Raw genomic sequence first — 61446 nt, 5'->3', positions numbered from 1 at the left:
CCTGGTTAGTATTTGGATGGGAGACCACCAAGGAATACCAGGGTTGCTGTGAAGAGGAAGGCACTGGCAAACCACCTCTGTTAGTCTCTTGCCTTGAAAACCCCATAAGGGGTCGCCATAAGTTGGCAGCGACTTGACGGCACTTTACACACACACACAAATCATATGTAAATAATGCAGCAGTGTTCAGTGGGCTCAAACTTTCTAATACCATGTAACAAGTACAAAAAATGTAGGAACCCAAGCAGTCCAGTCCTTGGGTTGGGGAGTTTCCAGCTTTTAAAGCAGCTACTAAATAGTCAAAGAAAACATCCTGTCTGAACCAACCTTTCAGTGTATCTCCAAATACTACATGCTGGAGGACAAACAACAAGGGAAGTCTGTTGCCTTTGTGCTGGACCTCGGTGTTCTCCTTGTAAGTTTCCCAGAAGTTTGTGGCTGGCCACAATTAGAATGGTGGATTAATGTGACCAATCCAGAGATATTTTTACATTCTTAAATTTGGCAGGTCCCCCCACCCCCAGAACTTCTACTCTAATTGTCTTTTCCTTTTTATGTTTCTGCAAAGAGTTCTAGACACGGCCCTAGCCACATTCTGATTACTAAGTATGCATTGAAGAGAGCCACAACAGGAGGAAGTAAATACACAGTATATATATAATCTTCAGAAATGGGAGGGAGAGGCATGGATGGTGGTTTTTTAAAAAATTAAACACAAGTGTAGTATGGAAGAGCAGTGGTGAGGTTAGGAGAACCGCCCCTCATTCCCAAAAGATGATTTTGCTGTATGTTCGAATCCTGAATGTAATCACAGCCTTTTGTAGAAGTTTTTTTTTGAAAAAAATAAACGCTACTGGATTTTCTTGTAGCCCAGTACTGCAGCTATTGTGTTCTGTGAATCTCTGGGATTTGTTACTTATTTTTCCTGTGTGTGTTGACCTTCTGTTTTCAGCTCTGCAGCCATTTGCAATCATGTTTTCGAAACTTGCACATCCAAGACTGTCTGCTGTTCTCCATCGTGGTATTCATGCTTCGGTGAGTTCAGCCACGTCTGTTGCGACTAAGAAAACGGTCCAGCGCCCACCGTCATCTGACTACATATTTGAGCGGGAGGGCAAGTATGGTGCGCATAACTACCACCCGCTCCCTGTGGCTCTTGAAAGAGGAAAAGGTAACGAATTCTATTCCAACACATTTCCTGACAGTAGTGATCTAAGAATCACGGGGTTACCTAGAACTTACGTAATCCACTTTCCTAGGGTGAGCTGCGTTTGTGCAGCCCCTCTCTTGCCACCACACATCACTGCTATAACAGAGGCATTTCCTTGGGTGGAAAGAAATGCATTATAGCTGCTGCACATGTGAATACTGTCTCCTCTTCTGCAAGTCTGAGTATGTGCCTGCTGTCCTAAGGGGTGGGGGAGAGAGAAAATACTGGCAGCAGCCACAGCTATGTTCCCCAGCTAGGAAGTGCAGCATTATGCTTGATTTCTGGGCCTCTCATACCAGGAGCTAGAGAAGAAGTAATCTTGTAGGTGGTTCCAGTAGAAGAAGGCAGCAAGCCAGAGGGGGAGAAGGCTGGGGAGGGATAAACACTTGGCATCTATGTGAGCAATCTGCTGTTTTCTTGAGGATATGTTTTTTTTTTTTTAACACCTCTTAGCTTGAAGTCAGCAACTAGTTTTACCAGCAGGCCACTGTAAATGTGCGTTCAGGATAGAAGGGCCACGTGTGTTCTCCCAGTGTTGCTTGACGATAAATCCAAGCATTGCTTCCTGCTCCTTTTGCTTCCTGAAATGGTACGTGATGGGAACAGCAGTGTGTTAGTGAGGGAACATTCTTGTATAAAACTAGCCAAAAAAATAGCTTTCTGTCAGACTCCTAGTTCTTTTCTCTTTCCAGCCCATCTGCTAAAGACTCAGGGAGATGGGGACAATGCTGTAAAGATTTGAGGTTATGTTTGTGTGTGACATGTTCCTTATCCTTGGTGTCTGTATGTCCCAAGTGCCTCCTTCTCTTATTCCTTGCCCTTGTGAAAGACTTGGCTTTATTTTTTTCATTTGGCTGTAACTGAGCCAGAATAAATAATGAAACTCATTAAACTAAATGTGAAAATTAGGAACATGATTACAGTTGCTGAAGCTTTTTATGCCTTTAGGACAGCGTTGGTTTGCAGAGTAATTCACGAAGACAAGCAATGTGACTTTGCTCCCTCTCAAGTTTCTGTTGGAAAAAGTACTGGCTCCTTAATTTTCTGTTTCTTGCTGGGCTGTCTGGGATAGTATTTGTTTGTCACACATGTATCCCATTCAGAGGTTTTCCGCAACTCAAGTTACCTTGGTAAAACTTTAACGTGACCTGAGAATGCATCTTTAGTGTTACTTTAATCAGAAGATCAAATAGTGTCGAAGTCTAATAGTTTTCATGTTACGTAATTTTGTGATGCTGGATTAAAGCTAGCAGTAAAAACGTAAGCATCTGGGAACTATTTACGGGTCAGCTCTTTTATTTGTTTACAACTGCAAATTAACTCCATGGAGTAATATGATCTCTGAACATGTTTGGGATCTTGATAAGAGTGTAGCACAAAACAATGTCCAACTTCATCAAGTGCTTTCCTGAGCACAAGTAAAACAGCTTTGTCTTGGCATCTTACCATCTGCAAAGACTCATTAGTTGAAGAAAAAGAAAACCGCTTTGTAACCTTCTGTTCACCTTGGACCTTTTAAAATATACAGACTTCCAATTGTTTCGTGCTGTTGGCCTGAGAGGAACTTCCCTCCTTTAAGCCTAATATTTACCCATGATTATTAGTGAACCACAGGTAGACTTGGGCAAAAGTTGCATGCTTGATAGTGTGAGTAACAAATTGAAGGGGAAAAACCTGCTCCTCTTCTGCGTGGAGGCTGTTGGCTTCCTGCAATTTTGGAACAAATCTTGCTCCTCTGTTTCTGAGCACCAACTCTTGCATTCTGATTGTTTTTGAAGCTGGTAGACTTAACTTGTATCTTTGAGGAGCTGTGACTGGAATTCAAGTTTTGTATCTCTATCTAGCCCTGACCTGGATAGCCCAGACTAGCCTGATTTTGACAGATCTCAGAAGCTAAGCAGGGTCAGCCCTAGTTAATATTTGGACGGGGAACCTCTGAGAAATACCAGGGTCGTGACGCCAAGGCTGGCAGTGGCAAACCACCTCTGAAACATCTCTTGCCTTGAAAACCCTACAGGGTCGCGATAAGTCAGCTGTGACTTGATGGAACACAAAAAATCTCTATCAAATCACTGTTATCGTTACTTGCCAAAGTTAGCATAGAAGGCTTTGTGTGTTCGTCATGAGCAGATTTCTGTTGGCCAGAAGTGTGATATCTGGCCAGTGCTAACTAGAAACATAACAATAGCAGTTCATTTCATGTGGCAAAGGTCCCCCTAGCTAAAATGTAGCAGTCCAGCCATTTCCAAGGGCACAGGATGACTTTTTTTATGCCCAGTTTGAATCTGAAAATGTAATTGAGTCTCAGCACTACCCAATGTTTGATTGCTTTCCCACTAAAAATCCCTCGAGGAAGTGGAAAGACGTGTACTTGTATCATTCTGCCTTAAGTTGTATTAAAGCAGCTGCTTCATTTGTGAAGTGGTGTTTTTGTTTGTTGACCAAAGTTTATTCCTAAGTTTTTATTTTTGTCAGTTGAAGACATTGATGACTCGAGTCATCTTGCGCCTGTAATTTACAGAATAGCTATTCTAATTTGTTTTTGTTTTATATCTCATTGTACCACTTTTTTAGGCATTTATGTATGGGACGTAGAAGGCAGAAGATACTTCGACTTTTTAAGTGCTTACAGTGCTGTCAATCAAGGTCATTGTCACCCAAAGATTGTGGCAGCATTGAAATCACAGTCTGAGAAACTTACCCTTACCTCAAGAGCATTTTACAACGATGTGCTTGGCGAATATGAGGAGTATGTCACTAAAATGTTCAACTACAACAAAGTGCTTCCAATGAACACAGGTAACATATTCTAAAAAGCATGTGAATGAAAACCTTTGTAACTCCTAAGTGGAATGCTATAGAAGAAAGTTGTAGATCCCTGAAATTTCGAATAGCTTCCCAAGTGTTCTGATATCTGCTGGGCCTATTCTGAGTGAATGTATTATAAATTAAGTATATAGGTGTAGCTTTAGCTTGCTCGCTCACACTTTCCCTGGGAAGCAAAAGGGCGGGCAGAATTGAAGTTCTCCTAGGAAATGATGGTGCTTTTTTGCTTCCCCTTTGCCAGTGCCCTAGGGTAGGCTCTTCCCAGCCCTCTTTCTCAAGAGCAGTGTACTTTTCTCACTGCTTGTACATAATGTGTGGTCTCTGCTTTGTAATTTGATAGTAACAAGTTTCTTTTCCACAACCCCCATTTCTTTCTTTTGGTTTAGGTGTGGAGGCTGGAGAAACGGCATGTAAGCTGGCTCGTAAGTGGGCATATACTGTAAAAGGAATTCCAAAATATAAGGCAAAGATGATTTTTGCAGGTATGTTACAATTTAATATGGTGAGCACTTGATGTAGGTAAGACAGAAATAATAGAACGTGTGGATTATGAAATCCAAAGACTGGGGTCTGCCAGATAATGGGATAGGTGTGATTTTTGTTGACTCTACCTTTTGGATACTACCATGCATGCTCCTCCCCACCTCCCCCGACACCTTGTGCCCCACTTGTAACATTTTTGGGAAGCTTAGTGGGCATTTTTGGGATGCTTAGTAGGGAAGTTCTGTTCCACTGGTGAACTTTATATTCAGCCCACTGTATCCAAAAATCCAAACAAACTAAGGATGCAGTTGATTAAAGATTTATTTCCCTTTTATGAAAGCTGAAACATGAGGTATTATCAGTGCCTTCTGTTGCTTGAAGGGACTTTGTTCTGCTGGAGCATTTTCACTTTGCTCAGCTTCCGACAGCTGGGGAGTATTACTTTCTGTACACATGCACTACTAAATTATTAGTTCATGTTGATTTTGTTTGGTACCATAAAGAAACTTCTACTAAGAGGCAAACGATACTATTATAACGAGATCTACATTCTTCTAAGCATGTTCCTTTCAATGGACTTAGAAGGATGTGATTCTGCTGAGAATTGCACTGAACAGCAGCTTTTTGGGTGGTGAAGGTGATAAGTTATGGTTGCAACCCTGAAAACACTTTATAGGGAATAAAATAGTGCTGCCAAGTTGCAACCAACTTGTGGTGACCCTGCAAGGATCTTTAAGGCAAAAGACGAGTAGTAGTGGTTTGCCGTTGCCTTCCTTTGCATGGCAACCCTGGTCTTTAGTAGTCTCCCATCCAAATTCATAGCAAGGCTGATCCTGCTTAGCTTTTGAGCTCTGGCTTATCTGGGCTATTCAGACTGCTAGGAGCCATTAAACTCAGCAACAAGTCGCATATTGTCAACATGCTCAGAGTTGCTCTGTACATCTTTCACCTTTCTCCCTACATGTTCTTAGCATCGCTTGACAGCATGTTATATCTTCTCAGGCTTAAGAAGCTTGTTGCACAGAATGTACTCATTTACAACTGCTGCTGAAGGCTGCTGTTAGACACTTGGCGTACAAGTTTGGCATAGTTAAACAATAATCCCTAATTAGTTCTGCCTTTGCAGCTAAATTGATGACCTTAACGTTAAATGTGGTTTAAAGTCCAGAGGTAAGCTTGTAAAAGCAATTAGACAGATGGGTCAAAGGGATGGAAGTCTTAAATTGATTTTCAATTACTTGTTCAGATAAGCTAGTTGAGAAATGTGTGTAAACGCAATCCTTTCCCACAGTATTTTTGCGTTATAAGGTACCTGACCAATATTTGGCAGTGATTGGCCTAAGATAACAGTACCATTTTCTCTACCTCTTTAAAATACATGGCGTCTCCTAACCTCTTTGGATTGTTGAGCTAGCCAAGCTGCATAACACAACTGGTCGGTTTTCCTTGATTGATTATATGTACAAGTTTTTTTAAGTGTTTGTCCTGTATCTCTCCTGCCAGCTGGCAACTTTTGGGGAAGAACGTTATCTGCTATCTCGAGTTCTACAGATCCTTCCAGCTATGATGGGTTTGGACCATTCATGCCAGGTTTTGAAGTCATTCCATACAATGACTTGCCAGCTCTTGAGGTACTTTTCTGTTTTTCATTCTTTGAAAGTAACCCAGCAGCTCTTCAGACAACTTTACATGTGTTGCCTTTACGCCAAAGTATTGTATTCAGTGTGCTGTTCTTCTCCTGTGCTTTCTTTCTGTTTTATATAAATACAAAACCTATGCTTCTTTCTATATTTGCCACAGCTAAATGGAGTAATTTTGCTCTGTCAGTCAGATAAATGTTATGCTTTTAAAGCTAGATTCCTAGATTTACACAATGAAAGCTATAACATCATTGTATATGGGATATTTAAAATGCAGAACAAAACAGCTGTAAAAGCACTAATCCCTATTTGGTAATTGACTAATCCCTACTTGATAAGTATGGGGTAGTCATCAGAAACATGATAGGGCTAAGTGTATTTGAATAATGGGCGCTGACTGTAGTTATATGCTTGGGTTTTTTGTTCTGTCTTCTAGTAATGACAGTTTGCTGAATGGTGGTTTTTCTAGTAATTGTCCTCCAATTTAGAGCACAGGTTTGGTTCTGCTTAATTCAGGCACTAAAAATGAGAGCTGGTGAACAGAATGTAGGCCTGTGATCTGAGTTCACATCCATACTTGGTCATTAATTCACTCTCTGGTCAAAGACAAGTCACCTTCTGTCAGTATCTTTTTGTCTTGCCAAATGGGCATGCTGATGAACGCTTTTGAATGAATAACTATTCGAAAGGTACTTGGCACATTTAGCATTCATGCCTCTGAGCATCACGAGTCTATGAGGATCTGTTGCTTTCTTCAGAGCGCAGAGTGAAAAGCACATTTGTAGCTCTTATGATGATAAAGAGAAGCTTGAAATGTTTTCTGATGAATATCTTAGCTGTCTGAGTGAGATAACGGGTAATATACGTCTCTCTTGTCCTTAAATTTTTCTGCAGCTCATTCACCCCCCCCACCTTCACAAGTATTTACACAGCTCTCGATCCCCCCTTCCATTCCTGATAATTCTTTTCATATTGGAGGCAGAGGAGGGGCTGTGGGAGTGTTGAAAATGCTTAATTTTTATGACTAGTAGAGCACCATTCCATTTCTAGTGTATTGCCAAAGATAGTAAGGGTAGTATGGAAAAGAAGTAAGGATGAAATGTTCCTTGCAGTTGTTCCAATCTTGCTCCTTAAATTGAGCCAGTGTGTGAGGAACAGCAGTATTGAACACTTGCAAATCTGTGCCAAAGGTATTGCTTTTGAGCATCTTCTAACTAATGCATTTTTTGCAGCAACTAACTAATTAAATGGCTTTTGTGTCATGGTACTGAGAATATTAATCCCCCCCCACCAATTCTCCCCACTGATCTGTCAGGGAAATGCCAGTCCATGCTTGTGGGGTTCAGACTTAAGTGTTACCTTCAGCGGCTCATGTTAAAAATTATTATGGTGTGAAGTCAGTGACCTGGCCTGTTAGAGGTTAAGGGATGAAATGTGATTTGGATTGTTGCCAGGTCTAGCTGCATTTCTCCATAACTGACTCGTTTTCTGTTTGTAATAATTTGTTCTTTAGCGTGCACTTCAGGATCCAAATGTAGCAGCTTTCATGGTTGAACCAATTCAAGGTGAAGCTGGTGTGGTTGTTCCTGATAACGGTTACCTAACAGGTGTGCGAGAGCTTTGCACAAAGCACAATGTAAGTAATTCACTGCAATAAAGGCAAATATGTACACTCTAAAGAATGGCCAAGTGCAGTGCTAACTAGTGCAGTGGGTTTCTTTTAGCTCAAAGATTGTAACCCATTGATGTTTTCATACATTGAAGATGCATGTTGGTATTTCTTGATATTGCTGGTTGACACTTAAGTGTTGTTCTCCCCCCCCATGTCTTAGTTGCATATCATCTAATATGTGTGTGTGTGTAAAGTGCTTTCAAGTCATAGCTGACTTATGGCGACCCCAGGAAGGGGCTTTCAAGGCAAGCAAGAAGCAGAGGTGGTTTGCCATTGCCTTCTTCTGCAGAGTCTTCCTTGCTGGACTCCCTTCCAAGTACTGACCCTGCTTAGCTTCCGGGATATGGTGATATCGGGCTATATCCTGCCGCCTTCTCTCACATCATCTAATATACAGCTTCTTAAATCTTCCAAAGATCCAGCAGCAAGTGGTGCTGATTTTTAGGGGCAATTGATGTTCTCATTTTCTCGCCAGTGACTTCAGCTTGGTCCTGGGTGAATACTTTTCTGTAAGGTGAGCCTTTGCTCAACCCAGCTATCTGAATAGTTCTGTGTCTGTCTGGAAAAGCAGTAAAGTGGTTGGAACACACTATGTGTACCTTGAAGCTTGGACTTCAGCCCCCTGTGTGCACAACTAGCATATTGTCTTAAATTTTTTAAAGTCTGTTTCTAGGTCAGTTGTCAGAAGAGTTGTGTTATCTTGTAGAGCAGTGGTGGATTTTACTGTGCAACATTTTTATGGTAGCCTGTCTGCTTCAAAGTGTGCTTGGAATTTGCTGCTCAGAAGCTCGGATGAAAATAAATATGGTTCAGGGATGTGACCAAGAGAGCTATGTATAGTAGAGCATTGGAGAGTGTGTCCCAGTTTAAAAAGACAGCAACTACTACTAATGGCAACTTTGCTCATTGCCTGAGAATCTATTTTTGAAATTAATTTTCTTTCCTTTATATTGTAAGTTTCTGGAATCCTTGTCGTATTAATGTACAGTAGATTGAGGGGAAATTCAAGAAAGCAGTCTAATAAGGCAAGGAATTGCTCTTAGAAAAATGCTAAGCCCCTGGGTTTGCATGTAAAATACTGTTAAACAGAAGGAAACAATCTCTCTGTGCTGTTGAAGCTATCCACCCCCCCCACTATCATTTATGTGTAACCCAGAAGGGCAGAGATGTAGCTGAATCCTTGTCTTCGAGACAAAATGGATTTAAATGCTAGAGTTGTTTGTTTGCTTGAAAAGTTGGGGTGGGCTTAACATTTCAATGATGCATTGCCTGTCGAAGGATTAGCATTTTTATATCTTGACCCTTTTAAAATAGGTTCTGTTTATTGCGGATGAAATTCAGACTGGGCTAGCTAGAACTGGGAAAATGCTGGCCGTTGATCATGAAAATGTGAGACCTGATCTGGTCCTGCTTGGAAAGGCCTTGTCTGGAGGTGTTTATCCCGTAAGTAACGCTTTTAAACCCTGCTAACCTATTCCGAATATATTAACGTTCTCAACAAACCAAGTACAAAATTGATTTATGGAAGGGTCGTTGACAAAGTGGAGGGAGGCTGTGTGCCAGCATTCATATTATTAGAATAGGGCAGAGCTTTCTCATTCTACCTGCAGAAAAGATATACACATTTTGGGATATTTCCATTATCAATGGCAGACTTGTTTCTATTCTAATACTTTCCATACTGCTTTTTAGATGTTTATGAGCTGCAGGGCTTCTGCTTCATTGAGTATATCATAGGAAGCAACTCTGGAATAATGATGTGCCTTGTAATAGCCTTTCTGGTGTTCTAGAAGGACATGAATAATTATTATAGTCTATTAAAGGTAAAGGTAATCCCCTGTGCAAGCTCCAGATCATTACTGACCCATGGGGTGATGTCACATCCCGACGTTTACTAGGCAGACTCTGTTTATGGGGTGGTTTGCCAGTGCCTTCCCCAGTCATCTACACTTTACCCCCAGCAAGCTGGGTACTCATTTTACCGGCCTCGGAAGGATGGAAGACTGAGTCAACCTTGAGCCGTCTACCTGAAACTGACTTCCATTGTGATTGAACTCGGGCTGTGAGCAGAGCTTTGACTGCAGTACTGCAGTTTACCACTCTGCGCCACGGGGCTCACTATTATAGTCTATTACAGCTGTAGAATTAGGAAATATGCAGTAAATCTACTAGTCTCATTCACTGGGAGCATATCCTGTACCATAGGATGCCTTGGTGGATGCTTAACATGTCCTATACTTCAACTGGAGATGCTTTGATGCAGAATAACTGCAATCTCTGGTCCCGTGCCTCTGCATCTGTTAGTCTTGTGCGGATATAAGCTGAACTGGTTAGTAGTAACTGTGGAGCCTTGAACTCATCATGGACCTGTTCAGACCTTAAATGTCCAGGTTAAGGCCCTCTCTCTCCCTCTCTCTCCCTCCCTCTCTCCCTGGAAAGCAGGAGTTGTGTCACACTTCCTGGAAGACCTTTGTTCACAGTCCAAAACATTTTGTGCATGGTCTGAAATCTATTACGATGGTTTTGGCAGTGTGTCTGTCTCAAACACTGTGCACATATGATAAGCTTTCCACAGGATTTTAGGTTGTTTTCTCTGTATGCCATCTTGAAGCCTTGTGGATGGAAATGTCTTGCCTTGTCCTGGCTTTCCACTGAGTGACAGCTGGTCTCCTTGGCTGCAGAATTCTGTTCCTTTAATCAAGGCAGTGGGAGTTCTCTCTCATACTACTTTTAGGCATACGTTTACATATTTAAAAGTGTGTGCCTAAATTGCTTTGCATTTGTAAATGTGAAAATGGGATAAGACACATTCCCATGAGGAAGGAGTGTTTGGCTGCAGCTCTTGTTAAGCATATACGCCAGGGGTCTCAAACATAAGGCCCAAGCGCCTGGATCTGGCCCCTTGAGAGCTCTTTCCTGGCCCGCCAGCCAGCCGAGGCGGCTGCCTTCTCCCACTCTCAATCTGGGCTGGGGAGGCATGGACCGGCCTGACTAAGTGACATTTATGTCATATCTGTCCCTCGTAATAATTGAGTTCGTCACCCCTGATATACACAATAGCAGATTTTGGGTTTGCCTCTGCATATTGTGCTAAATGGCCATGAAATCTTCATGAATAGCTTTGGTACTCGATAATGTTATATACTTACAAATATTGCAAAATAAAAATAAAATATCAGCTTCTCTAGTGTTAACTGATGTGAGATTTTGCATTTTTAATGTTGTGGATGGGGGAAGAAACAAGTAGTGTGGAATTTCTTTGCAAGTGGGTTCCAGAAGGCATAGGTGTATATGCGGCTTCCACTGCAGGAAGTTTGAGCTGCAGGGTTCTTAACTGAGCCCGTTGAAATCAAGAGGAAGTGTCATCTACCCAAGAACAATTTTGTTCAGTTGCCTTGTGCTATAAGCTGGGTTAATACCAAAGAACAAAGGGGGAAGAGTCTGGTGCATGCCTGTTTTTTACAGCTTACTTTGGACGAGAACATTCATTTCTACTTGAGATTGACTCTTAACTGCATTTGCTTGAAAGTGAGATCAATGTGTCTCAGCCCCAAGGAAATCTCTTTAGCATTGGGATGCTTGAGTTATCAAGGTTGTTTGCATGCATTGGCTGAAACAGCTTTGACATAGGGAAATTCTTGCTGAATAGGTTAAATACAACAGCCAACCCTTTTGTACATTGGAACTCCCTTTTCCTTTTTTCAGCTGAGTCAGAAATTTTAAATGGTGAATGCATAATACGTATAGTAAAAGGGACATCACATCCACAGACACCGCTATCTTTGAACCGTTTAGTTAAGGCACAGTGCTGAGGGATTTTGAAATAGTTTAGGATACTTCCTTTTGGCTCTGTATAGCAATAGTAGTGTTAGGTTGCAAGTATACTACATGCTTGTGATCTTGTATATCACAAGCACTCACAGACTATGGGCGCTTTCACACGTGTTGAAAAACGCACTTTCAATCCTCTTTCAATGCACTTTAATGATTGTTTTCAGGTGGATTTTTCCGTTTTACACAGTAAAATCCAGTTGCAAGGTGCATTGCAAGCTCATTTGTGCAGGATGTGTGAAAGCGCCCTATGTTTCATTTTACAATCTCCTTTGTGGTCAAGCAGAACTATGTTACCCTTATGTGGTTTGAGTGCAACATTTCTGTTCATAGGTTTCTGCTGTACTGTGTGACGACGAAGTGATGCTCACCATTAAGCCCGGTGAGCATGGCTCCACGTACGGAGGGAACCCACTGGCGTGTCGGGTGGCCATAGCAGCACTGGAGGTATGTAAGCTGTAGCTAAGGCCTCCGAAAATTGAAGCGTGATTGTGCTAACAAGGCTGCTAAGTTTAACTGGAGGGTTGCGTTTTCAGAGACAAGCTGACTTCCCTAAACTTACCCTTTTCTCTGAAATAAAATATGATGCAAACCGCTAGCTCATCCTGGTGAGCAACCACAGTCTGTTCTAGATAAGAGCCAGTAGAAGATATATGCTGGTTTTCTCTACCTTTTAAGGAGAATCAAATTGGCGTACGAGCTCTAAGAGAACTGAGACTAGCCCAAGGTACACCCAGTTGGCTTCATGTGGAGGAGTGGGGATACCAACCCGGTTTACAAGGTTAGAGTCCACCGCTCTTAACCTCTACACTGCGCTGGCTTTCAGGAGGTGCACTGTGGTTGCTAGAATGATGGACTGTTGGACAAGGGATGTCCTAGTTTGAATCTGTCCTCTGCTGTGATGCTAACTGAGTGACTGTTGGCTAGGCATAGCTGTCATCCTAACCTATCTCACAGGTTACTAAGAATAAATGTTTGATTGGGGGGCGGCTACTGGGTTCTGCCCTGAGCTCCTTAGAAGGAGAAAAGGTTTAAAATGTAATTCTCAGTATGATGTTGTGTTTTCAATAGTTGTTTTCCCACGTGCTTGTTTGCTGTTAGAACTGCACAATAAGTGTCCTGCTTCTTGATAAGCCTACGTATTGTTGATCTTGTGTGGAGCCATACTAAATGTCATACTTGCTCCATTAAGATTCTTCGGTGTTCAAACTTTATCTCAAACCTCTTTAGGTAATTGAAGAAGAAGAATTAGTAAAAAATGCAGAAACCGTGGGTAATATATTAAGGAATGAACTTATGAAGACCCCATCAGATATTGTGACGTGTGTCCGCGGGAGAGGATTATTAAATGCGATTGTTATCCGTGAAACTAAAGGTAAAGCTAATGATGCTGGGGTGGGGAGCTAGCCCTCCTGGATTCTTTCTCTTCTTCCCTAATGCACACTTTTTAAAAAACGGCCCAGTACAGAAAGGAGGAGCAACCTGTCTCTAGAGAAGGGACTGACCAACCGCACCGGACCTTGAACTGAGTATATTCTGGGTAAAAGCTTCAGATAGCTCTGAGCAGAAACTGCAGTTGAAGGCTTGTGGCAAAAGCCTGAATCCTACTTCCCAGGATAAAATTGCCTAGAGTACTTGATATATGTCTCCCCCAGAAGAGTTCCTAAGATTAGCAATTTTATGTGCTGCATGCAGACTTTGAATTAAGCCTGTCTAAAATGTGGGAGCACTGCTGCCCCCTGTGGCCACAGTTCCAAGGTGCTGAAAAGTCTGTTTAATGTCAGCTTTGAAGATTCCCCCGATGGGGGTGGGGGGTGGGGAAGCTGACCCTGCCTGCTTTCGTGTTATCTTATTATACTTACATTGACTCCAGAATAAACTTAAAACTCGTTGTTTCTTACTTTAAGACTTTGATGCCTGGAAAGTGTGCCTGCGGCTCCGTGACAACGGGCTTTTGGCCAAGCCGACGCATGGTGACATAATCAGATTGGCCCCTCCGTTGGTGATAAAGGAGGATGAAATCAGAGAATGCATCGAAATCATCCACAAAACAATCTTGTCTTTCTGAAACCACATGTTCAAAGCATGCCTTTGAGTTGAATCTATAGTGTTCTTGCAACAAGTGACGCTCTGGAGTCCCCTATTAATATTTTTTTCCCTCCTTTTAAGATTCTAAAATTGAATAATTTAAACTTTTTTTATGATGAACCTAAGGAAAAGCAAATGACTGTTCTTAAATATACTTTCTGTATACTTTGGTAAATTTGTTGGCTTTCATTTGAAGATCAATGAACTTTTTTCTATGAATGTCACCCAAAGCTTTAAGTATAAATGGTTTAACGTACCAAATGCTAGCATCCTAAAGAAGATTAACAAATAATCATCTTTGGCTTTTTTAAAAAGTCCTTTGGTGCTGCATAAAGACTGAAGTCTTGATGTTGGTGCTAATGGTTTGTCCTGTCAGGAAATCCTAGGTTGTAATATGAAGCTATTGACAATGGTAGAATCTTACTCTTTTCAGAAAGGTGCATCTGTTTGTGATGGTTACCAAACTGGAATGAATTGGTTGGTGTTGTAAAAAGACATATCAATTTAGTGGCATACTGGCATTGATTCTAGATGGTACAGCTTGATCTGGAAGACAAAACCTGTCTGTAAAACAAAAACTATTCTAGAGTTGTTTTCTGTTTTGTTTTCATTGAAGGATATTCTGTAGAATCTTGTTAATACAACTAAAAATAGCAACCCTAACATGTCATTCATAGCCTTCTTTCAGAAGATTGTTCATAATGAAAACTTGTAACAGTTTATAGCTTTCTTTTGCTTCCCAGAGGATTTTTAAAGTGACTTTCTATACTGTCTATCCTTGAAGACGTCTTGGCATCTGCTTTTTCTTGGGTAGTCACTATCCCTCTTATATAAAATATATTCATTTGTTATATCAAGCTAATTGTGATAGCCAACCCTAACTGTGCCAGTGCAAAAATTTGCCACTTGTTTTTGCTGTTTTGATATTTTTTAAAGATTATAATGCTGATGCTGGTAATGTCAGCATACTATTACACATTTCCCCCCTCCCTAAGTAAGAGTGAAGTACCAGGTTCAGTTGGGTAAGTGAACATTACACACTTATGGTATTTGTGCAACATCTTCATTTACAGATATATAAACATAATATAGTAGAAGTTAATGGGCATTGGTAAAGAAGGTAGCAGATTCCACAGACTTCCTGTACCCCTGTTGCTTCCTTCTAACTCCAGGGTCCAAAACATCATCACTCTTGATCTATTCCAAGGGAAGCTACATGACTTCAGTTCGGGAAAACACTTGACTTGGATCCACCCCTGCCCAGGGGATTTGGGAGGACTGCCTTGGTCATCAACGTTCTTTTGATAACTCATTCACTGGGATCAAGTCATCTATACTCATAATGGTCCACCTGTTTCTTAACCTAGATATTTTATTGTAATGAAAATACTTTAAAGAGTTCATTTGGACAATATAGGGGATGGGTGATTCCACCTACCTCGAAGAAATCTAAAGTACAAAAATGAAGACTGCTACTTCCAAGCTACTATGAAGGTACATCTTCAAATAGTCCTCATATCTGTGGGTGAGCTTTCTGGAATAAGGGGTGATGCATGGGATTGCTGAGCTAGTGCTTTCAAACAATATGAATATCCCGTAAGGGAACACCTTTCAAGGCTCCAAGTTTCCTGGAGCCAAATAATAGGATAGAAGAAGAGTTGGTTATTGTATGCTGACTTTACCACTTAAGAATCAAACCATCTTACAATCACCTTCCCTTTCTCTACCTGTGAGGTAGGTAGGGCTGAGAGAGTGTGACTAGCTCAAGGTCACCCAGCTGGCTTCATGTGTAGGAGTGGGGAAACAAATCTGGTTCACCAGATTAGCCTCCGCGGCTCATGTGGAGGAGTGGGGGATCCCGGTTCTCCAGATCAGAGACCATTACTCCAAACCACTTCTCTTAACCACTACACCATACTCACATAGGAAAAGTTCAACTCCTAGAATTTGTAATTGAGCCCCCCTACCCTGCAATATTCCAGGAGACCAACTTAATAGAGTTCTTTCATTGGTGGGGGAATCTCTGCAACAGTGCTAGGATCCACTATAACACAGCCATTCCCCTTCTGAAGATTGTTGAGCTAGGAATGCACAACACTCAACTGCTCATGATCTGGCTCATTGAAGTAGAATTGAGAAGCAAATTGGTGTTTCCTGCATACTCAGGTGGTAGCTTTTTACTGCTAGTGGGAGGAAGTTCATTTAAGACAGACACATTGTACCCACTGACTCCTAGGAGTTTCTTTAAAAGAAATGTGTAGGAACCAATTCTGTAAAACTACTCCTTTCCCCTCTAGCTTGTTTTTCTAGTTTAGAGTCATGAGCAGCTGTCATGTATTCTTTTTTTAGAGGGAAAGACAACATCCACAAGAAAATGAACACTCTTGTCTTGAATCAGCAGGCTTGTTGGTTCTCAACACAGAAGCGCATCAACTGGTTTCCCTGCTCAGTCATCTTTTAATCTTCATTCTGTCTTTTTACCAAGTGACCAGAAGGTGGCACCACCTGCTTACAGGAAAAAAATTGATGGCCAACACTAGAGAGTTCATACTTACCATCTCAACAAGGCAGGAGTTAAGAAACTCCTATAAATTTTCCACCTTTATCTGAGAACTATATAGCTCTATCCAGCCAAGCCTTCAAAAAGATAAAAACAGAAACATCCAGCTATTTAAAAAGTAAGGTAATAAAGATGAAATATTTGTATTTACTCTCAAGTCAGTAGTCTTTCTACCGGATGCTATCTGAAGCAAGGAAACCAGATTGGCCAGGTGTAGAGAGAGCTAAATTTGCAGCTGGTGTATGTGGATTGGTGGGTTCGGTGTAGCTTTGAGTTAGACCCCTTCTCTTTACCTTGAGTTAAATGAGAATTAAGACTAACCTGTCTCAGAGCTGTTATGGCAAAGCTCAGACATTTTCGAGCACTGTGACAATTAAAATGCTAAGTAAATGATACATGGCAGTTGCAGTAGTTGTCATAAAGGTTACAGGAGGCTGTATCTGAGCTATTATAAAAGGTGTCCTGCTGATTGAAAAAGCTGAGGCTGTTGAAAATATCCTAGTGGCGGCAGGAGATGATATCCATGAACTAGTTCTAAACACCCTAAAGGTGGTTCTGTCCAAACAGAAATCTGGCATCTAGAATCGTTATTGCTAGTGCTGTTGCTAGTGAAGGTAGAGAAGAGTTGGATAATTCTCCCCCCTAAAAACTTTCTGATGCGAAGCATCATGGGAGGCAAGAGACTGTAACATCTGTTCCAAGGAGTTAAGTCTGTCAGATAGCTGAGGTTTGAGAAGGATCCCATAAGGCCGACATGCTGCTGTTTGCTTGTTTTTTCAATCCTCTAACAAGCTGAAACTGCCTGGAGTTCATCGGCTGGTATCTCAGTCTGTGTAACTTCTGGCTTTCAAAAGATGTGTTGTTGATTTGTTTTTGTTTTTCTTGAGCCCTTCGGATTAGGCAGTTGGTCCTGCTCAAAACAGGAGAACAAAATGAGGGTGGTTTTTTGTTTCGACTTAGCCAGACTCAGTGATGGGTGAGATCCAGGAGTACCCTTTCACATGTCTCAGAAGGGTTGCTCTATACTGCACATTGAGTAATAAAAATGAATCTAAACCCCAAAATGTTGTGAAACCTCTTGTGAAAGTGGAAGCTCAATGTCTTCTACCTGCAGCTCATGTTATGGCCTTTGTGGATTCCTCTGCAACTCCTTTACCCAAGAGCAGGGCAGAAAACACCTAAGTTGTTGCAAACTACTGAAAAGCAGATCAGACAAAGAAATGCAAGTCAACAGTGCTGAATGAATGACACAGTGCAATCATAAACAGAATTATATTGTACTTTTCTAATTGACTTGGAAGAGTATGACTCTTGTTAGGATTGTACAGTCAAATACTTATGGGCCCAAGTATAAAGTTGCCTCAATGGGAAAATCCAGTCCCTTCTGGGTGAATTTGTACCAGTGTTAGGGTTGCCAACTTCCAGGTAGTAGCTGGAGAACTCCTGCTATTACAACTGATCTCCAGCTGATAGAGGTGAGTTCACCTGGAGAAAATGTCCACCTTGGCAACTGGACTCTGGCATTGAAGTCCCTCCCCTCCTCAAACCCCACCCTCTTCAGACTCCACCCTAAAAACCTTTCACCGGTGGCAAAGAGGGTCATGGCAACCCTAATCAGTGTAGTTTTTTGCCCATAGGAAGGAAATGATAAATGTTAAATGGCCTGGGACCATCGTACCTGTGGGGCCGCATCTCCCAATACACCCCCCCATGGAGCATTGTGCCCAGCAAATAATAACTTACTGGTGGTCCCTGGCCCAAGGAGCATCTGGCTGTCCTCAACCAGGGCCAGAGCTTTTTCGGCTCTGGCCCCGGCATGGTGGAACTCTATCAAGTGAGACCCGGGCCCTGTGGGACATGGCTCAATTCCGCAGGGCCTGTAAGACTTGACATGTTCTGCCAGGCCTATGGTTGAGGCAGCGACGGTTACATCACAACTGGCTTCCCCTCCTAGGCTTATTTTTCCTTTTCCTTTATTTTTTAGCTGGTTTTTGCTTTTGTTCCCCCCTCTTTATCCTCCCCTTCCTGTTTGTTATCCCCATCAGTGCTTTGTGTTATTGCTATGGAGCCTATTGAATGTGAGAATGGATAAGGTTTTTAATTTGATAGTATGTATTTCAGATTGATAGTTATTTCTGTTGGTAGCCACCCCTGAGCCTGATTGCAGTCAGAAAAGAGTGGGGTATAAATCAAATAAATAAAATTAATAAATTTTCCTCTGAGGCTATCATGCACCAGATTGTCAGTGACAATAACAGGCCAAAGTGACACAGTGCTGCTAACTTTCATGTTTTTTTTGCAATAAAAGGGAATCTGGGGTGAGTAGTCCAGATTTGAAATGATTAAGATTGTAGCTTCAGAAATAAAAGATATGAACCACTCCAAGAGCAGCGAAGGACAGGATTACTTTGTTCGCCACAATTCAGCGTCACTGGTCCATTCATCTTTGTCCTATCCTCTTCTGTCTCCACTCTGGTTCTGAATAATACCCTAACTTTGGCCCTCACCGATCAGTTTTACAACCATAACATGCACAGTACACAGAACATTCACACAGTAGAGAAACCTTGGGGTTCTGTTTCGGAAAGTTGGAAATGATTGCTGTGCAGGAGTATAGCTCCCCTGGGTTTAACTTCCACTTTTAAAGCATTTCTTCTGATGATCTTGCTGCTGAGCTCAAACCCTGCAGACAATTTGCTCTATTTGTCAGAAGAAAGTTGGGTGGATATCAGAGCTTTGCCCAACAGGGGTTTTCTTTTCCCAAAAAGATGAAAGGATAGCATTTGAAACAAGCAGAAATGATGTGCAGGCTCCAGTCATTTCCCAAACTGGCAATGCTTGCATTTTGCCGGAGATTCGTGTCACAAGTTTCTCCAACGTACATGTAAATGAGCACTGTGGTATGAATTCAGTCTTAAGTAATGAGGATACATTTTTACACAGGATTGCATGTGTTCTTACATTTTATTGTTTGAGGCATAGCTCCTCCTCTAGGAAGCTTAGGCCAGCATACATGGTTCTCCTTCCTCTTGTTTTATCCTTAAAGCACATTTGTGAGTTAGGTTAACCTGAATGATGGTGACTAGCCCAAAGTCCAAATGCAACTTCGATATATATGTGTGTGTGTGTGTTAAGTGCCGTCAAGTCGCTTCCGACTCATGGCGACCCTATGAATGAAAGTCCTCCAAAATGTCCTATCTTTGACAGCCTTGCTCAGATCTTGCAAATTGAAGGCTGTGGCTTCCTTTATTGAGTCAACTTCGATATGTAGTTTGTTTGTTTTCATGGAATATTATATATTAAGCAACAAAAAGAACACATAGCTGAGTTGCAAATGAAGAAGAAGAAGAGTTGGTTTCTATATGCCGACTTTCTCTACCTTTTAAGGAGAATCAACCCGTCTTACAATCCCCTTCCCTTCCTCTCCCCACAACAGACATCTTGTGAGGTAGGTGGGGCCGAGAGAGTTCTAAGAGAAAGGTGACTAGCCCAAGGTTATCCAGCTGGCTTCATGTGGAGGAGTGGGAAGACCAACCTGGTTCACCAGATTAGAGTCCGCCGCTCATGTGGAGGAGTGGGGAATCAAATGCGGTTCTTCAGATTACAGTCTACCGTTTTTAAGCACTACACCACGCTGGCTCTCTGAGTTTGGATCCCCTATCAAGTTACATCTCAGCCTGGGCCAGTATTGTTGCCTTTCAGCCTGACTACCATGACCTGCAACATGGGATCAACCCCACTTCAGTTTTACGTTGCATTTATTCATCTTTCTTCTCGTCTTTCTAGCATATCTCTCTGGGTAGCTACAAAGCAGGTCTGAAAGAGGCCATGCTTCTGTTTGGGGGTCTCTGAGGAAGATCTGGGTAGCAGCAGCTGAGATCCCTCTGGGCTAAGATTGTTCCCTTCTCCCTGCAAAGTGTGGGCAGGACCAGAAGTATGGACTGGAGAGCTGCCAAAGGGCGCTTGGTCCTGTTGCTGGCATCCAGAGCCTTGGATGGCCCATCTGTTGAATCTTGGCCAATTCAAGACATATTGTTGTATTGTCTTTTTATGTGGTTTCTTTATATTGTATTTTTCTTTTTGTTGTTGTAAGATGCTTTGGGTCCCTTTGGGGATGAAAGCAGAATATAAACATTCAAAACAAGCAGTCTCGGTCAGTTATGGGACATGGGTGATCTGTCAGTTTATTAGTGGGGAGTTACATTGTTTTGGTTTTTCTGCTTTGACCAAGACGTTACAAATGAAAGCTGCCTCATACATAGTCAGACCGTTTGTCCACTTTGTTCAGTATTGTCTACACTGGCTGGCAGCAGCTGGCAGCAGTTCTCCAGCAGCACCTTGTACCCGAGATCCTTTAATGGGTGTGACGGACAAAGGTAGGGTTGCCAGGTCCCTCTTTGCTATCGGCGGGTTTTTGGGTGGAGCCTGAGGAGGGCGGAGTTTGGGGAGGGGAGGGACTTCAATGCCATAGAGTTCAATGGCCAAAGCAGCCATTTTCTCCAGGTGAACTGATGTCTGTCAGCTGGAGATCAGTTGTAATAGCTGGAGATCTCCAGCTAGTACCTCGAGGTTGGCAACCCTACACTGAGGGGAGGACTAGTCTCTGGGGAAGGAGGTATTCCTGACTCAAGTGTTGTGTGAAAATTACTTTAAGTGATGTGAAGTAATGCCATAGAGAGATAAAGGAGAGGAGAAGGGAGAATCTGCACATTTCCTAGTTTTAGGCACCAGAGTATACACATGAACCTCTGTGTGCAGGTTATAGGACTAAGCTACCTTAAAGGGTTGGAAACCTCAGTTAGATAAAATATCATCTGTGCTGTATGTGTTGTGCAACTCATATGTATAGAAACTTCGTACCTTTCCTTAATACTAGTTTCCCCTCCCATACCTTTCCCTGTGAAATAATAAAAATTATGTTGTTTTATTGTTGAACTGAGTAAAGCCTCTGGTGTCTCAATCGTCTGAGGTAAAGCGAAGAAGGTGACGTGGGAGAGACCCCCCCCCCCAGTCACAGGGAGATACCTGGGAACTTCTGTATGCAAAGAAGGCGCTCCACCTCTGAGCTATGTCCTCTCCCTGGCTATAGATAACAGCCTGTCTCAGTGCAAGAGCAGATGTCTTTCTGAAATTGGTAGTAAATACGCATGCTCTACTGACTGAATCCATAACATTGAGCGAGTGCACGCTCGTCTGAAGAACAAACATGAATCAACTTACCTGCGTACTTCTCTTTTCCGCCTCTCATTGCCACTTCGGTAAAGAACAGTTCCTTCCCTAATGGCCTGGCAAGGTTAGAATGCTTTTCCATCATGTAAAAGTGTGAGTTTGCATGCTAGGGTAGCTATGGGGTTAATGAAGGCTTATGTTCCCTGGGCTCTGAAGTTAACCTTCAAGAGCAGAAATGAAAACAAGATTAATACCATCCCCAGCAAGTGTTCTAGTGCAGCCAGTCAATTTTCAGTGATCATATTTGCATCACTAAGATCGCTAGATTCATGCAGATAGCATCTGTCCTATGGCTATCTTTTTCATAGATGAAGCTAACACACAGAAATGACAGTCGAAAAGCATTGCTTCATATGACTGTATGCAGCTGAACAGGAATAATTTTACAAGGCTGGAGAATTGGCTTTTCCTAGAGGAACCCTCTGCTTAGAAATTTATCTGCAAGCATGAATTATACCAAGATATTTGTTGGGCCAGCAGAACAAACAATTTTGTTTTCTGAAGGGACTTTTCTCTGTGTACACAAGATGCCTTTTAGGATTTCTTGCTTGGCTGGAGGATCTTTCTCATTTGTATCCCATAGCCCAGACATTCGTTCTGTGCCCCAAGACGGCACCCTGTCTCCTAGGTTATAACATTTTCAAAAAGCACAACTGTTAAGAAAAATAAAGAATACCAACGGAATATAAAATATTATGTGACATTAAACATCCTGTCAATGCTAAAAACAAATCTTTACCCGGCTTCTGGAAAGTCTCAAATGAAAGAAGGATAGTTACGAAACAGCCACCAAAAGCATCTTTTGGTGTGCCTGGTTGTCATACTGATGGATTAGTTTAGAGGGCATCTTTGTCACATCTAATAGTCCACAACTAGGTACGGATGAGGAGGCAACCTTTGAGGCATGTTGTGCTGAAGCCATTCATGCAATATGGTTTTAGCCCAAGGCATTCTGGTATGGTGATTATAACTTGATGTCAGATTTTGCTCATGTAATCCTGGGTAGGGTACTAATCAACTAGGTGGGATTGTGCAGGGGAAAAAATGTAACTATACTGCCACTCTCTGTGGGAGAAAGGAATAGGAAGTTGGAACTGATCATCTAAATATAATTAAGAGTTAAAAAATGGCCCCAGCCATTGACCAGGCACACCTGTACTTGCTAACAAAAAAGGGAGCAGCTAAGAAACAAGTTCAGTCTGAGGAAAAAAAGAACAATACCCTGTATGCAGAAGGATATAATAGAATACAATTGGGCAGTATATTATGTAGTGACAAGGGGCAGTGCAGAAAACCAGACAGAGCTTGCATAGTACAAGTAGTAAATTAGAATAAATACGCAAAACAGAATTGGCATGCAACAGCTTCAAACAGGTGGGCATCTGGCCACAATGGATGGGCTACACTTTGGTGCCAATTGTGCATTTTCCCCAAGTCTCCAAATGCTTCCAGTGCAGGTGATCTAGCAACTAAATAGGTTCCTCTAGTGGGAAGTGACCAGCCAAATGCCTATCATGATGAAGAAGAAGAGTTGGTTTTACATGCCGATTTTCTCTACCTTTTAAGGAGAATCAAACTGGCTTACAACCTCCTTCCCTTCCTCTCCCCACAACAGACACCTTGTGAGGTAGGTGAGGCTGAGAGAGTTCTCAGAGAACTGTGACTAGCCCAAGGTCACCCAGCTGTCTTAGTGTGGAGGACTGGTGAAACCAACCCGGTTCACCAGATTAGAGACTGCCGCTCATGTGGAGGAGTGGGGAATAAAACCTGGTTCTCCAGATTAGAGTCCACCGCTCACAGCACCATGCTGGCTCTCAGGAGAAGTCTGTTGGTTGGAACAGCAGTCAACAGAAAAGACTTTTTTTTTTAACACTTTTGCTCTTTTTAAGCAGTTGTCTGGGCTCCTTCTCAGGATTTTGCTGCACATGAACAGTTCTTGAAACTGCCTCCATGTGGTGGCTATGATTCTTTTTCTTGTGTATTGGTAGTTTGTCTGTGTAACCCCCTGAGAACCAGTTGCTTTAGCCCAGTAGGGGAAGACTCAGAGGATGGAGGTTAAAATGAGAGGAAGAGGCTGGTTGCTGGGGAACTTGGTAGTGTGGTCTGGTGGTTAAAGTGTCAGGCTGCGATCTGGGAAACCCAGGTTCGAATCCCCACTCTGCCATGGAAGCTTAATGGGTGACCTTGGGCCAGTCGCACACTCACAGCCAAACCCCAGAGTTGTTGTGAGCATAAAATGGAGGAGAACATGATATAAGCTGCTTTGGGTCCCCACTGGGGAGGAAATCAGGATATAAAGTAAATAAAATAAATACATTCATTCTCTGGTTTCTTACCAGCGTGTATAAGGGGTATTAAATTCAGTATAGTTGGTATTACTGTTGTAATTATATTGTTATTGCACAACTCTGTCTTTCAAACTGCAGATTGTAGTCTGCTTAGTGCATTGTCCAATTTGCTGGAACTGAATCCTCTGGAAAAAGAAGTGGATGAGAAGAATCCAGCACCCTGGTGGACTTCGAGAAGTGGGACTTAACTCACCACAAGGATTTGCAAGCAAATACCAGTTGTTTTAACTTAACCTGGAGATGCTATCTGTTGCAGTTTCCTGTTTTTATGTGTTAGCTATATCACTGCTGCATTTATGTGTTAGCTATATCAGTTTTGTTGCATTGTTCTGTACGGTGGAAAGGCTGAGTTAAAGAAATGTTTATTTTATTTTAAATTAATTTGTCTTGCGAGTTCTGTTCCTGAATTAACCCCACAGAAAGAGGTTATACCTAATCCAAGAATCCAGTTTGTGTAGGAATTGGATAGTACTCTCCTTTGGGATTCAGGCTCACAGAATGGGATTACTCTTGGATCCAGTGCTATTCCTGGATATTCAGATAGTGCCAATGGCCAGTGATACCAGTTTAAATGGTTTCACTTTTTACCAGTTTAAATGGTTTCACCAGCTGCACCCTTTTCCTTCGCAAAATATCCATAGTAATTTGGCGACATTTAGATTAGTTTGTTTTAAAAAGGCACTACGTGGGGGTTTAGGTTGCCAGGCTGCAGCTGGCAATGGCTGGGAGAAATTTGGGGGTGGGACATGGTGCACCAGTGTCATGGTGGCACCCTGAGGTCACTTCTGGTAAAAACCAGAAGCAACATCTTTAGACACTCTAGCATTTAGAAAAGCTCTATGGTTTTACTGTAGAGTTTTTTACAAATACTAAAGTGTCCACTTTGCCAATGGGCAAAGAGCAGGGATGCTTTTTAACAAGTGTTTGGAGACTGCAGCTGGTTGAAAATGTGACTGCTATATTATTGTTATGCACACCATACTTCTCAGATCTGTGAAATGTGGTAGGGGCTTGCACTCACCTGGGTGGGTTCTCTTTGGAGGAGAGAGCGCTGGAGACTTCTAGCATTTTGGTCCTATTGGCTTTTATTAACAAATATACAGGTAGAGCATAGGTGGAGGCACAGAGGCATTCCTATAAGACTGCTACCCCTCATCAGATTCCCAGAGAGGGGAAGAGAAAGAGAGAGATCCTGAATGCCACAGTGCCTCTCTGTCCCTCCAGCAACTAAAGGCCTATGGAGGAGAAATCAATAGTCATTAAGGCAAATTACCCTTCCCTTTTTTGTCATGTAGAATAGACTTTTCTACAGTGGTCAGAGGTCAAACACGCAACACTGTTAGCTGGAGTAGACTGCAGGCAATATGTAATGCCAATTTTACAACATCTCCAATGGCTAAGGTGGCCAGGTCCCTCTTCACCACTGGCGGGATTTTTTGGGGTGGAGCCTGAGGAGGGAGGGATTTGGGGAGGGGCCTCAATGCCGTAGACTCCACTTGCCAAAGCAGCCATTTTCTCCATTTAAGCTTCTATATAGTTTGGACCCAATATACATGAAGCACCCTGTTCTTTAAATCTTCTCTTTGAGCTCTGCTTCATGTCCATCCACTAATGATGATAGGTAGGGTTGCCAGCTCCGGGTTGGGAAATACCTGGAGATTTTGGGGGCGGTGCCTAAAGAGGGTGGGGTTTGGGGATGGGCGGGACTTCAATGCCATAGAGTCCAATTACCAAAGCAGCCGTTTTCTCCAGGTGAACGGATCTCTATCAGCTGGAGATCAGTTGTAATAGCAGGAGATGTCCGGCCACCACCTGGAGGTGGGCAACCCTAATGACAAGGCATCCTTAGCAGTGGCACTGAATTTTTGGACCCCCAATGCTGTGCCTGATCCTCGTTAGCCTTTCTATGCCAGACTATTCCAGAAGACATTTAGAGTTTGATCCAAAACTAATTTTCCACCAGCAGGAGGCACTTTGTTTAGCAGGTGTGTGTACATCGGAGATTTTTGCAAATTCTCCCCTTCCAATGCAGACCCTCATTTCACCCCCATGCTGCTCCCAAGGGTCCCCTCTTCTCCAGGAGCAGAATTTTTCAGCTGTATTGAGAGGGGGCAGATAGGAAAGTTCTTCAGCTGACAATACGTTGGATCTAGCCCTTAATATAGGAAGTAGTTTTTTGTGCAAAGGCATTTTATATTTACCTGTGCTGCTCATTAGGCTATGACAACGGGTGTTTCATTTTAACTCTTTTTATGCACTTGGGCTCTTTTATGATGTTTTTGTCTTACATTTGTTGCCAACTTTGGAAGTTGCCTTGAAAATCTTATTTTCCCCAGAAGGTGAGATATAAATATACTAATCAAACTAAATGAAATGAAACGAAAACCTCTAGTGGATCCCACGCGGAGATCATACAGCAAGAATTACTTTTGCCATTTTTTTCCTCTTCCGCTTAATACAAGGTTGATTCGTCGAGGGAGAGAAAAAGTAATTTAAAAAAGCTTTAAACAGAGATTTTGTAGGTTTCATTTCAGTTCTACACAGACATTCATTCTGACGGGTCATGACTACAAAGAAAAAGGATTTGAAGAAAAAAAGTGGTCCTCTTGTTCAGTTAGACAAACATCTTATTTATTATTATTAATAAATAGTGTCTGGCAGGCCTCAACCAGGGCCAGGGATTTTTGTGCCCTGGCTCCTGTCTGGTGGAATAGCCTCTCAAATGAGACCAGGGCCCTGCAGGACCTTAGAGAATTCCATAGGGCCTGTAAGACACAGCTATTCCACCAGGACTTATGGTTGAGGCCAGCTACGTTTTTTCTTCTATCATTGCTGGTCTCCCTACCCTGCACCCCCACCCCGCGAACCATTCTGTTTTGGGGGATGTGGAACATAGCAGGCTGTGCTGTGGCCTATATATCACACCAGTTGTGCCTTGCTGGTAGGGCTGCCCTCTCTGGTTTGGGAAATACCTGGAGATTTTTGGAGCGGAGCCTGAGGAGGGTGGGGTTTGAGGGGGACTTCAATGCCATAGAGTCCAATGGCCAAAGCGGCCATTTTCTCCAGGTGAACTGATCTCTATTGGCTGGAGATCAGTTGTAACAGCAAGAGATCTCCATCTACTACCGGGAGCTTGGCAACCCTAAAGGTAAAGTAAAGGTCCCCTGTGCAAGCACCGGGTCATTCCTGACCCATGGGGTGACGTCACATCCCGACGTTTCCAAGGCAAACTTTGTTTGCGGGGTGGTTTGCCAGTGCCTTCCCCAGTCATCTTCCCTTTACCCCCAGCAAGCTGGGTACTCATTTGACCAACCTCGGAAGGATGGCAGGCTGAGTCAACCTTGAGCCGGCTACCTGAAACCAACTTCCGTTGGGATCGAACTCAGGTCGTGAGCAGAGCTTTTGACTGCAGTACTGCAGCTTAACACTCTGCGCCACGGGGCTCCTTGGCAACCCTACTTGCTGGATAATATATTATTGCTTATGGAAGTACGGGCTAGTTTTAATCAGTGTTTTAACTATTTTATTATGTTTTAGGATATTTATATTTATGTGAATCGCCCTGAGCCCAGCCTTGGCTGGGGAGAGTGGATTATAAATTTGAAACAACAACAACAACAATAATAATAATAAAAGTGGGCACGAAGGAGGTTCCTGTAGGTTAGGGTTGCCAACCTCTAGGTACTAGCTGGAGATCTCCTGCTCTTACAACTGATCTCCAGCCAATAGAGATCAGTTCACCTGGAGAAAATGGCTGCTTTGGCAAGTGGAGTCTATGGCATTGAAGCCCCTCCCCTCCCCAAACCCCGCCATCATCAGGCTCCACCCCAAAAACCTCCTGCTAGTGGTAAAGAGGGACCTGGCAACCCTACTCACTGGATTGTAGTGATGATAAAATGGAGGATGGGAGAACAATGTTGTAAGCCACTTTGGGTCCCCACTAGATTGTAAAGAGGGGTATAAAGGTCTAAACAAACAAACAAGCAAACAAACAAACAAACAAAAGGTCAGGATAAAGCAAATATGTCCCATTTGATTTGTATCTATTATCCCTCCGGAAGACTCTTTGGGCAGCAACATAAAAACCATTTCCCAGAAACAAGCGTGGGTAGCCCTGGGTGGTTTCTATGAAAGAGAGCAACCCGTTACAAACATGAAAACGTTAAATGTCTCAGAAATATTCTCAGCATCCAAGGCAGGCAGTTATTTTGGCCTGTAACGATTCGTGAGTCATCCTGGAAGTCAGTAATTTTTAATACATTGAGGCACTGCCAACTGGATTCAGTGAATAGAATTAACGGGTGGAAATGTTTGATGCAGGTGGGTCTGCTGTGCCAGATATAAAAATGTTAGATTTGTGGGAAAGAAAATGTGAAACACGTGCCTTACTTTGCCGTAGTAATGCCCCAAAGCTTGTGCTGTTACCTCTGGGCACTGTTGCTAGGCAGGTGCAGAAGATCTGTAGACTGGGTTGGTAGATAAAGTCTCCAGAAGGTAACGGTCGCGCTCTCCTTCTTAATTAAAATAATGCCAAAATTCACATGTGCTGTTTTGCCACTTAAAATGATTTTCAGCCAGTGTGGCGTAGTGGTGGTTAAAAGTGGTGGACTCTGGTGAACCCGGTTTGATTTCCCAGCTCCTCCACATGAAGCCAGCTGGGTGACCTCGGGCTAATTATAGTTCTCTCTGAACTCTCTCAGTCCCACCCACCTCACAAGGTGTCTGTTGTGCGGAGGGGAAGGGAAGGCGATTGTAAGCTGCTTTGAGACTCCTTAAAGGTAGAAAAAAGCAAGCTATAAAGAAGAAGAGTTGGTTTTTATATGCCAACTTTCTCTACCACTTAAGGGAGACTCAAACCGGCTTACAATCGCCTTCCCTTCCCCTCCCCACAACAGACACCCTGTGAGGTAGGCAGGGCTGAGAGAGCTCTAACAGAGCTGTAATTTGCCCAAGGCCACCCAGCTGGCTTCATGTGTAGGAGTGGGGAAACAAATCCAGTTCACCAGATTAGCCTCCGCCGCTCATGTGGAGGAGAGGGGAATCAAACCCGGTTCTCCAGTTCAGAATCCACCACTCCAAACCACCGCTCTTAACCATGACACCGCACTGGCTCTCCAGACTAACTCTTCTTCTTCTCTCACAGTTGCTGGGCAAGTGTGAAAAACATCAGGGCATTTTCAGATGCATTTATGCTAGGTTTCTGCAAAATAATATATTTTTGTGTTGTTAAATTGAGTTTGCACGCCAAATTGAATATGCCAAAAAATTGGCTTGTATAAGTTAAATTTAAACGATTGTAAATAAATACATTATAAGAATTAAGCCTTGCTCATGCAAAAGTTGTTTTATAGTCTGTATAGCAAGTGCCACACAACTGTATTTTGTTGAAAACCTCCAGGCACTAGCTGGAGATCTCCTGCTATTGCTACTGATCTCCAGTCGATAGAGATCCGTTCATCTGGAGAAAAGGGCTGCTTTGGCAATTGGACTCTATGGCATTGAATACCCTCCCCAAACCCCGCCCTCCTCAGGCTCCATCCCAAAAACATCCCACCAATGGCAAAGAGGGACCTGGAAACTCTACTGTAGTTTCTCCCTGTTGGGCCTGCATAGTTTGGGGAGGTATTTCCTTTCAGAGGAATGGCATGGGGGAAGAGTTTAAAAACACATTAATTGGGCTGCTTTCTAGGGCCAAATTATATTTCCGACTTTCCGCTTGTGGAACTCGAGTATCATGTGCATTTTGGCTCTGTCTGTCTCACATTTCTATTTTGTAACACTTCTGCAGTAAAGACAAAACCTGTTCCTGACAGCAGGTGGCCCACCATTCACCGACATGATTCTTCCAGGTGGTGGAGAAAGGGGTGGACTATATCTCTTCTTCCAAAATCACGTACTTAATTACTTTCCCACTAACTCTTTCCTGCTGAGTCACTGTCCCTTAATCTTTTTTGCAGCTAGCGCTAATGGCAGGCTAGAAAGATCCAGGCTGATTGAGGCTGATCCAACTTGTCTAGCTAAAAGTATGAGGAAAACTCCACAGTAAATGACATTTTCTCTTGGTCATTGTTAGTGCCTGTTGGCAACTTATGTTTACGTCAAATGGTGTGAGTTGTCATTATGATAATGTGCTTTGGTCCTATACTAAGTAAGATACAATTTTATTTTGAAATTGTATAAAAAAGAGGTAGTTGTCTGTCTGATGGCCAAGTGTATTTTAAACGTTGGTGGGGTTGTGCTTGGCTAGCCAAACATAATTCACAGTTTACCCAGGACCAGTTGACTGTTGTCCATGTTCCTATGAAGTCCTTTCTTTGTGCACACAGGTGGATCCACCAACTTGCACATACAGAAATGCTCCTAATTATGGGGACACAATTTAATGAGACATTTAGGTGGCAATGGCGGATAATCAAAGGCATTGGTAGGCAATGGAGAAGAAGACCTGAAATAACATTCCCGACATGAAATATTTAAAGGTAAAGTCCTCTGTCCAAGCACCTGGTCCTTACTGACCCATGGGCTGACATCACATCCCCACATCTACTAGGCAGACATTCCTCCCCAAAACTCTATGGTTTCCACAGAGTTTTTTGAGGGGCATGCTAGAGCGTCTCCGCCATTTCTGGAGTCATCCTGGAAGGGACATTATTTCGCCATGCCCTGCTGTGCACATGGGTGGACCACCTTCCTTCAGCTGGCTTCTTCTCCCTGTCAGCCAGCTGAGGGCCAGCGGGCAGGCCTATTAATTGGCAGGCAATTGCCTGCCATTAACTAGCAAATGGGAACTTTAGTCTCATATCACATCATCCCATGCTGCTTCCAGCTAGGTCTGAGCTGAGGTTCACCCTTTTGCTGGGGCTACTTGGTTTGGACTTAGTTGGTGCTGTCAGCCTAGTCCGAGCAGCCAGGGGCCAATCCAACAGCAGTATGGGAGGAGGCAAGTCAACACCTGTTGTCCTAGATGCTGGCTAGGTCTGATTGGTCCTCCAGGACAGTGGCCTCTGGGAAACCTTTCAGGTAGGTTTAAGGGCCACACCACCCTTGGGGTGCAGGTAGAGGGACTGACAGATAACAGCTTGCCTAAAGACATACTGTGGTTGTGGCAAAGGTGCAATGGAGACTTTTTAGCTCATGCTACCCTTTAAGCTGCTATGATACAGCAGTCTCAGCAATTAGGAAATTTAAAAGCAGCAGTGAACAGAATACACTTTGACTTGGATATAAAGTCAGGATTTCAAACTGCGCAGGTGAGAGACATATCTGCATATAAAAGCATTAACATTGTCATTCAATGTGGTGTAGTGGTTAACAGTGGTGGTTTGGAGCAGTGGAGTCTGATCTGGAGAACCGGGTTTGATTCCCCACTCCTCCACATGAGCGGCGGAGGCCAATCTGGTGAACTGAATTTGTTTCCTCACTCCTACACACAAAGCCTATACCTTGGGCAAGTCACGCTCTCTCAGCCTCACCCACCTCACAGGGCGTCTGTTGTGGGAGGGGAAGGGAAGGTGATTGTAAGCCGGTTTCATTCTTCCTTAAGTGTTAGAGAAAGTTGGCATATAAAAACCAACTCTTCTTCTTCTTCTTCTTCTTCTTCTTCTTCTTCTTGTATATGGAAGTAATATAAACATAACTCATGAAGGGAGTTGAACATACTTTCCACTGAACTGGCAAAACTCCTAATGGATTGTATAAAAAAATCACCAGATTCTGTAATGTAAAGGCCAGGTCTAGACCATTATAATTTTTTTCTTAGTGGAAGAAGTCATTGAAAAAGGCTTTAATTAGGCAATTGTTGGGGGGAAATCTTTAGCTGAGGAATCAAGCTAATTACCACCTCGTTTCTAATTTGCCTTTTTTGGACTAGGTAATTGAGCAAATGCTGGCAGAGCAGGACTGTAACAGATCATGGGCACATGTTTCATCTAGAAAATCTTATTCTGTCAGCATCTGCTCAATTACCTTGTCCAAAAAAAAGGCAAATTAGAAATTGGTCTATTCTGACATCAGCCTTACCAATCACCATCACCACCATCTTGTCTGGATTTGGGACAGAGACCCATGGACGAAGGGATTACCTCTTTGCTGTCCGGTTATGTCCTATCCTAACTCCAGCCACTATTACCATGGATCACTCCATTTTGTTAAAATGTTCTAGTGGTTAAGAGCAGTGGTTTGGAGCGGTGGATTCTGATCTGGAGAACTGGGTTTGATTCCCTACTCCTCCACATGAGCGGCGGAGGCTGATCTGGTGAACTGGATTTGTTTCCCCACTCCTACACATGAAGCCAGCTGGGTGAGCTTGGGCTAGTCACAGTTCTCTCAAACTCTCTCAGCCCCACCTACCGCACAAGGTGTCTGTTTTGGGGAGAAGACGGGAAGGAGATTGTAAGCCAGTTAAACAGGTAGAGAAAATCGACATATAAAAACCAACTCTTCTCCTTCTTCTTTTTGTAAATGGTTTTTCCCCCCATATATCTGCTTCCTGTTTATTTTCAAGCACAGTTCAAAGTGCTAGTTTTGATCTATAACTTCTTCATGACTGGGACTCTCTCATATCTGAAGGAGAACCTCTCCTAAACCAAGCACGATGTATATTTCTCCCAGCCATTTCTCCTAGCAGTCTCTTTAATTAGTATGGCATCATCCTATTCAGAACATTTTCTGTAATTTTTCTGGAACAGGCTCTCGATGGATGTATGAACTGTCCCCTCACTGCCTGCTTTAGGAGGGGCTGCCAAATGGCCCTGCTTATGCGGGCCTTTCCAAAACCTATAACTGTGTACTTCATTTTGTTAGGACCGCCAATCAAAATAAAACAAAACAATGTGCAGGCTTCCATGTTCTCTAGAACTCTTCTTCAGGCTGGATGCTCTTGAGTGTTTCAGTATTGGTTGGGTTGTTGTGCTTTTAAAAATTATTTGTCATTTTGATGAACTTCATGTACTTCAGTATTTTTGTGATATATTTTGCTTTGAATACCACCTCCTTTCTCAGTCTCCTTTGAGAAAAGTAATTTACAAACATTTAAAATAAATACATGAGAGAGTTTTGACCAGGCAAGGTAGAAATAAGGATTTCCATGGACTCTATTCTTCATAGGCAAAAGATGTCCATATATTAAATAAATAAAATATGTGAACAGGAAAAAGCCCCTCCCAAATATTCCCTTTGTAGTTTAACCAGCAACCATGAAATTTTTGCTCTGTCTTGCTTGAGCCATCCTTCAGGGTAGAATAAATGTTGAAAGCTGTGAAGCAAACAGCCTTAGGTTGCTGTCAGTCGTGATTCCTTTGTCAGATGCAAGATAGTATTTTATTACCTCTTCATATGATTAAGTCTCTTTCCGACTCACAGCTATATAACTTTTGAGGCTTTCTCCTGGTGATCTGCTGAATGATTTCCTAAGCATGTGCATACTTGCCTTCCCTACAAATCAGAGCACTGCTCTCCCCTCTAATATGAGCGGGATAATGGCTGATTGAGCATTGGAGATGAGACCGCAATTCACTTTAGGGACACGGGCCCTGTCATAAATGGTGGGAGTTTGGCCACAGTGATTTATTAACAGTGACAAAATGCTGAAAGCAAATTCAGTTATTTTTTTTACCATGGGCTTTTCAGGACCGCATATTATTATTTATAGGGTATTCCCTTAACTCGCACACTGCCTTACGATAACATCAGGACTGTAGCCCTAAATAATAAAATTTAGAGTTAAGGTTCCAAGCGTTTTTATTGATTGCCTTAGTATTGCATAGAACTTTGATCTAAGCTATTCTGCTTGCCTCTGCTCAGAGGATGGCAGCTTCAGCTGCAAAACAAATTTGCTTGTATTTTCTCTGTAAAGTTATTTACACAGCCTTGACCGTTGCAAAGAACAAGTAAACTGGCAATGAATGCGCACAAGACTGAGCGAACACAGTCTTCTGTTCTAAAGCTTCCTTCTCATAATCTCATTTTAATATACACATGTTTTAAAAACCGTTCTGTTTCAGTCATTTTCTAACTCAAAAAGGTACCTTTCCAGCCCAAGCCAAAGAGTATCATGTGCTTCTGTCACTTGGTCATGGTTGACGAAGTCTCACTTCATGCTGTCCAGCAGAGGTTGTGGATGCATAGGAAGCAGGGATGCCAACCTCCAGGTGGTTAACATCTTAAATAGGGTTGCCAATCTCCAGGTGGTGGCTGGCGATCTCCTGCTATTACAACTGATCTCCAGCTGATAGAGATCGGTTCACCTGGAGAAAATGGCTGCATTGGCATTTGGACTCTATGGCACTGAAGCCCCTCCCCTCTCCAAACCGCGCCCTCCTCAGGCTCTGCTCCCAAAATCTCCAGGTATTTCCCAACCCGGAACTGGCAACCCTAATAGGAAGCCTAGCCAGACCAAAGACTGTGGAAGAATCATTGCCTCCTAGGACCCAGTAGTGTCACAACCACCTACTTGATCCTCCAGCATCCCTGAGCCAAGGTTTGCTGAGCACCAAGGGGACTGGTTGTTTTTTAAAAGCTTTCCCCTTCCCATCCCCCAATTTTCCTGAAGATGGTCCTTCAGTAGCTAAGCCACCACCATCGAAAGAATTCCTTCCTCTTTGTTATGCTTTCCCTTGGTTCTCTTGGGCCTTTTATGCTTGGCTGTTTCTCTCGCCGTCACCCCTCCGACGGCTTCGGGGCATCCTTTTGATTATGCATGCCGTTTCTGACCATCAGAGGTCGCCTCGCTCTCCCCCTGCGTTTTCCTGTGTTTTGCACGCATTTTCAGAGACCTGTTTTATCTCGGATTTGAAAATGCAGGCGAAATGCGGAGAAACGCAGGGGGCGAGCGAGGCGACCTCTGGCGGTCGGAAACGGCAGGTATAATCCAAACAAAGATCCAAAGTCGTCAGAGAATGATCACGAGGGAAACAGCCAAGCATAAAAGGCCTTGAACATCAGGAGTGTGGAAAAGAGCAAGATTGCAGTAGCACCTTAAAGACTAACAAAATTTCTGGCAGGGTTTGATCTTCTGTGAGTCACATTTAACTTCACCAGGAGTGTAGTGTGCCTGGGTATGAGAAAGAAACGGAGACCCGTCAGATGTCTTCCCCCCCTCTTCTTTCTCTTTCGGTCTATATCTGACAGAGCTCTCCTTCTTGAGCACTGAGTACTTGGTCACTGGGAAGTAAAGTAGCCTGGGTGGAATGGTACCCCAAATAATGTGCTTTCAATCCACTTTCAGTGCACTTTGCAGCTGGATTTTACTGTGCGAAACTGCAAAATCCACTTGCAAATGATCATTAAAGTGCATTGAAAGTGGAATGAAAGTGCATTATTCAGCATGTGTGAAAGCACCCTGAGAATAACACTAACTTTAATTACTATACACAATAATTACACACAAACCTAGAAAACGCAGATAACTGGGAATAAATCAATTGCCAGAGAATTATAGGCAGAATTATCAGAACAGAACCCTTGCTAACTAATTCCTATACCTACAACAGAATCTCTGCATTCTTCTTGCAGGAGTGGGTGCAAACCGAGCATCCTGCACAGCCTGGCAAGGTTTACCTTAGATAATAGCATCTTGGCACAGAACCCCGGTTCCAGCCAACACGGTTCCAGATTATCATGCAGCCTGGGGAGTTTCTTGTTCAGCTCAATCTGATTTTGGGGTTCAGGTTTAAAGCCCCCCCCCCCGCTTGCTTCTGGCAAATGACTTCAAAAGTTTGGGTCAGGAGGTTAAGGTGCCAAGCAGGGAAATTAAAATTAGTTCCTCTGATAGCTTGACCAAATGGCAAACTCAAGCTGGGATTCAGTTTCCCTTTGGAGGAGTGGACTCTGATCTGGAGAATCAGGTTGGATTCCCCACTCCTCCACATGAGTGGCAGAGGCTAATCTAGTGAATTGGATTTGTTTCCCCACTCCTACACACGAAGCCAGCTGGGTGACATTGGGCAAGTTACAGCTCTGTTAGAGCTCTCTCAGTCCCACCTACCTCACAGGGTGTCTGTTGTGGGCAGTGCTGGATTTATGTATAAACTAAACAAGCTATAGCTTAGGGCCCCACTCTCTTGGGGGCCCCCCAAAATTAAAGGAAATAATAATTATTTCACTATTAATATACTTCTTAATTGTACTTCAGTTCAACAATTACTTTGATAAAATACATATTTTGTTATGTGGCTATTAGGTCCATAAATTACCATATAGCATATATTCCACACAAAAAACAGTGAGAATTTGTTGTTGACAAAGGACAGCTGGACATATAAAGGGCCCCATTACCTTCAATAGCTTAGGGGCTCATCAAACCTAAATCCGGCCCTGGTTGTGGGGAGGGGAAGGGAAGGTGATTGTAAGCCGGTTTCATTCTTCCTTAAGTGGGCATATAAAAACCAACTCTTCTTCTTCTTCTTCTTCTTCTTCTTCTTCCACCATAAACCTGCTCACCCACAGATCTGTGACTGTTTTCTCAAAAGCACATTTTATCCTTTCACTAAAGCCAGAACTCTGTTTCACTCCAAGGTGCTTCAGTAGTCCTGAGGTCTACACTATACAGTAAATAGGTGTCTGTCAGTTAACATGACTATAAGGGCAGAAAGCATTTGCAAGGGAGGTTCTACAGGATTGTCCCCAGCGAATTGTTCCTTCCCCATGACATTTTTTCTCACAGTAGACTTCTTCAGAGCCTGTGTGTGTAAAGTGCCATCAAATAACAGCTGACTTATGGCAACCCAGTAGGGCTAATACCGACCCTGCTTAGTTTTTGAGCCTAACTACAGGAAAAATGATTGGTGACATTTTCAGAGGAGAATTGGTGGTGAACAACACAGCAAAGTTAAGTACCCACCTCCAACCCACTAACTGATTAGACTGCTTGCTAAAAAAATAATCTGTGAATTGAGAAGTTATGGCCAATTATCGGTTTCAAGCCTACCTTTTCTAAGCAAGGTTCTGGCAATTTCAGAGATCCCTGAATGACACATCTGCCCATGACCCATTTCAATCCAGCTTCACATGCACCTATAGAACAGAGATGGCTTTCGTGGCCTGGTGAATGATCTCTGTTTATCACTGACACACATCCGTACACACTCAGAAAAACAGTGCCTTTCTCTCAGCTGGTTACCAGCTAACCAATTTGGATGCTCAGGTTGCCACTGCTGTCTGTTTCCATACGTTGTGCAATACAGCAGTTTGTAAAGTAAGTCCTGGATCTGAAGAACTAGAAGGCTGATATTTTAACTTACTGATAGACACCACATAAATGTGCAGATTGATTCATGATCTTTGTGGGTTTTTTCCCTGAACTTATCACCCCTCAAGTTCTGAGGGATAGTTCAGAATATTTTAGGTCTCCTCTCTTTTGCTTGAGACACAGGAGACAAATAGAGTCAATAACACAACAAGAATCTTGTGGCACCTAAAAGCTCACAAATGTATTGTAGCATAAGCTTTCATGACCCTCACTATTTGTGAAGGTGAAGAATATTCGCTGTCAGAGAGCCATACACAGCTGTTGTTCCCAGGGTTCCTTAAGGAAAGTCATGATGCTTAATACTATCGGAAGCCCCTCAGATTTCTCGAAGCCAGAATCCACATGTACAGCATCCTTAAACTTAATCCTTCTGCTATGTTTGTTTTAGTTCTCTGTTTGCCTGTTAGTTTATGTGCAGAAAAAAGAAAACAAGAACTTGCACAGATGGCCAAAAATGGAATAATAAGTGTGTTCCTGAAAGCTAGAGGCAAAGAACCCTGTCTGTTGAGTAGGTTTTCTTCTCAATGTAAATCTTGGTTAAGCGTGTGCATCTTTGGAAGAATTTAATTAAAACAAAAATTAGAGTCAAGGGTGAGAGCCAGAGGAATAGGTAGACAAGATAAAAATCTAGAGATAGAAAGCAGATGAGATGAAAAGAGGACAAGAGGAATTAAATACAGGTTTTTTTTTAAACTGGGCTTTCAATGGTAATCTCTGTCCATCCTGATTCAAGCCACATGCATGCATTAATTTGTGCAGATGGACCGTCAGCAGGTGTATGGCTCTGTTTTTGGAGCTTATTTACTTGTGGAGGCCATTTGGAGAGACTGCTGCACACAGGAAAATGTTCACCTTCTCCTGCTCTAGTTAGAGGATTCATATTTTTAGCCTGAGCTAGAAAAATACAGGTCCAAACCATTCACAGCCCTGTTTTCTTTCCCTGTTTGTGGGAAACAGCTGTAGGGGGTGGTAGTCAATTGAAGCCAAGGAATGGCTGGCAGAGAAGATTTAAGCACCTGGTGGATAAACATCTAGGATAAGCATCATGGTGAACAGCGGACAGAAAACATCAGTAGGTGGCAACAGTGGACAAAGATAAGTTCCATGCTAGAGATCATTTGAAATAAAGAATTAAAATGTCAGTTGATGCATTTGGAATATTATGTAAAGTTGGGGGTCAAAAAAAGGATTTGTATAAATGCTGGTGTATACACCAGTGCCCCAACACTTTGGGGGGGGAAAAGCGAAGCTGCTTCAGAAGGGAAATGAGAGGGCGTAAGTGAAGAGGGAGGGAGTGGGTGTCTCTGGCCTGCTGTGCCCTCACTTCAAATCACTTCCCACGCTATTTTTCCTCTTGTCGAGTTCAGAATGTCTGGGTTTGTGGGGGCAAAACATGCATTTGAAACAGGATGGTGGGCAAGGTACTCAGGAGTAAGCTAAAGCGGAGAAAGAAAACAGGGAGTAAGAGTGATAAAGCTGCACAAAATTGTGCAGTAAACAAGAAGACTAGAGGCTTCTTATTAACTTTATATGCAGCCCTCCTCTCTGACTGAGACTGAAGGCAGAATACGAACTGTAAAAAGCAATTCGATCCGAGAGCAAGGGCCTCCAATAAACAATGTAAAATTGCTCTGTGGGATCTGATTCTCCCTGGCGGTTCCTTTGTTGAGCTGGTTAAGGATTGGCATGGCTGTTTCTCTGAAGCCGTCGATGAACTCGCACCCTGACGCCCTTTTCGCCTCTGTGCGAAGCGAGCCCTGTGGTACACTGTGGAGCTCTGGAGTAAGAAGGGGGAGCTTAGATGGCAAGAGTGAGTTTGGTGATGGGCTCGTGATGAAGCTACAAGAATATCTTATAGGACGCTTATGAAAGCCTATGAGGTGGCAATGAAGGCTGCAAAGAAAGGTTACTACTACTACTACTAGTAAAGTTTTATTGTATAGCCATAGGCCGTCACAATATTCAATACAAAAAGAAAAGTTACTATGTGGCCCCCATTGCATCTCGCCCAGCTCAATTGTTTAAAATAATTAGGTCTCTTATGTCCCTCTTGGAGGGACATCCAAATTCTAATTTGGCTATTACCCATGAGGCTTTTGGAAGCTATTTTGTGGATAAAATCTTGTCGCTCCGCCATGACCTCCCCGCCAACATTGATCCAGTAAATGAACTGGAGGACCCTTGGCCATCTTCAGGTCCAACATCAGACCATTTCAGTTGGCTCTCCCAGGCAGATGTTGACAGGATCCTGGCAGCTGTTAGGCCCACCACATGTCTCCTGAACCCATATATTCAGACTGGGATCCATGAATTTGCAAAATGTAACGGTTGCCCATTGATGGGAACTCCTACCTTGCCCCATACACTCAAACAGGGACAGGTTAAAAACTCATTTGCCAGTTAGCTAAAGATTCCTGAAGTTCACTTCATAAGTAGAACAATATATTATATATCAGCCAGCCTTGAAGAATGCCCATAAGAAGTGCCTCAATGTTCTTACCATGGTAACCAAACTAAAAACAAATATAGATAATAGTTTTCTTGGTTTTCCTTGCTTCATAGGTTAGAGGCGCAGTGGTGGTGATCTTCAAAGTAAAAGGAAGAAACCAAAAAACTCCCTCTGGAATTTTCAAATGTTGGCAGGTATGCAAACCTCAGATGATCTCCTTCTTTGAAGCTTCCCAAAGTATCCTTAAATCCAAGGTCATCGTTGGTTTGAATAAACATTAGCTCTTGCCCTTTCCCTTCCTTTTTGTACTTTCCCACAATCCCGTTTGTTTTTTCTATTCCTCTTTAGTCTCCTTGACTGCTTGTACTCACACCAGTTATCCTAGAAAAAACAAAAACGGCAGGAAGAAAACATAACCTTGAAACTTTCTAAATATTGACAACTGTTTTGCTTCTTGTATGTTTCTGGTGTTCTGGCTGTACATGATAGAAAGATTCCATCTGTGTTCAAGTGAAATCATTTCCTCTTTTCTACAGTCAGTGTTGGGGGGGGGACCCCTGCAGCGCCACAATTGACATTGAAATCTATTTAATTTACCTATTTAGTACAATGTTTGGATGACTGTTGTTGTGTCCTTCACCTTTTCAAAAAAATTCCTCTTCTTCTCCTTTTTTAAGTACACCCGGTAATTCTTTCAAAACACCATGCCATTTCAGGCTAATGTTGGCAGGCCAGAGAAAGCCATATACATGATGGTCCTTAACTCTGTTTTTGTCGTACTCACAGGCCCTGATCTGGCTAACCCATGCTAGCCCAATCACATCAGATCTGGGAAGCTAAGCAAGGTTGGCCCTGGTGAGTATTTGGATGCGAGAAATCCAAGGAAGTCCAGGGTTGCTATGCAAAGGCAGGTAATGGCAAGCCACCTCAGAACGTCTTTTGTCTTGAAAACCCCACGGGGTCACCATACGTTGGCTGCGACTTGATGGCACTTTCCACCACCGCCCCAGGTGCCAGCCTTCAAAGGGCAACTTCAAAAGTCTCCACCAATTGTGGGCAGACCCAAGGGAGCTAGGGTTGCCAATCTCCCCATGGTGGCTGGAGATCTCCTGCTATTACAACTGATCTCCAGGTGACAGCGTTCAGTTCACCTGGAGAAAATGGCCGCTTTGGAATGTGGATTATATGGCAGTATACATCATTGAAGTCCCTCCCCAAACCCCACCCTCCTCAGGCTCCACCCCCAAAATCTCCAGGTATTTCCCAACCTGGAGCTGGCAACCCTAGCCTGTATCCAATCATCCATGTATGGAGTGAGGAGGTTTTCCACATTCTTCTCTGTCCCTGTGGTGTCTTCTGACCCTCAGAAAAATACTTCCTGGTGTCAAAGGATGTGCTCAGAGGAATAGCCCTGCTGCTGTTTGGGGCTGGAATGAGGCAGGACAAGGTGGTGATGCAGGAATGTGGGAAATCTCTGTGTGCCTTCCATGCAGAGATGGACACACAAAAGCCACTCTGCTCCCTAAACCCCTCACTGTGAAATACATTTGCATTCCCTTTCCCCTGATACATGCCACTACTGGTGGCCCTTGTGAAGGTAGGAAGGTAAGATATACATTTTGTAAATAAAAAGAAAAGAAATGCCCCAAACTTAAGCCGCAACAATCTTTTGTTTGTAACTAGAGGCTACAATAACCATCAGAAGGAATGCACAGAACTGAGATATGCCTCATAATGTACAGGCCTGTTTGTGAAGCTTGTTTCCATAATGGCTATGAAAATACAGTTCTGTCGTGCATAATCAATTGTTCATTTTCACTCTCCGTAGAATGATTATTACAAGACGATGTCCTTACTAAAAATAATATTTTGCATTTTCCTATTTCAGAGTTTAGTATTGTGCAATCATCAGTGATTATGCGTCTTATTCCAACTTGCTTGCAATATATTCTTCGGCATTATTAACAATACATTTTCACTCTATGTGTTTTATTTGGCATTTGCTCACTGACTCTGGTTTGCCCTCCTTCCTGTTTATGAGTTTATATGTTTTTATTTAATGCGTTTATATGTTTTATTTAATCTTTATCTTTAATGCTGTTTTAATGTTTTCATAATTTGCCACCTTGGGGACCCTACATCTGGCGGAAAAATGGCACACAAATGTTTAAAATAAACAAATAATTCTACAGCAGATCAAATTAGGGTTTCCAGTAGGGCTGCCAGGTCCCTCTTCGCCACCAGTGGGAGGTTTTTGGGGAGGAGCTTGAGGAGGGCGGGGTTTGGGTTAGGGGAGGGACTTTAATGCCATAGAGTCCAACTGGCAAAGCGGTCATTTTCTCCAGGTGAACTGATCTCTATCAGCTGGAGATAGGGTTGCCAACCTCCAAGTACTAGCTTGAGATCTCCTGCTATTACAACTGATCTCCAGTTTTTTTTTGCTTTGGCAATTGGACTCTATGACATTGAAGTCCCTCCCCAAACCCTGCCCTCTTCAGGCTCCGCCCCAAAAATCTCCCACCAGTTGCGAAAAGGGACCTGGCAACCCTAGCTGGAGATCAGTTGTAATAGCAGGAGATCTCCAGCTACTACATGGAGGTTAGCAACCCTATTGGCGGGAGGAAATCACAGAGTTTTTGGGGCAAGTGCTAGAGTGCTCCCCCAGCGTAATGCCAGTGCTTCTGCATTGTGCTGGAATTGACGACATTGTGCATGTACACTGATCGCCACCCCTTGCACCCGCTCCCCAAGATCCTCCCTGGCAACCCAACTAGCTTGCCTTTCTCAGAGCTCCTGCTCCTTCTTTCCAGTCCTTTTATCCCCAGTGTCTTTTCAGTTTCCCAGCCAAGCCCCATCCAGGTTCCTTTTTCTTGCCCTGTCAAGGCACATCAACACCCTTGTAGCCATGACCTCCATGGAACTGATCCTCTGGGGTGGGCTGTAAGGTCTGGTGCTGCTTTGGTGCTGGCAAATGCACCCCTACTCCTGTGAAACAACAGGTGGGCAGCCTATGACAGTGTGTCCAGTGGCTCCTTTGCACTTGGCTGGTTGCCTTTGCCCTCTTGTAGCCCTGCAACTCCAAGGTGTGAATGGGGCTGCTGCAAGGGCTGAACCAAATCCTATGCTTTGCTTCCATCTGTTGTGGGGGTCCTGTCCTCTGTTGCGGAGCAAATTCCTCTGGTACTAGGCACCTAATCTCATGCTAGCAATTTTTTTTGAGACAGAAAGTGCCTAGAGTCAGAAGAATATGCTCTGTACTGGAGAATCACCTTGGTACTGGAAGGGATGCAGCAAGAACACAAACCTTACAGGTATAACCCTTGGCAGGGTTTCATCCTTCTAAGCCCATTGACTTCAAGGGTCCATTGAAGTCGATGGGCTTAGAACTCTGTTTAGAATGGCATTGTTAATGTGTAACTGCTTAGGATGGCATTGTTAATGTGGGAGCTGATCTAGAAATAATAGGCTTTCTAAAGGTGATTCTATATTATATTGTAGCAGATAGCAATATAATTTGTTTAGAAAAAGGCACTGGCTGTCAGTGTATCTTGGGATCAGTCTAGACATGATGGGGAAATAGCTCAATATCACAAACATGTATACCTATTAATATCTAAAATGGGGTCCTTATTTTTATACCAAACATGTATTATACAGGCACCAAAACTACCCCCCTTTAGGTTGCGTCATTTCCCCCTCAGGATTTGGAACAGCCCACCAAAAAGGATCTGGTACTCAGTACTGGTGAGTACCACCACAGAAAGCCCTGCGCTAATGAGACCTTAGGAATAAGAATGCTGTATAGGAAGACTCTTAAAGGGAACGTTCAAAAACAAAACACAAACCTTCCACTTTAACATCATGATAAGGAGAATTTCAGTACAGAATAAAAAAGAGTCAGTAGCTCACCCAGAGTTGACAACATCCTTGAACTTTTCTGCCCTCCCAAGGTAGATCTGGGTGCCATCAGTATAGGTTTTATTAATTAGTGATGTTAATTAGTGATGTTTTAGATTGTTTTAGTGATGTTTAGATTGTTTTAGAGCCAGCATGGTGTAGTGGTTAACAGCGGTGGTTTGGAGCGGTGGACTCTGAACTGGAGAACCAGGTTTGATTCCCCATTCCTCCACATGAGCGTCGGACGCTAATTTGGTGAACCTGGTTGATTTCCCCACTCCTACTCATGAAGCCAGCTAGGTGACCTTGGGCTAGTCAAAGCTCTCTCAGCCCCACCTAACTCACAGGGTGTCTGTTGTTGGGAGGGGATTGTAAGCCACTTTGAGTCTCCCTTAAGTGGTAGAGAAAGACAGCATATCAAAACCAACTCTTCTTCTTTTTAACTTATATTTATATTATTGTATATTTACCTGTTGTCAGCTGCCCTGATCCCTGTCCACTGGGAGAGGGCAGGGTTTAAACACCACCACCACCATTATTATCGATGCTCTTTACCTGTAAATGTGTCAGATGGAAATGTTCAGCTTTTTAAAAAAATGAAAAGCAGCTGTGAGTGCAGGCATAGCTAAGGTCCCCACTGAGTGAATTTCCATTAATAAAAAAACCTCCCCCAAGTTGTTTCTGTCTTGCATGGAAAAGAATATGCCCTCCCCCAAGGAAACTGCTCATGGATGATTTCAAGTAGAAATGTGGCTAGCGGGGACAAATCAAGCACCCATTCCCAAGCCTTTATAAAGCTGCTTTTGATTATTATTTTTTAAAGGTGTAGAAATGTTGCATACATCTTCATGCGACACCACATACAGCCCTCAAAGAAATTATGCCTAACAGTAGCCCTCTAAGACGACCAGCTCAAGAGAGATATTTTATATCTTGTTTAAGATAGTTTCTCCAAGTTAATAAAAATCACTCTTGGATTGCCAGATCCTTGGTATAATTGGAAAGGTTCTTATGTCAGATTGTAAGAGGCACAATTTAGTGATTGTTTCTGTCCTTGCTTGTCAAAATTTGGTTAATACCATACCAAAATTGTGAAAAAATGCATTCCATTTCACTTCAAATTAATACGTTATTAAATATTTGTAGTTGTTTTAACTGCATAGGATGTGATCAGAACATTAAAGTGTTCGTGCTGAATTTTTTTTTAAAGTTTCAAACATGCTAATTTCTTCCCCTTCATTTACTTGTCATGATAGGTTAATCACATTCGCCATCCACCCTCCCTATATGGGCTTAACCTTATTTCATTATGACAAAAATCCTGAGAGGTAGGTAAGGCTGAGGTATATTCACAGTGAAGCAATGAGATTATTGGAATTTGAACTCAATTATATCTGGCCTAAGTTTACTCCTGTAGTAACCAAACCATACCAGCTGGCAGTATATTAATGGAGGGGATATATGATGATGAATAGTTAAGAACATAAGAACATAAGAAAGGCCATGCTGGATCAGACCAAAGTCCATCAAGTCCAGCAGTCTGTTCACACCATGGCCAACCAGGTGCCTCTAGGAAACCCAGGTGCCTCTAGGAAGTTTTTGTTACCATAGAAAAATCTATGGTTCTGTTAAATTGTGATCCAATTCAAGGCTTTAACTTTTTGCTGTCTGTTAGGGATTGGAAAGAGAAAGAGTGCTGAAAGTGGATGGTAGATCAGGATAACGTTTCTCTGATAGTACAGTAATAGAATATGAATATCTGTCAACTCTATTAGTAAGACTTAAGGGAGAAAAGTGTTACTGGAGATTAGGATGATAATATGCAGATCTTTCAGCTATTAGTAATGCATCAGTGAAAGCAACTCTTGCAACTGAACTTAAAAGAACTTGCATATAGATTCATACCAAGGTCAAAATCACTGGAGGTCGCTTTGCACTTAGTCAGCTATTTGTCTGTAAAGTGTAAACCTGTCCAAAGAATGAAGCATTTGACTAGAAGCCCAAAGAGTCAAGACTACATTTAATGCTTTATTGGTGGGTTGAGAGGCTATTGACCACTACTGAATTAATGAACCACTCTTCCAACTGAAAGCTTCATTTACTTAAATCCATTTATGTTTCATTGGTTTCCCTAAACCATTGGGGATAAATAGGAAAACTAACACTGTGGAAAACCAATTTCCTTAAGACCCCTATCCTGCACGCCACTTGCCAAAAACCAAGCAAGATGGGTTAATCGGACATTTCTCCAATTCCGTGTGATGCCAATGTGGGAAACAGTACAAAGATAAGGTGAAAAATATTTTGGTAACTTCTAATGGTATTGCTTTTGAACGAATAAAAGCACTACAAACAGAATACTACATTAGGACAACTGCAGTAATATAAAAAGATATCCCACTCTTCAAAAGGCGTACAAATGTAAAATAATTTAATAAAATGAACTATGCATTTGGTAGGTTTTTTTTAATTACATCATAGTTTGCAGAATGGGTGAAGGGCCATTAGATGCTGGTTCATTAAGGTGACAGGTAGCCAACTATATAGTCAGTCAGTCAGTCTTTGTGTAACTCAGCTTAGCAGGCAAGCAAGTTTTCCCATATCACAAATACATGCAACCATTTTTTTTACCACCATGTTCCAAACAAAAGGGAACATTCATCCTTACTCTTTCCAGCTCCTGGATACTACTTTGGGTTCCTTAAACCAAACCTTCCAAATTTCCCCTTTTGTGTCCAGTCAACTCCATTGACTCTAGCATCACAGAACTCCTCCTGTCCATGACAGGGAGGGATGTTTTCTGACAAATTCCACTTTCTCACTGGCTATCAATTTATTTATGTCCCTTTTCCTTCAAGTCACATGGTGGTCACCGGCTGCTGCTTCTCAGGATGCAAGGGACTCATACGCACACACAAAAAGCAAAGCAAATCCCAAACAACAAAAGAAAATGACACCATCATCAGGGCTTTATTTGTGCTCAGCTCACCACAGATGAGCCCGAAAAACTGTTTTCCCTACTAGGACTGAGTGCTAGAATATATGAAGGAAAATGAGTCTGAACATGAGGAAATTGTCATTGTGCAGTGGTGAGGAAAACTAAGTTTATCCAATTTTCCTTCCTACATTCAAAACCTATGTACAATTAAGGATACAAGCTTTGGAAGGCATACACCATGACTACCACATAGGTCTGAGCCCCTTAACTTCTATTTGTAGAGATGAGTAATTCTCCCACCGATTTTACAGGCATAAATTTGTGTCTAGATCCTCTTTCCCCCTTCTTACAACCTCCAGAAGGGTGTTGTTCCAGCTGTTTTGAAAGAGGTGCTTGTGAGACCCTCCTGAAGGGTTTATGTCCCTAGACCCAAATAACGGCTGCCTGGTGGCCGACATTCCATTCTTGAGCAAGGTGCTTGAGCAGGTGGTGGCTGTGCAGCTGCAGGCAGTCTTGGAGGTGACCAATTATCTTCAACCATTTCAATCTGGCCTGGAACTGGGACAGAAGTGGCATTGGTCTCCTTGCCTTCACTGTAATAATGATGGGATTTTTTTCCCATCCCAGTTAACTCTTCTGTAGCTTTGAAAACCATCGACCATGGTATTCTTCCTAGAGAGGCTGACTGGGTACTGTGCTTCAGTGCTTCCTTTCTTACTTGGCTGACCAATTCCAGAAGGTGGTACCAGGGCACTGTTGCTTGGCCTTCTGGCATTTATGCTATGGGGTCCTGCAGGGATCTGCCATGCTATTTAAAGTGGTGGTGGGAGAGATCATCTGGGGATTTGGAGGGAAATGCCATCAATATACAGATGATATCATCTGTATTTCTCCTTAACTGCTGAGCAGGTAGGTATGTGGAAGCTGTGAACTGGTGCCTGGGGAAGGTAATGGGATGGGTGAAGGCCAATAAACCTGAAGTTCAGTCCAGGCTGAAATGCTGTTGATCAATGACAAAGCCCCTCAAGGGCTGAGGACCTGTTTGGAAGGAGTTTGCACACCCCACATAGGAGTAGGTTTGTAGCCTGGGGCAACTGCTGGATCCTGGCCTATGGTTGTAGGCTCAGGTCTCCTTCCTGAGATGTAGTACCTTTTGTCAGCTTTGGTTGATATGCCAGGTATGGCCCTTCCTTGGAAAGAATAATCTGCCCATGGTGATCCACGCTCTGATGACATCCAGGTTAGATTACTATTATGTGCTCTACTTGGTGCTGCCTCTTAAATGTCAGTTGATCCAGCATGAGACAGTCAGGGTATTGTCAGGGCCTGGATACAGATCGTGTTGCCTCTGTGCTGAAAGATCAACACTGGCTGCCTATCTGTTTCGGGGGCACAATTCAAAGTGCTGATTTTTACAAATAAGGTCCTAAATGGCTTGAACTCAAGGTACTTGAAGGACCTCCTCCACTTTCCAGGTCCTTCTTTGACACTGGTGGGAGGTTTTTGGGGTGGAGCCTGAGGAAGGTGGGGTTTGGAGAGGGGAGGGACTTCAATGCCAATTGCCAAAGCGGCCATTTTCTCCAGGGGAACTGATGTATATTGGCTGGAGATCAGTTGTAATAGCAGGAGTACCTGGAGGTTGGCAACCCTAACTGGTATGTTCCACCAACCAGCAGAGATCCCCTTCTGAAGCCCTGCACTCTGTGCCCTTACCTGCAGAAGTAAGGGGAATGATGATCAGGCGTAGGGCTTTTGCAGTGGTGGCACCTCACCTCTGGAATGCCCTCACCCCTGAGACTCGCCTGGCACTTACTTTTCCTTTCCTTTAGGTGCAAGGTCAAAACATTTATTTATTTTATTTTTAAAAAATTGTATTGAGTTTATTTATAGACCGCCATTCTCACTGAGACTCAAAATGGATTGCAGTGCATAGAAAGAGGGGAAACAAAGTAATCATACAGCATAGGACATCCAGTGAGGGTTCCATTTGTTTATGGTTGGCTCCTAGCCTGAGAATAGTTTTATTGCTCTAATTTTAGATTACTCAATTTTATGTGGTTTAATGCCCTTTCCTGCTTTTAGTGGTGTTTATTGGAATATCAGGAGATTCAGCACAAAAAAATTCTAAATACAATCAATAAATATGCAATCATAGAAACCAAATAATTTGCCAAAAAACTCCACTCTTCATTTACCCCCTGTCTCCCCAATACCTGCTCCTCATAGAAGCATCGACACTAATTTTCTGGGTGAGAAGATATTTGTCCCACCCAATGCTACTATAAAGCAGGGATCAGTCCTAGAATTCAATTTTAATACTGGGTTGAACCAGAGATGACCTTCCTTCCATCTAAAAATAATTATTCTGTTTTGCCCCTTTTTACAACTCAGGGGAAACACGTGCTCTGCTCCTGGCGAGACTTCACTACCACAGGCATTTTACAATATAACATTCCTCAGAGAACACCTATCCCTGTACTTGTCTACCCAAATAGTCAAATATCAGATGGAGTTTGTGCTATCAAAATAGTATGCCAACTCATTATAACAAGAAGAGAACGACCGGACCTTTGGGACAATCTGCATTTTCCAAGCCATCCAATATCTGGAATAGGTAGCATTTTGCAAGTGCTGTGGTAACAGAGGAAAAATTTCTTCATCATTGTCATGGCAACATCATCTACAATTATATGCTGTTTGTGGGGCACAAAGATAGATGTAAAAGCGAAGCAGCTTGTTGCTTCACTTCATATTTTTAAGTGTCTTCTGTTCAAGGCCATTTGTTGCTATAATTAATAGAATCTTTAGGGCACGCTGTAATAGTAAGGGGTGACATTTTTCCCCTGACCACATTTCCCCCGACCACTAATCCCAGGCCCTGACCTGGATGGCCCAGGCTAGCCTGATCACATCAGATCTCAGAAGCTAAGCAGGGTCAGCCCTGGTTAGTATTTGGATGGGAGACCACCAAGGAATCCCAGGGTTGCTGTGCAGAGGAAGGCACTGGCAAACCACCTCTGTTAGTCTCTTGCCATGAAGACCCCAAAAAGGGGTCGCCATAAGTCAGCTTTGACTTGACGGCACTTTACACATGCACACTAATCCCAGAGTTGCTGTATGGGAAAAGTCTGCAGAATTTAAATTTGTTGAGGACCATGCCAGTCACAAATAACACTCACTGGTATATTCAAATTGGGCTAGATAGCTTTTCTTGCATCATAATTTTGTAATTATAAGAAGCACAGAACGACTTAGGCCCTGGGACAGTGAGGAATGAGTTAAGACCAAACAAACAAACAAATAACTTCAGGAATTGCATTTCTTCAGAAACAACTGTTTTGGAATGAGAATTCCAGAAAAGTAGCCATGGCAGGCTGTAGCAGCAAAATGAAACAGGAGTCTAGTGGCACTTTATAGACTAACAGAATGCATTCCAGCATACGTTTTTGTGAGTCAGAACTCACTGCATTAGATGCTTGAAGTGTACATCTATAAGGCTGATATTAACCATTTAAAGTTGTATATGTGTGAGAGAGATAGGGTTGCCATCCTCCAGGTACTAGCTGGAGATCTCCAGCTATTATAACTGATCTCCAGCTGACAGAGATCGGTTCCCCTGGAGAAATTGGCCGATTTGGCAATCGGACTCTATGCCACTCAAGTCCCTCCCCAAACCCTGCCCTCCTCAGGCTCTGCCCCAAAAACCTCCTGCTGGCGGCAAAGAGGGACCTGGCAACCCTAGTGAGAAAGGGAAGTTGGTATAAAGGTGTTAAAAAGGCAGGCTGGTTTAAAGAAAGAACGATTCAGAAGAGTAATAATTTCACTGAGAATGTTGAGGCCCACTCCCAACTGTTGTTAGGCAAAGTTGGATTAATATAAAATCTAATTTAGGAAAGTGCAGAATGAAACAAGATAGGGAGATCCAATAGGAAGCTACACAGGTATCACTGAACTAATTAACACCTGTAAGGGGTTGGATGTGCAAGATATTAACAGCAATAGTGAATGAGGAATCCCAGGTGCTGGGTAAGAGCTAGGGTGCAAATGGTGTTGAACTTCTTAATGAATTCTAATTCTGCAATTTGCTTTGGATTCACCCTTTGAAGTTATTTTGTAGGACAACAGTGACAGAATGCCCCGAAAGATTAAAATGTCCCCCCGCTGGTTTCTGAATATTGAGATTTATAAGGTCAGATTTATGGCAATTTCTTTTTTTTCTTTAGCACAGGGACTCACCTGTTTGTCCAATGTAGACAGTGGAAAGTTGCTGTTGACACATATTACGTTGGACAACGAACACGTGAATGAGCCCAAGATGGTATAGCTCATGGGTTTTGTGATCATGTTGCTTGAGTATACATGAGAACAAAGTTGTTAAACTTGCCCGAAAGCGATGCTAGAGGGCTTTCCAGTCCCTTGATTAGGGTGAGGATTAGGGTCCCTCCCTCCCAGGTTGTGTTGTCATTCTAGGTTGCGGCAGAGGACAAAAAAAAAAAAAAAAAAAAAACTATGGCAGCTGTGTTGCTATGTCACTTCCGGAAAAAAAGTGGAAGTGACATAGGAACTTGCAGAAATCTCTGGAAGCTCTATGGTTTTACCATAGAGCTTCCTGCAATTCTTACAGTTTCCCCATGGTACTTCTGGATTGTTCTGATAGTGATATAGCAACGCAGCTGATGTCACATGCCCCCTCCCCATGTTCGCACCTCTAGTCCTCCTGCTGGTTGCCAGGCTAGGCCTGGCAACTCTAGTCTGAGGAGTATAAGGAAATCATAACTGCATGGCTGTTTTTAGAGGTGGGTGAAGTAGAGCTGAATTATGAGGCACACTGGTAACTGGACAGGAATCACGCCATTTCTGAGTTGTTTACTGCATACCTATAAAATACAATTTGGATGTGCTCATTGCCATGGCTATTAGATGACAACTGGCCTTATTTACAGGCTGAAATTAATGGTCTTGGTACTTACAGTAAAGGGACCCCAATACCTGCATAGATAGAATGATTTTATCCCTTAAATTCTGTTCAAAATCCTGGCCTGCAAATGTCAATATGTTGAAATGTTGATTTACTGAATGGCTGATATTTAAAAGGACTATTAGATCGCCAATGACGCTCAGTACTTGGTACCAGGTGATTGATATATGTTAGCATTCAATAGTTGACATGCTATTATATTTAGTATTTGAGAACTACTGTTGGACCTTTGGCAGCATTCAGTATCTGACCACTCTTGCAATTTGACTTCTGATATTTGATCTTTAACTATTTATTTATTTTATTTATTTTCAAATGTATAGCCCTCCCTCATTCCCAGCCAAGGCTGGGCTCAGGGCGAGTAACAACCTTCAAGGTACATAAAACAATAAATTAAAAAATTATATTAAAACCATAAACCAGGTGGTCTTAAAAACAATTCATGTACAACACCATGTAACCAGATTTTGGCAGGTCAACCCCCCACAGATGTGAGTAGTGTGGGGGAAGGATGGCAGGGTTGCCAGGTCCCTCTTTGCCACCAGTGGGAGGATTTTGGGGCAGAGTCTGAGGAGGACGGGGTTTGGGGAGGGGACTTCAATGCCATAGAGTCCAATGGCCAAAGCGGCCATTTTCTCCAGATGAACTGATCTCTATCGGCTGGAGATCAGTTGTAATAGCAGGAGACCTCCAGCTAGTACCTGGAGGTTGGCAACCCTAAAGGATGGGGAGGCCAGCAATGATGGATAAACTTGCAGCTGCCCTCTGTTGTAGGCCTGGCGAATAGTTCCGTTTTTCAGGCCCTGTGGAACTTCTTAAGGTCCCACAGGGCCCTGATGTCACTAGGGAGACTATTCCACTAGGTGATACAACTTGATATTTGGCATACAGTACTCAGTTTTGTTTTACAGTGCATATTTTCTCTTCAACGGAAAGTATTTGGTCCACTTCTTTCCCAAATGGAGAAGGGCCAGCTGAGTGTTAGAATCATTTTGGCTATTAATGCCAAAGGAGTTAAAGTAGCTGAACAGAATGGGACTGCTATTTGATCATAAACACATTTACTTGAAAGTATATTTAGGACTGCAGTACCAAACAGAAGAGGAAAGATTCATGTCCCTGCGACAGACTTGAACATGGCTATGTAGAAATGAGAAACTTGGATGCAGAATGAAATGGAGTTGTGCAGAAAGTGATGCAGATGAGTTTAGAATCTAGCCCGGAGGGTTGAATCACACTCTGTTGATTTGTATGGATATTTCCCCTGACTTTAGTGGCAATAATGCCAAGCAGGATTTAGCTTAGTAGATGCTAAAAGAGAAATAATCCTTTTGGTTCCTGCCATGTCTATAGCTTGGTTTATTGGTTGACTGGAAACTTGCTCTTGGCTCTAGGCTGGAAGTCAGCTTTTCAAAGGGTTTCTCTTAATGTATTTATTTGATTACCACTTTATAGCAGTTCTGTGCTCTTCAGAATTACTCTTTTCCCAGAAAGCAACCTTTTGCCCTTTATGTCTCATTAGAATACACAGCAAATAAAACTGGAAAGAAGCTATTAATACTTTTTAGAATTGTCAGGGCTGATGGGTGGCTGGCAGGCCAACATTCTGCTGGGAATCCAGACTGTTCATGCCAGCTCTACTGGAGGTTTGGGGGGGGGTGGTACTAGTGAAGGCAGAGTTTGGAGAGGTGAGAAAACTCAAGAGGACGTGATGCCGTAGAATCTGCCCTCCAAAACTGCCATTTCCTCCAGGGAGATCTGCAGTCTGGAGATCAGTTGTTATTCCAGGAAAACTCCAAGCCCCTCCTAGAAGCTGGCAACCATACTGCTCAGTCCAAGTAGCCAGCCGGAGTTAACAGCTGTGTAGGTCTTGATAGGACTTCATTGGCTGCTCAGGTCATCTGATCCTGCGGCCATTTGTAGGGTTGCACTGCAGCACAGTAGTAGTTAGGGCTATATGTAGGGTTCCAGGTTGGGAAATACCTGGAGATTTTGGGGGTGGAGCCTGAGGAGGCAGGGTTTGGAGAGGGAAGGGACTTCAATGCCATAGAGTCCAATTGCAAAAAGTGGCCATTTTCTCCAGGGGAACTGATCTCTGTTGCCTGGAGATCAGTTGTAATAGTGGGAGGTCTCCAGCCACCATCTGGAGGTTCTCTCAACAAACATAGTACCTATGCTGAAAATAACGAGGTTGTGAAAACAGCAGCACGAAGGCTCACAATAATGTAAATATTGTATTAATTACTGATGAAAATAATTGTTAAAGAGCTTGGCAATATAATTTTTGACAATATAATTAGAAACAAAAAAGAAACAAAAAAGAAGAAAAAGCATTGCTTCATGCATATAATCAATTCAACACAAAGTAAGTACACCCAAAGCAAAATACATGTACACGGGCGAATTGCCCTCAAATGAGAAAAATGTTCCACTAACAAGTGGTAAAAACTAGAGAGTCATTATTTCTGTCGGAGCAAACAAAGAGCAGTACCACTAGGATTGTTTCATCCCTAGAATTTAATCATCTTACTAATGATATCAAAAGGATAATCAACAAGCATTGGCACATTCTGCACACCGTTCCAGGTTGCCAAGAATTTCCGCTCTTTGGCTTGAGAAAAACAAACTCACTGAGAGACCAATTAATACAAACAAGTGCTACTCCGGTACAACAGGAAGTTACTTTCGGCCATTTTAAGTGTGGCTCCTGTACCTTTTGCCCGTTAAGCCTACAAGTTAAGGAAGTCAGCTCTACAGCATTTAAATTTAAATATAAATTAAGACATTTTAGTAACTGTGCATCATACAATGTGGTCTATGCGGTCACGTGCCCGTGTTCCTTAATTTATATTGGCTCAACCACACGCCAATTAAAACTTAGAATTGGCGAGCATAAAGCGCGTTTACGCGCGAGGAATCTCGAAGCGCCATTAACAGTGCATTTTCTGAAAAAGGGACACTCAGAGAATGACATGCTCTTCTTTGCATTATGGAAATATAGACCCAAACCTTTTCATCATCAAAATGTAGCCCAGATTTTGCACAGGCAAGAAATGAAACTCATTTTTCTCTTTAAAACACTGACCCCTACTGGACTAAACAGTGACTTTGATTTATCCTGCTTTTTGTAATATGTAGCTTTAAGACCCTCAGAATGCCATGTATTCAATTCACCTGTATGTAATGAGCTGCTACTTTAAAATTCATACCCTGACATTATTTCATGATCTGTTACCTCGCTGAAGGACATGAGAACCTGTGGTCTATGAACCCCCTGGGTCAATTGTAAGACATATGGTAAGAACATTCTATTTTTTATATATCAGAAAATATTTAGCAATGGATTTTATGTTATATAAGCCTTTATTTTGCCTAGAGAGTTTTCACATGATGGCAACATCCGACTGAAGAAGCACATGCGAAACGAATACCAAACCGGAGGTGTCGTCTCGGCTTCTTGGCTTCCTTCATCACCTTCTTCTTGATATATCAAGTACACCACAGAGACTCTTTACCACTTGTTAGTGGAACATTTTTCTCATTTGAGGGCAATTCGCCCGTGTACATGTATTTTGCTTTGGGTGTACTTACTTTGTGTTGAATTGATTATATGCATGAAGCAATGCTTTTTCTTCTTTTTTGTTTCTTTTTTGTTTCTAATTATATTGTCAAAAATTATATTGCCAAGCTCTTTAACAATCATTAGTAATTAATACAATATTTACATCATTGTGAGCCTTCGTGCTGCTGTTTTCACAACCACACCATCTGGAGGTTGGCAACCCTAGCTTTATGACCAAACAGGCAGTATGATCTACTGTTGGGTTCCTTAAGACTTCCCTCCCTCTTACTAGTCTCAAGAGGCTACAAAGAATGATTTTATACCATCGTTGACCCTCCACATTATAACTACTGCAGCTTTTTCATTGGGGGGATGGTGGTGGTCATTCAGCAGGCAATCACACTCTATAGTAAAAGGTGAAAGATTTATACGATCTGAAGAGAAACCAGAGTAATCACACTCAAGTAACTGCAGAGCTAAGAAAGGAAAGAGCTAAGGAAGAGGCTGAATCCCTTTGATGGCAAAGCAATGGAACTAACTAGACTGTCCCTTCCATACTAATGGAAGGGCCTTTCCTAGAGAATCGGGGGATTATAGTTGTGCTTGAGATCAATACAGATGTGAAGTCAGTTAATAACTAATGTAATGGATTAAATACTGATTGCAAAAGAAATCATTGAAAGAAGTGTCCTGTTAAATAAGGGCACTGTCGTTTTATTTAAAACGGAGAGAGTTTTGTCCTTTTACTTATTTATTATAAGGCACATAAACCTCTCAGTCGATCAATAAGCCATTATGTCTGAGCAAACGGAGTCCCTGATGATCTCTGATATGATATAATGACATCAGGGTTCATCTTCAAGAGAAACTAAATAGTGTTAACAGTTGCTTTCTTCGCACCCTGCGTTTGGAAATAGACAATGAGCACAGTGGGCTTTGAAACAAGCGAAGGGCAAGGCTAAGCTCTATCTAGATACAAATGGTTGATAGCCAGGAGATATGATTTAAGCACTTTCATTTTTGAAGGGATAACACTATGCAGAACTAAATAACCACATGCGCTGATGACAGTCCTTGGGGCTGTTTTGCAACTCTGTTTGAGGCTGAGAGCACTTTGAGAAAGCAATTCCAAGCTCATCCATAATTCATCTGCAATAAATTGCCAGCAAAATATAATTTTCAGGGTGTGCATGTGTGAGTGTAGCAACAATCGTTGCTCATTCAGGACCCCGATCGTCACCATCTTAAAGAGGACAGGTCTATAACCACAATGCACTTTTGATGTTCCATCACTATCTCTTTCCACTTGGCACCCACAATGAGAAAGAAGAGTTGGTTTTTATATGCCAACTTTCTCTACCACTTAAGGAAGAATCAATCTGGCTTATAATCACCTTCCCTTCCCCTCCCCACAACAGACACCCTGTGAGGTAGGTGGGGCTGAGAGGGCTTTTCAAGTGGGAGACCATGGATTCAGTTCCCAGTGGATGCTTCCACTCCTTTCTTAGCGGGCAATGCTGTCCTTTATCAACCAACCTCAGCAGCGCTTTTCTAGTCCTGGAGAAAGGCCTAGGTGATATGCACGAGTGGACAAAGGAAACAAAACAAAGCTAGGGCTAAGAGCAGAGGAGGAGTTTCAGAAAAAAACAGAAATTATATTATGATTGTTTAGCTGCAATACTGATACCGAGCGATAGACTAACTTGAACGTGAATAATAGCTATTGATAGAGTAGGCAATAATAATGAAGGGTAGATTATATAGGTGGCTTATTAGAATCAAGAATTAGCAATGGGTAATTTGATTAACTTTAATGTATGGTAAGTGGTGATTAAAATCAAAGATTTGCTGAGTAGTTATGCAACTGTGTAGTTAGGAACGATAATCTTTGATTTAAGGCATGCAATTTTTTCATAAGGTAGATTTCTAAGAATGACATGTTATTGGTCGGCTGTTGTTGAGCCTGTAAATATATGATTCGCTTTGGAAGGCATTACACACTGTATGTATGGGACTGAAAGTATGTTTATTTTTTCTTTCTTTCAATAAAAATTTATGGAAAAACAAACAAACAAAGCCAGGGCTAAGAGTCTTGCCGTGACTCAGATTCGAACCGAGGTTGCTGCTGCCACAGTGCAGAGTACTTACCACTATACTGTCATGGCCAAATACAAGTGTCTGTGTTGAATACCTTCCATTATCTGGACAAGGACTTTGGCTGGTTGCCTGTGGGAAATGCGTATGCTGCCAAAGAGTTTGTGAAAACAGATTCTGCTTCATGCTAACTACAGGCACCATTGCTTAGCTGGCTAAAGCACCTGCCTAGTAAGCAGGAGACCCTGGGTTCGCCTCCCAGTGGTGCCTTTGAAGCTGGAGCTAAGAAGCCCCTTAGTGCAAAACAGTCTATTTTTCTTGTCAATCGTAGCCAAATTTTTCTGTGTCAGGGTACATGCCCAGCTTACATGCTTGTGTGGAAAATAAAATGAAGTTGGAACTAAGATGCCTGCCGTGACTCGGATTCAAACCGAGGTTGCTGTGGCCACAACACAGAGTACTCACCACTGGCCCGCTTGGAAATGGTGGATGGGGCCAGAAAAAAGCCATGGTGGCCCATGGCAAGATGGCTGTGGCCATCGGTGGCGCGGTGATTCATCACACTGACGTTTCCTGCTGCTGAGAGGCATTTTCTGCCCAGGCATGGTCTCCTCTCCTCGTGGGAGTGGGGGATGGACGTTCAGTTACATGACAGCCAGCACGGCAGAAAAGACAGGTTGCAGCTGCAGGCGTTGGCGGGAGTCGGCTGGGTCCTGGCTGGTCCTCAGCCGCCTCTTGTGGCGGTTTTGGAATGGGGCCAGATCCATTTTGGGGGGAAAGGTGGCCCGCGTGCCCCCTTTCCCCATTAAGGGGACCCTAATAAGGGGTTTTGGGGGAGGCCTGGAACAGGGCATGCCCAGTCGGGGGCTGTTGGGATTGGACATGCCCAGTCGGGGGTTGTCAGGATTGGATATGCCCAGGAAGGGGCCTCCCGCCAAGTGGCAGGGGACCCACACAGCAGGCTGCCATCCAAGCGGGTCCCACATACTGTCATCTCAGGCTACTCCCAGGAGGTGGGCTGGGAGTAGGATGCATCAGCCGGCAGGCAGGTTGGGCCGATGCCTTGGATCCAGCCCCTAAGCAACGCCAATGCCTGATGCTGTAACCAATAAAGTTGTGGCCATTTCCATTCCATGTCTCCCTGTGTTTAATTGTATGCTAAGGTCATCATAGCATTAGGATCGTGTGGGTTATTGCATGACAGGAATGGCCAGAGTTGGGGGGCTGCAGTAAGTAGCCGGCTCTGAGACACTCCCCAATTCGTCATTATGCCGGAAATAGACTCTGCTTCATGCCAACCACAGGCACTATAGATGGGCTGGCTAAAGTGCCTGACTAGCAAGAAGACGACCCCGGGTTCGACTCCCAGGGCCTTTAATTTCTCCCTTAAAGTGCAGTGCTCCTGTTTTCCTGCCAGTTCCAAGTATGTTTTTGTACTTCAGGCCAAAGGCTCAGCTGTGTTGTTTTGGCAGAAAAAGAAGAAAAAGAAATTCAGCTGGAGCTCAGTATCCTGCTGGTATTGAGGTTGCTGTGGCAACAGTGCAGAGTAGTCACTGCTGCATGGTCACAGCCAGGAGCCAGAGCAGGCTATGAGAGTGACTATGGAAGAAGGGGTGTAGCACAGACACCACCAGACTCCCTGTGCATGGCTGGGTGGGCCAGGGCCCGAAGAGCAGAAAACATACCAAACATTTCTTAAGGAAGAGCGTTCAGATTGACCCTCACTGGTCTTTTACGTATGGACACTTTGACTTCCTTTCTCTGCTGGTCAGATTCGGTTTTTCGTTGGGGTTATGCATGAGTTTTCCATCTCTTAGAGATGACCTCGCACCCAGCCTGCACAATGTCCGGGTCTTCCCGATCCTGTTGAAACACAATTCTTTGATCTCCCTTGAGATCAACCTGGGTCAAATCATCCCCATTTCCATGCATAAGCCAAAGTGTGGGAGAGGGGAACTGGGGTGTGTGTATGACATTTTTCTCACAGTAAGCACTACAGCCAATTACAAAACAATGTTTTCAAGGGGCGGGGACTCAGACGCTTCCGGATTTTTGCTGATTGTCCTGAAGTACTCCAGAAACCCCAGGACTTTCTCCAGGGCAAACAACAACATGCATAGCATTTTTAGGATTCAGCACAGAAAAGTGTGGGTCAAGAGAGCCTCGAACCGCAGGTAAAACTCCCATGCATACAAGACTGCAGAGCGTACACAGGATTTGAAGCAGCCACCTTTAGATGCAGAGTGGCATCTCCTGGGCATGTTATGCCATTAAAGGTCTATGATGATGATGATGATGATGATCTCCTGGGCATTCTGTACATTGCCATTCATTCTGCTTTGTTTGCAAAAATAACCCCTCTTCAGTTTCCACTCCAGAGATACTCTGGTTTGCCATTGGTTCTGTTGGGCTTGTACTGCTAAAGTGCCCCTGGGTTCTGCTGGGCTTCTGCACATTGCCATTGGTTCTGTTGGGCTTGCAAAAGTGCCCCTCCATCTGGAGTTTCCACTGCAGAGATTCTCTGGTTTGATTTGGGTTCTAGCTTGGCACATTGGCTTGTGGTTCTACTGAGATTACTGGGTTCTGCAATAGTTCTGTTGGGCTTGTTGTGTTGGTTCTTCCATGGGTGGCATAATTTCACCAGTGATTGCTGCTTGCAGGCAGGGTTTTTTCCTGGAAGCACCTTGGAGTATTTTTTCTTCTATAGGAAATAATGGAGGATGGCTGGAGGCAGCCTGTTCAGGAGCCTATAAAATTGGACCCCTTGGTCCAATCCACCTGAAATTTAAAGGTTATTAAAAGGACAGGCACCAAAAACTTTGCAGCAGTTTTGGCACCTGTACCTTCAAAAACACCACCCCAGCAGGTACCTGGAAATTTCCCCCATAGGAAATAATAGACCCCCAAAACTTCAGATTCCTGAAAACTTCCCAAATCTGAATACCATATCAATATTGGGATTTGGGAATATTAGGAATACCAATATTTTTGGGGTCTAATATACCTTAATCTGGAAAATACCAATTTCTTTTTGCATACCCCTACACAGGAGCATGAGTTGCAAGCTGGGTTCTTCTCCTGTATATGGTTATATCCTCCATTGGCTTGCAAGAGAATAGTTGGCAACAGAAGGAGACAAAAAAAAATCTCCCTTAGGAGAGAATTCCAGAGTTTTGGTGCCATGACTAAGGAAGCCCTCTCCTGGGTTGCCACGCCACCTGCTGTATCTCAGAATGTGGGGGGCACCCGAAGCAGGTCTTCCAAAGATAACCATGGTGGTTGGGCAGGTTCATAAGGGAGTTGGCAATCCTTCAGGTATGTTGGTCTCAAACCATAAAGGGATTGGAAGGTTACTTTGAATGGTCTCCCCTGGCTACCATTGTAGATGGGCCAATACTGGAGTTACCTACTGTAACCTATCGCAGTCAACATCCTAGCTGTTGCATTCTGTACCAATTACTAGTTCTTCTTTACTGATTAACAAAACCCTTATTTTCTTTTTAATATAGGTACTTAACAGTTTTCTGCTTTGATCCTTCGATTTTGTAAAAGCAAAGTTGTCAGAAAATATTTTATGGATCTCATGGAGAGATTAATGTGGCAGTAAATGGGAAGAGGCAGAGCAAATGCCTTAGAAGGCAGGAATTCTCTGGTCTTTGCTTTCTCATCAATACTTTTCAATCTTTTGGGCTGAGAGGGATAGCAGTTCAGATGCCCTCGGGGTCACCACAACTGCACATCAAAAGTGTAATCTTTGGGCTGGCAGCCTTGTAAATGATTTCTTTATTGGACTTTAGGAGCGTAATTGTTCTATAGCTGAACCTCTCTCAAATGGATGTGACATGAAAAGCTTGTGCATTAGAGTGAAAGGGATGGTTAATGGCTGTGTAAAGTCGGTGCATAAATGCTCTCTGGTGGCAATTATGATTTTCAAATACCATTTGTTGCCTTTGATAGGGGCCTGATTATACACTCATAGAGCTGTAAGTCTTCATAGATACTGGAGAATTCATTTTTCAGGAATGCAGATATATAAAATATATAAAATTAGGTTAGGTCTTCTTAAATTAATGTCACAAAGAAGAAAGATGTGGTGCACTTTCAGTTTGTATCGTCCAACCATATTGTTTTGTCAGATTTGAATGGGCTAAGGAAGTGGTTACAAGATACAGTGCGTTTCTTTCTTCTTCTTCTTCTTCTTCTTCTTCTTCTTCTTCTTCTTCTTCTTCTTCTTCTTCTTCTTCTTCTTCTTCGTCGTCGTCATCGTCTTCGTCTTCTGCAGTTCTGAAGAGGGGGCCTAAAGGGGTTTGGATGCAGCGTAACCCCTGCCCTGGAGTAAGTGCCATTGACGCTGGCTAAATGAGCATTTACGCTGGCACAGGGCTACTTACACCA

General features: G+C 42.9%; 1 protein-coding gene and 1 non-coding gene across 2 annotated transcripts; both read left to right on the top strand.

The window, feature by feature from the left end:
* The first annotated feature begins 970 nt into the window (after window positions 1-970).
* Window positions 971-13809, top strand: OAT (ornithine aminotransferase). Its single transcript, XM_056849510.1, has 9 exons — window positions 971-1171; window positions 3785-4009; window positions 4423-4518; window positions 6023-6150; window positions 7673-7795; window positions 9146-9274; window positions 11996-12109; window positions 12893-13037; window positions 13570-13809. Exons 1-9 carry the CDS (start codon window positions 973-975, stop codon window positions 13728-13730), a joined length of 1320 nt encoding a protein of 439 aa, XP_056705488.1. The 5' UTR covers window positions 971-972; the 3' UTR covers window positions 13731-13809.
* Window positions 13810-57247: 43438 nt separating this feature from the next.
* On the top strand, window positions 57248-57321 carry TRNAT-AGU (transfer RNA threonine (anticodon AGU)). The gene has a single exon. It is a non-coding gene; the product is annotated as a tRNA-Thr (tRNA).
* The last annotated feature ends 4125 nt before the right edge of the window (window positions 57322-61446 follow it).

Source organism: Euleptes europaea, chromosome 5 (assembly GCF_029931775.1).
Source record: "Euleptes europaea isolate rEulEur1 chromosome 5, rEulEur1.hap1, whole genome shotgun sequence".
Classification (NCBI taxonomy): domain Eukaryota; kingdom Metazoa; phylum Chordata; class Lepidosauria; order Squamata; family Sphaerodactylidae; genus Euleptes; species Euleptes europaea.
The sequence above is the reverse complement of the archived record's forward strand: the minus strand, read 5'-3'. Positions and strand labels throughout refer to the sequence as shown.

Coding starts and splice junctions, on each gene's coding strand:
- OAT (XM_056849510.1), top strand. CDS start 973: ATGTTTTCGAAACTTGCACATCCAAGACTGTCTGCTGTTCTCCATCGT. Junction 1,172..3,784: donor GGCTCTTGAAAGAGGAAAAG/GTAACGAATTCT, acceptor CCACTTTTTTAG/GCATTTATGTATGGGACGTA. Junction 4,519..6,022: donor GGCAAAGATGATTTTTGCAG/GTATGTTACAAT, acceptor CTCTCCTGCCAG/CTGGCAACTTTTGGGGAAGA.